Source organism: Leuciscus leuciscus, assembly GCF_965113295.1.
Source record: "Leuciscus leuciscus genome assembly, chromosome: 25".
Taxonomy (NCBI): domain Eukaryota; kingdom Metazoa; phylum Chordata; class Actinopteri; order Cypriniformes; family Leuciscidae; genus Leuciscus; species Leuciscus leuciscus.
In genome coordinates, this window is record NC_138724.1 from 10,486,459 (window position 1) to 10,554,608 (window position 68,150).

The 68,150-nt window shown below is 40.0% G+C and overlaps 3 protein-coding genes across 3 annotated transcripts; all 3 read left to right on the forward strand.

The window, feature by feature from the left end:
• The first annotated feature begins 10,304 nt into the window (after positions 1–10,304).
• Positions 10,305–46,303, forward strand: LOC309489974 (FYVE, RhoGEF and PH domain-containing protein 6-like). Its single transcript, XM_082158929.1, has 21 exons — positions 10,305–10,426; positions 13,927–15,787; positions 16,651–16,750; positions 27,138–27,202; positions 27,432–27,462; positions 28,172–28,323; positions 29,429–29,585; positions 30,577–30,664; positions 35,145–35,195; positions 35,330–35,388; positions 35,477–35,548; positions 35,633–35,701; positions 36,065–36,148; positions 36,286–36,365; positions 38,114–38,216; positions 38,294–38,440; positions 42,211–42,319; positions 42,432–42,520; positions 43,488–43,622; positions 45,713–45,855; positions 45,971–46,303. The coding sequence occupies exons 1-21, from the start codon at positions 10,414–10,416 to the stop codon at positions 46,005–46,007; spliced, it is 3,645 nt and encodes a 1,214-aa protein (XP_082015055.1). The 5' UTR covers positions 10,305–10,413; the 3' UTR covers positions 46,008–46,303.
• Positions 19,718–21,042, forward strand: LOC309491087 (uncharacterized protein). The gene is made up of 2 exons (XM_082160524.1): positions 19,718–19,830; positions 20,029–21,042. The coding sequence occupies exons 1-2, from the start codon at positions 19,764–19,766 to the stop codon at positions 20,826–20,828; spliced, it is 867 nt and encodes a 288-aa protein (XP_082016650.1). The 5' UTR covers positions 19,718–19,763; the 3' UTR covers positions 20,829–21,042.
• A 223-nt stretch (positions 46,304–46,526) lies between the features above and the next one.
• hic1l (hypermethylated in cancer 1 like) lies at positions 46,527–58,641 on the forward strand. Its single transcript, XM_082160481.1, has 2 exons — positions 46,527–46,660; positions 53,860–58,641. The coding sequence occupies exon 2, from the start codon at positions 53,891–53,893 to the stop codon at positions 55,247–55,249; it is 1,359 nt and encodes a 452-aa protein (XP_082016607.1). The 5' UTR covers positions 46,527–46,660; positions 53,860–53,890; the 3' UTR covers positions 55,250–58,641.
• The last annotated feature ends 9,509 nt before the right edge of the window (positions 58,642–68,150 follow it).

The following is a 68,150-nucleotide window of genomic DNA, read 5'->3' on the forward strand; positions in this document are numbered from 1 at the left end:
CCTCGCTCATGACTCCTCAGGAAGCTTCCTCGTTCCTCGCCTCCTCATGGTGAAATTCAGGGGCGTAATTTGTGGGGGGGTTGGGACTCCTCAGGAAGCTTCCTCGTTCCTCGCCTCCTCATGGTGAAATTCAGGGGCGTAATTTGTGGGGGGGTTGGGGGGAGATAACCCCCCCAATATTTAAATCTATGCATTACAACCCCCCAATATTTATACCATGATCACATGAAAAATATGCAGAATATTTTTTCGACCCCCCCAATGTTCAAACCAAATCTACGCCTGTGGTGTTTGCAAAAGACTCAATAATCACACCGTGTAGCTCTGTTTATGTTGCCTTTTATCAACCGACGTAAAACTTACATTTTCCGACCTTTGCCGTAAATCAATGCTATAAACTTTAAAGGCACAGTAACCTGTCACTTGCAGTGCATACAAACATAGTCCAACAGGACCCAATGTGAACGTTTTCAGACATAACATTTTCCCCCCACCCCCCTGGAAACTGAAACATAACATTTAGCTCACATTCCCCAGTGTCACTATCACCCTGTCACATAGTCCCCATGCCAGACAGGTGGAACCCTCATTCTCTGAGGGCGTGCTGGCCGTGAAATGGCGTCAGGCGGTGCTGGTGGATTACCTCCCAGCCGGTTAGCTCTTGGCCTAGGCTGCCAACCCAGAGCTGCTGCTGGGAACAGAGGTGATGCAGGTGCTGAGGGAGCTGCGACTCTGTGCAGGCGGTTTGAGTGCCAACGAGTCCCATTCTCCAGTCTGTAAGTGGCCGGCCCCAACTGCTTAGTCACCCGCAGGGGCTCTGACCAGTATGACTGTAACTTATTTTGGCGGTGGAGGTGTTTGATCCTGACCCAAACCCCTGGAGAAATTGAAGGGGTCTGCACTCTGTGCGTGGCATCAAACCTCTCTTTCATCCGAGCCTGCGAACCTTTTACCTGAGCTCTGGCTTTCTGGAGCCCTGGGCTCCCACGTGCAGAAGCTGGCTCAGCCCTCAAACAGTCCAGTGGTTGCTTTAGTTCGCGCCCAATCATGAGCAATGCAGGTGACACTCCCGTGGTGGAATGCTTGGATGCCCGGATGGTCAGGAGAGTTTGGTTGAGTGCGTCGCTGAAGATTTTCCCTTCCTCCAGACAGGCTCGGATCCCATTTTTGAGAGTTTTATTCAGTCTTTCCACCCCCCCATTACTCTCTGGGTGATACACTGCCGTCCTGATGTGCTTGATGGACCGTACCGTGAGAAACTCTGTGAACTCTCCAGACACAAATTGGGGCCCGTTATCCGTTGTGACGACACTGGGGAGGCCCCAGCGCCCAAACAAGTTGTCCAGGCGGTCGATGATGGAGTGTGCAGTGATGGAGCTCAGCTGAAAAACCTCTGGCCACTTTGAATGAAGGTCGTGCACAACCAGGAGGTAGCGAGCGTGAGCCGGTGCCCCGTGAAGTTCTCCACAGAGGTCGACCTGAATATGTTCCCAGGGTGAAGACGGCCAAGAGGTCAGGGTGAGAGGGGCTGTGGCAGGCTGACCAGTTTTCCCACTCAGGAGGCAGCAAGCGCAGTTACGTACCAGCTCCTCCACATCAGAGTCTATGTGTGGCCACCACACTGTGTCACGGCAGCGCTGCTTCACTTTGACCACCCCCAGGTGCCCCTCATGTGCCATGTGTAGCACTCTGGACCTGAGAATCTCCGGAACGACCGCACGGTGGCCACGGGCCAGGCACACCGCCCCCCAGCAGGAGAGCTCGTTGCGGAAGCGGTAATAGGGGAGTAGCTTGTCATCCACTTTGGCAGGCCAGCCATCCTGGACGTAGGTACGGAGAGTTGTGAGGGCCTCGTCAGCAGCTGAGGCCTGCTGCAGCTCCGCCAGAGTGACTACTGAACTGAGAGGCCCGTGCAGGATGTGGACCCAGTCTTCGTCGCTCTCTGTGTCTGATGTCACCCCGCCTGTCTCCTTCGTCACCGACACAGCTCTAGACAGGAGGTCGGCCACCGTGTTGGCCCGCCCAGGCATAAACTCCAGACTGAAGTTATACTGGTTCAGCCTGTCAGCCCACCTCAGTAGTCTCATGGGCCTGTGCCCCGAGCCTTGAGTCGCCAGCAGTGCCGTCAGCGCTTGGTGGTCTGTGCGGATGGTAAAAGGCCTCCCATATAGATAAACATGCCAGCGTTCGCACGCCCACAGACAGGCCAGGGCCTCCCTCTCCCCCACCGAATACTTCTGCTCAGCTGTAGTAAGTGCCCGAGAGGCGAAAGCCACTGGGCGTTCCACCCCCTCTTGAGTCTGGGAGAGCACAGCACCTAGCGCCACCCCGGAGGCGTCGCAGGTGACCATGGTGGGCGCGGTCAAGCTGAAATGGGTCAGTGTGGGTGGGGACGTGAGCTGCCGTTTGATGATGCACACAGCTTCGTGGCAGGCCGGAGTCCAGTCCCATGTGACATCCTTCCTGAGTAGCCGGCGCAGGGGGCCGTTGAGTCAGAGTAGTGTGGCATGAATCTGAGGTAGTAGGCGGCCATCCCCAGGAAGGAAGACAGCTGGGATGGCGACTGCGGGTCTGGTAGGGACAGAATGGCCTCAGTGTGTGACATAATCGGGGCGATGCCCTCCTTCGAGAGCCTGAAGCCCAGGAACTCGACCTCCTCAACCCCGAACATGCATTTCTCAGAGTTCAGTGTGACCCCATGCTGTTCGAAACGCTGAAAGACCTGCTCCAGGCGATCATCATGCAGTGCGGTGGAGGGCGCATGCACCACCACGTCATCTAGGTAGATGGAGACACCCTGGATACCAGCCAATATGAGTGACATTATTTTCTGAAAACAGCTCGGGGCTGAGGACAGTCCAAATGCCATGCGCTTAAATCTGAAAACCCCCACGTGCGAGACAAACGCTGTAAGGTCCATGCTGGCCGATGCTAGAGGGACCTGCAGGTAGCCGTTACGTAAGTCCATCTTACTGAACACAATGGAGCCATGGAAATGGCTAGTGAGCTCCTCAGCTGTAGGTAGGGGGTACTTATCAGGGATGATGGCTTTATTTACGTCTGTGAGGTCGACACAGAGTCGCAGTCCGCCCCCTCTTCTCTTGGCTATCACCAGGTTAGACACCCACGGTGAGGCATCGACGGGCTCTATGACGTCTGCCTCCACCAGGCGATGCAGCTCGGCCTCCACCGCGTCACGGAGAGCCAGGGGTATGCGCCGTAGGGGCTGGATGACAGGGCGGACTGCCAGGTCAACAGTAGGCTGGTGTACAAATCCAGTCATGCGGCCCAGCCCGTTGAACAGTTGTGGGTAGCGGTCAGGCCAGGAGGCGGCGACCTGCAGGACATGCAGGCCCCTAGCATCACTCACAGTAAAGCCCAGGGCAAGGAACAAGTCTAGGCCCATAATGTTAGCTCCCTTCCGGGTGATACAGAATTTGGTGGCAGGCGCACATTGTTGATCATATCTGACGGGGAGGCAGGCCACACCCAGAGTGGAGATGGGAAAATGGCCGTAGCCTAACAGGGGTTTAGCCGCTGCTTCCAGAGGCACTTGACTGAAGAAGCGGTCATATGTGCATTTGTTCAGGATTGACACTTTAGCCCCTGTGTCCACGAGGAGTGGAATGAGAGCTGTGCCCACACGGCAAGTGCAGAGCTTGAATGAAGGCTGTGAGGTCTGTACAGTGTTTATGGGAACAGCAGCAGTATCATGGCAAGCAGGAGAGGAGCGACAGCAGCGTGCAAAATGGTTCAACTTGTTGCAGTTACGACAACGTTTTCCCTGGGCAGGGCATGACTGATCTCTGGTTGCATGTTTAGAGGAGCCACAGTTGCTACAGCTCTTGTGCCCACTCTCCCTGGGCCCCCTGTCCACTCGCTGTACGTCCAAACTGTCACTCACCCTGTCAGCCGCCACTGCAGTCTCTGTGTGCTGAACTAACGGTGGTGATGACGTCACAGGTTCGTGCACAGCGCGGCCGAACTTGCGCGCCTCCATTAGGGCCGTTTCCAACTGCTTCCCAATTACTAAAGCGTCCGCTAGTGTCGTGGAGTCTGGCTCTAGTAAAAGTCTCTCCCTCAGTTGGTTACATGACGTTTTCTCTATTAACTGGTCAACTATAAGTCCATCCTCCAAAGCCCCAAACTCACAAAGTCTAGCCAGCTCACGTAATGCTGATACATAGTGGGAAACGGTCTCACCCGGCTTTTGGGTCCTCTGACGAAACTCAAAACGGTGCATCCGCCGGCTTCTTCCGGAGCTGAAGTGAGCCTTCAAGGCGGCCGTGGCTGTGACGTACTTATCATCCGATAAGGTGAGCGTGGCGAAGATTCGCTGTCCCTCCTGCCCGAGACAATGGCGCAGAAGCGCGCACTTCCTCGCCTCCGCTAGATCCGAGTGTCCCAAAGCCAGCAAATAGTCCTCAAACGACGTCAGCCAGCGATCCCAGGGAACCGCTGGATCACCGGGAACAGGCAGGAAAGGTGGCGGTGGTGGTAAGACAAGTTCAGACATCCTCGTTCGCCAAATGTGGTGTTTGCAAAAGACTCAATAATCACACCGTGTAGCTCTGTTTATGTTGCCTTTTATCAACCGACGTAAAACTTACATTTTCCGACCTTTGCCGTAAATCAATGCTATAAACTTTAAAGGCACAGTAACCTGTCACTTGCAGTGCATACAAACATAGTCCAACAGGACCCAATGTGAACGTTTTCAGACATAACAACGCCCTTGGTGAAATTAGAGAATTGAGATGTCCTTCAAGATAGCTGAGTTCGATCAGTTTCCTGGTCACGGGCTTGAGGACGTAGGAGCAAGGAAACGAAGAAGCATCAATTTGAGTACTGAGAAGCACCCTTTACCTCAAGCTCCATTTACAAAATTGGCATGCCAAGTTGGCCTCTTTTCCCTATAGCCATGACTGACTATATTCTTCTTTTTCTCTTCCTCCACATAAAAAACACAACTGTGGCCAAAGTGCCATTTATCTTGTTCTATTTGTTTAACACTGGTGCATGCTGATGACGTTTTATACTTCTACTTTGTGCCGTAGCCTACTGCTGTGTCCCAATTCAGAGGCTGCATCCTTTGAAGGCCGCAATCGAAGGCCGATTCGACCGCGGCGTCCCAATTCGAAGGCTCCTTCAAATGCAGCCTCCAAATGTGGCCTTTCGTTTCCTGTGAAATGGAGGATACAACAGATTGATCATTCACGGCCTCTCAGCCTCAGCCCATGAACCGTTGGATGAACGTCTGATGCATATGGCACACTTTTCTGGAAACACTTCAGGAGTTTCGAAGTCGTGATCTGATTGGTTGAATTCTACAGGATGTACGGGAGACATGAATGTCGCGTTCTTTAACTGTCCGCCTGGAAACAAATACTGTGACGCCAAAACCCCTCGTGGAAGAAGAACGCCGTCGTGTTTACAACAGTGAAAATGAGCGCTTACCAAGGTTAACTAAACAATGAATTTTCAAAAGTATGTGAAGTTCGCGGCTCCACTGTTGCAGTAAACTTGCACAACATTCTTGAATTCATTATTTATTAGATACACACCGGTCTGTTATTGTAGGGACATCGACATTATATTTTCACGCCCCTAAACATGACGCAGAACAAAACGAACTGTGATTGGTTGCGTTACATGTCAGTCAAACGTCCTCTTGGCCAATGAAAGCTGCGATAGAGTCCAGACCTTCTGCCGTCAGTCTGAAGGTCTGGCTACGCAAGACTAACCCCAGAATTCATTGCACGCCAGTGACGATGGGATTTTTTTTTCCTGAGAGAGAGAAATTGCCGAATTACACTTTTAAACGCAAGTATTGGGTTTCAAATTATCTGATTAATAAAAATGTAAAAAACAACAACTTTTAAACGCTCAGTCCGACATTCGCATGCAGCCTTTGAATTGGGACTCACACAGCCAATGATTCAATAGGTGTCACCATCGTACAGTCTATACATGTCGTACCCAAGTTTATTAGATCCATGTCATGCAGTGTGATTTGTAGTGATAGGATTGCCGAAATCGCACAGTCTGTAGCAGGCACAACTGACGACGACGTCACAACGTACTGTGTTTGCTGGGGTAAGCCTACTTCAGGCTTGGTAATAACGTTTTTTATCTCATCTCTTGCTTTTAATTTGATAAGAAATCAAATACACTGCTATATAGTTTAACCACTAATTTCCATTGGTTTATGTAGCCTACTACAAAAACTTGTGCATTAAAGGAGAACTCGGTAACTCTAGCGAACTCTAGTCACTTCTTTGCTGATTTTCCCTTTTGTTGTCGCATGTTTTCCCCACGAGCTCCCCCTACAGCTGTGGGGGGGCGTATATTTCACAACACAGTCGTAAAAAACTCACTTGCGGCGGCCTCCTCCCCCTCGCTACCGCTGCTCATGTGCGTTTGTTTTGATCGGAGCAAGCCAACTGTATCGCGTGGAGCTATGTCTACCGAGGTGGGTAATCTGGTAATACATCATACATGCGTGTGTGTTTATGTCGAATTGCCGTAAAGCAATTTGTGGTTCGCGCTCGTTCTCGTTCTAGTTCTCGCTTATCACGAGACTTCCAATTTCTAACTTGCCGGGACGGTAGTGTTGCAAGTTGCAAGGTTGGTTTTCCGCCTGGGAACGCTGGGGGGAGCGGGGAAAGTCACCAATATCACCAGAACAGGTTGTTTAACCATCCAAATGATTTCTAGACAGTTTTATTAAGTGAAAAAAGTTACCAAGTTCTCCTTTAAGTCCTCATGGATTTCATAAAATGTAAAAAATGCTTTATACATTTAATAAATAAATCAGTGTAAAATGCAAATGCTGTTCTTTGAACTTTCTTCATCAAAAAATCCTGAAAAATAAAATGTATCAGGGTTTCCAAAACAATTTTATAAGCAGCACAACTGTTTTCAACACTGATAATAATCAAAAATGTTTCTTGAGCATCAAATCATCATATTAGAATGATTTCTGAAGGATGTGATGCTGAAGACTCGCAGGAATAAATTAGGCTACATTTTAAAACATATTCACAAATTATTTTCATTTGTAATAATATTTCACAATATTACTGTTTTTACTGTATTTTTTATTAAATAAATGCAATATAAGAGACTTTCAAAAACATTAAAAAGGCTGTCAATAAGCACTGCATTATTCATATACTTTATTGTCAATAAATACCTTGAGAGGGCTTGAAAAACACACATGGGCCTAAAATCATGTGTTTATTGTCTTCACTCAGTGTTTATTGTCTTCACTTCACTTCATCAGTAAAAACATGAGATGTGAGATGGCTTCTTTTTTTTCCAGCTGCTGCTACATGCCTTTGCCCATATAAAGGCTGGATGCCTTTGTCATTTTTGTAATTTTCTAGGTGGGGCTGTGGCATATCAAACATCTCCTTGACCTTGAATATATATATATATATATATATATATATATATATATATATATATATATATATATATATATATATATATATAAAATAATTAATAAAATCAGCTATGATGAGTTAATTTACCAGTTTCAATAAAACTTTGGATAGCCTACCTCCATGACCGATTTAAACAAATGAGACAGAGGACAACTATGTACAAGAAAAATCATTAACACTTTACAATAAGGTTTCATTAGTTAACATTAGTATATAGTTAACATGAACTAAGAATGAACAATACTTCTACAGCATTTATTGATGTTAGTTAATGTTCATTTAAACATTAATGCACTGTGAAGTAACATGAACAAACAATGAACAAAATATTTGTATTAAATAACATTAAGAAAGATGAATAAATACTGTAACAAATGTATTGCTCATAGTTAGTTCATGTTAGGTAATACATTATCAAATGTTAACTAATGAGGCCTTATTCTGTAAAGTGTAAAAATAATAATAATTAAAAAAAAAAACAATGTGGGGGAAAAAAACCTGCATGTTGGTCTGAGCCCAGCTCTTTTACCTTTAGTTTTTCTGTCAAACGGACATTGGAGTATAGATTTTACAGCTAGGTTTGATGACTGCGTTCACCTTTGTCATGTAGCCTAATTAAAATTGCGCCTACAGACCATGATTTTATCAGTCTCAATTTTATGTCATATCTTTGAATACGGCTCTGTCCCAAATGGCACACTTCATATGCACTTTCGGCAGAGCTCGAATTGAGTCAAGTCTTATGGGGGGTCCCCAAGTTTTTTTTGGGCGGGGGGTTGGTTAGTCTCGCAATATACACTTTATACAAAATATACAGTATATTTGATCATAATATGCGTATATATACTATTTATTAAAAACGCTGGATAAAGAATTGTGTATATATATATAATTCTTCTTTTAAATTACTTACTAAATATGGATTTAGAGGGTGAAAATTTCTAACCTCCCAAACTCAAAATTTTCTAGTGACTGATAACATCTAAATTTTGCAATTGGCCCAAGTGAAATTCTGTAAATTAAATTTTATAATTTACAGATTTTCACTTGGGCCAATTGAAAAATTTAGATGTTATCAGTCACTAGAAAATTTTGAGTTAGGGAGGTTAGAATTTTTTTACAGTGTACTTAGTGTATATATATATATATAAACTCAGTCTCTTTTGCCACAACTGAAATGGAGAACTGAACATAACTATGTGTTACATAGAAATGTAGAAAACACGTTTCGGCCCAGATCCGGCCCACATCTGGCACTTGTGGAATGCGGATCTGACCCACATGCAGCGTGGAATGATGACAGTTGGGCGGCTCACTCCTGTTTGCCAGATCTGGGCCACAAGCAGGCCATAGCAATGCCACATGTCAGCCAAGAGCAAAGAAATAAACCAGAACTGGACCTTATCTGAGCCGCAAAACCTGTGTATATTAAATATGGAGTCATTTCAGCCTTAATAAGCCTGTTAACAAGCAGAATCACTGAAGGAAAGAAGAGGACAGAAAAAGAGTCGAGCAGAAACACAAGAACTACAACTGACTTCAGCCACAGTCTAAGATGAACTGAAGCGAAAAGGAGACATTAAATCTGTGAAGATCTCAGCAGAGGAGGATTAAACAACTCCATAAACAGCATCTTAGACTGTGGCTGAAGTCAGTTGTAGTTCTTGTGTTTCTGCTCGTCTCTTTTTCTGTCCTCTTCTTTCCTTCAGTGATTCTGCTTGTTAACAGGCTTATTAAGGCTGAAATGACTCTATATTTAATATCAGACTTTGTGGCTCAGATAAGGTCCGTTTATCAATGACAGCCTTTAGATTTCGATTGTAAAACTAATTAAAATATAAACTAATGGTTTAAAAATGTGTTATTTGTTAAGTGACCATGGTATAAGCGGGTTAATGCCCTGCGAGGTGTCCATTGTCAGGTATTAATGGACTTCGGCGGAGGCAACCGTCCGACGCGCATTAATACCTGACAATGGACACCTCGTCGGGCATTAACCCTTACTTATCCATCTTCATCGAGATCTCTAGCACTCCTGTAGAACCAGGAGGACTATTAATAATGAAAAATTAGTAACTTAAGCCTAAGTGTTTCCAATTTATGCAAGGAATACAAAAGCCCCGGCATGGAGTGGACAGATATAAAGTAGAAAGATATACAGAGAGAAACAATTACCCCTCAAAAAAGTCAGTAAGAAGCTTTCTTTTCCCGACTGGGAGTGGAGGTTTATTTTTCTCCATTTTTTAAAAAGCTAAAATTAGCTTCACCGGAGCGGCGCCAAACAAACAATCCTGTCAGTCAACGATGTCATGCGCGCGCACAGCGCTCTTTAGATGTGGGGCGGGGCGTTTACATTTTAAAGAGACAACTAGCTATAAACAAACTTAAAATAAATTATTGTAAATAATCAATTCACGAAATGTACTGTATCCATTGCATGCATTTAATCAGATTTGTCATTATTATTTTTACTAAAATAAAAATATCTGAGGGACCCCCCTAATTCTATTTTTTATTTCTTATGGGGGGTCCCTAATACCTTATGGGGGGTCCCGGATCCCCCCAGCCCCCCCTCAATTCGAGCACTGACTTTCGGTCTTGTGGACTTACAATGGCCGTTAAGTCCATGAGACCACAGGGTGTCCCATTTGTCATTTTAGGTTTCAGAAGGGTGCTCGCGAGCGCCCCCTTGCGGTCGATATGCGCACTTTTTCCGAGCTCGCACTGATGCGGATCAACATAGCCAGGCACGCACTCAATGGAATTGCGAATTAGGCTACCCTACTAGTTACAAAAAGGCACGTGTGTATGTAACCCGCCCTCCCTGAGCCTCTGAAGGAATTTGCTCATAGTATTTCCTCATTAAACTGGACTGGAAACGTCGCCTTGAATGGTATCGTTGAGCTTCTAGAAAACTAGACAGTGGTCACGCATAGCCTCATGAATAAGTGAATATTGTGGGACGATGAAGCGTACAGGTGAGTTTTTTTCTTCTTCTTTTTACATGGATAATTCATACTAAGTCACAACCATTTTAATAGTAAGCCGATGTTTACTTTTAAGAGATTTTTAATACAAATATAATTTAAAAGTCAAACTGTGCAAAACATATCTGTCACCACTGGAAAGTTTATTTTATATACTTCGTTGAACTGACTTTTTAAGGCAAAAGCAAAGCGACACTGACTAGTTGTAACACGGATAAGATGTACACTGTAACAAATGAGTTTTCTCTAGAAGTGGGTTTTTTAAAAAAAATATGTTTTAAGAAGCGAGTTCAAGCACCTACCTTTAGAAATATTCACTGGATCAAAGAGTCTGACAGCCATTCACGGTCTACCATATATTTTTAATGGGTCTTTTGTTTGTAAATTTAATAGAATATGCCAGGCTATATAAATCTTGCTGAATTCCATTACAGCAAGGGACTTTCCATGCCCCTTCCCAAAACTAAGTATAGGCTACTTAAAAAGTAAAGATCAAGTATATTTTTAAGTATACTTACTAATATCAATGTACTATAAGTATACTTGTAAGTGTGCTGTTTCACTTGGGACTAAATTGGCCCACTTTTTAGTGTATAAAAGTATACTTTTAAGTAGGCTATAAAATTTCACACGTCTAGTACAATTATTTCATTAATACAGTGTATACTGTATAAGCGGGCCATGTTGTAACATGACAGATTAAAATGTTATCTGATCTAATCAAAACAATATACAAGTCAAACAAAAATATTTTCTCAATAAAATACAATTATTAACTTTTTCATATAAAATAATGCCATTTTTAATATTTAAAAATAGTAATTTTTGAGTTTGAAAACAAACACACCACAAAACACAGATATACAGCATAGTTCAAAACATAATAATAATGAATAATTTCTGAACATTGACTCTGTCTTTATTCACCTTTTTCTCATGGTTTCTCAATAGAATTCATAAAAGTATAGAATAGAATAGCAGTTCTAATAGGGGCTCATTGTAACACAGTATGACAACGTGCCTCACCTGCGCAACTAGGATTTAAACCCGGCTAGTTTCTTCTGCTGGTTAGATCAGCATTAAAGAACAATCTCAACTGTTAAATAACAGATATAAAATTAATATAATTTCAGATTTGTCTAGTTTTAAATAAATGCAAAAAAACAAAAACAAAAACAAAAAAAAACAGTGATGAAAAATGTAAATAAATGTTCAATGATATCTTCCAAAGATTTTTTTTTTTAATTTTGGAGCAATTCTTTTCTCTATATAGTGTTGATATGACAACTAGTAAATACACCAAGTTTCATCATGCTGGCATATGTGTGGAACTAGCACTGTGCTTGTAGCACATTTTTTAATTTATGAAAGTACACTGAAGTATACTCTCAGTAAATTACTAGTTTAGTAGTTTTATACTTCAAGTATACTTGTAAGTTTTCTTTAAATAAACATAACATCATACTTAAAGTGAAAAAATAATAAATAAATAGTTGACTATACGTATACTATGTTCTTAGGTATTAATTAATTTTTATAGGCTACTTGAAATTTAACTTTAACTGTACTTTTTCCATTTTAAGACCATTTTATTCATGCATAATTTTTTATCAACACTTGAATTGGATACGTTTCATAAGAAAAGCAACATTTTAAACCAAAAGCTGAGAAAATAGATTTTTTTTTTTTTATAAAGACTATGTCTGGAGGGTATTCCAGAAAGCAGGTTATGTGACATACTCGTGTGTTTAAGGGTAAGTAAGCGGATAACCTCAACTTTCGGTTCCAAAAACGAAGGTAACTTTCAGGGTATGTAAGTAGCCATAGAACATGGCTACTCTCTGAGCATGAGCTTCTCTGGAGGGTTCGTTTATTCCAGAGGTTCAGCGCATGCTATCACCCTATTGATGAGGCTCCAGTGGGCGTGACAGATTGTGCACAATATTACATACTGTATATAGTTATATCGATATATAAAAAGCACTATTAAAACAAAGTATAGTTCATTTTATTATAATATATAGCTATTTTTCTGCTTCTTCTTCACCTGTGTTTTGATCCGGAGATTCTGTACTAGAAGATGTGTAATAGCGCCCGCTACCGTATACCGAAAACATGGATGGTGGGGAAAGAGTAAAGTAGATTTGAAGCAAATTCCTATGTACACTACCAGTGGACTAGCCTACACAAAAATTCACATACTCAGAATTAGGAACATATCTGTTTTCTTCATAAATCAATATTTTCAAACAATGTAGGTTTGAAAACTAAGTGAAAAAGAAAAAGTAATTAATAGGCTACTCAATCAAAAGTGTAAACACTTTTAAGGTGGTGTCATTTTCAGTTTCTACATTGATCACTACATTGGAGGAATGTACAGTATACTTAGAATACTTAATTATACGTTTAAGAGTACAGACCAAATATGTATACTAAAGTGCAATTTTAAGTTTATTTCTGAGAAGGACATAAAAAGTAGACAAAGTATACGATAAAGACACATAAAAAGAAAGATTTTGAACAACTCACTGTGTATCCGTCCGCCGGGATTTTGTCAGTCAAAAATAGTCGATCTCCGTAACAGGGAGGAGAGTAAAGATGGAAAGCTCCTTAAGCTTAGTTCAATATAAATTCACGGATAATTTGTTGTTTTCTCGTTAGTGAAAATCAATATTGACCTTGTATTTGAAAAAGGATCCTCATATAAGAAACAATACTAAAATTCAGAGTCAGTTCATTCGCATTCGGAAATCGACTATTTTTGACTGTCAAAATGCCGGCAGACACAGCTACAGCGAGTTGTTCAAAATCGTTCTTTTTAGTAAACTCTGTGTACACAAGCAATGTTCTCAATGCTCGCGTTCATGTGTAGAGCCCCTAGTGATGATACTTCGAGCAAATTTGATGTTTTATCGAGCCTCCTTAGTGTTTTAAAAATAGTGATTTTTGATGCTATCATAAAAGTGCCCCATTCACAAGGCATTTTAACCTAAAACGAAAATACGGTCAAACTTAAAAGTGCCGTTTCCATTCTAATTATGCTTTTAAACGAAAGTTTGCCTCGGGTAGATTAACAAAAAGAGCCTAGGTTGCATTTTGGCGAGAGTTACCCTTTAACTCTCACCCCCCTTTTTGAGATTGGACATTAAAATGCACTATTCAAACTTAAATGGTTGTAATTCAAGAATGCTTTTGGGTATAGACCTAAGTTTGGTCTTGTTTTCATATTTTTTCTTTTATATAAAATATATATTTTACAAAATATTTTTTAATATTCAAAATATTTTTTAATATTCAAAATATTTTGGGGTTCTTATGCCCCAAAAAAGACAATAAAACTGTGTAACTCGTGGTTCATGTTGCCTGTTTTAGGGCTAGTCAACTCCATGAAAAAGTGTCTCAGGGACAAAATGTGGTTTAATGGTCAACTGTATTTCAACCAGAGTGTTCTTTCCTTGTTTTTCTGTCTCCATGTGCTTTTTTTTTCTCAGTGGGTGATCAGAAACCACCGTTGGCTACAAAACCAAAGGTTCTCCCAGCACCAGTGGAAACAGAACAGCCACCTGCTTCCAAGTTGTGTGTTTACCAACATAACTCACCAGCTGTTAAAAGTAAAGTTAAGCCTGAAGTAGCACCAAAACCACGCCTTTTCAAACCTCCCTCTCCTTTCAATTCAAAACATCTCACATCCAAGGAGGTCCATCAACCTATTTTACAAGAAAAGTCTGACATCACAAAGAATGTTGGCGTTCTAAATTTCAGAAATGGAATGCACACTGGGAACAACAAGCCAAAGTGGGATTACATAATTCCAATCTGTGTATGCAATGACCGAAATTGTGCTGATTGCTCACCGAAGGAAAACAACCAAAATGTTAATCAACATGGGACCAGTCCTGATCCGTGTAAAGCAGGAAATACAGAAAGTCCCAGAAAGAGTTCATCCAAACCTCCGCTGAGAACACCGGAGGAAGAAAAGCATTTGGTGACACCTATTTTGTCAAACTGCATCTCTGGACACTCATTCAATAACAATAATCTCCATCCAATTGAAAATTCTCAGAAAACATCCCAGATCCAGAACAAGGAGCCTTTGAAGGCGAATCATAGTGGTTCTGAGATGCAAACGACCAAGAAACACCAAAAAAACATAGTCTCTAGCGTTAATTCATCTGTTGATAGTGGCCAAACACCAGAGCCTCTAAAATGTAGTGTGCATTATAGTCCGCCCCCTACTAAGCCTCTTAAGAAAGCACCACCAGTAGCCATGCAGCGCAAAAATAAGATGGAACAACCCAATGTTATCCATCAGGAGTCAGCAGGCCTTACCAAGTTCACTGTCTTGCCTGTTGATGTAAACAATTCAGATCCATTATGGAGAGAAAGTCCTAACAAGATGAACATCAATGCTGTAAGACGTTCTAGAGAGAACAAAGGTCCTCAGGCCATAAGGAGCTTTAAATGTACCCATAACAGCCAGGGCACCCCAGTACCTGTCCCACGCCAGAAAATCCCTCAGCTGCAACAAAATAAAACCCAGCAATTTGGTGTACAGGGGACTGAAAATAAAGAACAAAATCTGTATGTATCTCCAGAGGTATCAAGCAGTACCCATCTGAAGAAGTCATCCCAGAAACCTCAACCTGATGTCCGAAGGCACAATAACATTGGGTCTACAGAACTTTCAGTAGATAGACTTCCTAAAAAGACTCTGGCATTCAAAGGTCCACTGAGAAATGATGGTCACATTAATGCGAAAAAAAATACTGAAGGAAATCCCCCTCTCGCATTTGAAGGACAAATTGCCAATCAGAACCAAGCAAGTGATGTGCCAAAAAAGAAGACCGGATTTACTCTCAAGCCTAAATCAAAGTCCTTATCCTCAGCAGATATACATAAACCTGATGGCCTCTGTAAGACCTCCTTTCTAAGGATCATGGACCTTGACCGTGTCAAAAAGGTTCCCAAGTTATCTGTCAAGAGTGGGCAGGCCCTTGATCTCACTCCAGTTATGAATGAGCAGTCAGTGGATACAGAGGAAAGCCAATGTGAAATCTGCTCTCATTCACTGGTGTCACTGCACAATGGTCACCTTGATGCGAATATACCTCAAGTTGAGCAGAGTGTAGATGAAGATCTTCCAAAACATCTCGAGAATTCTGGTGAATCTGAACATGCATATGAAGATATCCCAGAATATGAAAACCTGCCTCCTTTTAGCACTACAAAGGCACAAGATGCTGATAAATACCAAAATCAGTCAACAATGTATGAGGATGATGGTATTTATGAAATTCCAGATGTGTTCCCTGAACACTGTGCAGACACCAAAAAGCAGCAGTTTCTTAAAAGGTAAAATTTTTGTCGAAACAGATGAATAATTATTGAGAAAGTTGAATAGTTGAAATGAGGAAATTTCATTCCTGAATTTGAACTGAAGTAGCAAAATGAAGTACTGAATTTGATTTGCAAAATATAGAATTGGAATTAAAATTTTAATTTATTTGCTGAAAATAACTCATATTTAATTAGGAAAGCAACGTTTTTGGCGAAGGCTTTAATGTTTTAGAAAAAAGTAAAAATCCTTGACGTTTATGGGCCTTATGGAGGGACAGACATTATACCATCAAATTTACAAATGTATAAATTTAATTAAAAATCTATACCAATAATAATAAATCCCCTAGTCTTGGTTAAAAATATACAATGGCCCCAAAAGGTATTTGGACACTTAAGCAAATCTTAAAAATGTATGGATGTAATTTCTTTAGATAATTAATTTAGATTTAATCAATATCAAATACAAACAGATTTCGCTGGAAATGAGCCTGGACTATATTTACTTGCAGTCTAATTTGATTTAGGGCTGTTTTCTTGTTTATACTTCAATAATTAGACACTTCCTGGCTAACAGCAAAAACAAAACTTTAGGTAAGTACAAAGTGAAGAAGTTTAGTTTGATTTATGTGACACCTGTTTGACATGGAATTTAAAGAATGGGTGCAGCATTCTAAACAGGTGTTGCGGAATCATTTTACCTTCGACCGACATCTAGTTCATACTACAGATTCTGAGACATTACTATTGACTCTTCTGCTTCTGTACTGTTGCTATTATGGCGGGAATAACCGAAATTGAGTGTTTTTGGGATGACACCTCTTCAGTTCAACTCACATACTTTTTTAAATCTGGGAGGCTTTTTGATTTCTTTTCAGAAATGTGTTGGAAGAAGTGCAGGAATTGGAGGATATGCATTCGGAAGAAGATGAATGCAGCTCAGAAGAGGAGGATAACACCATCAATAGAGAAAAACAGGTACTGTATTCACATTTATGGGATATTTGTCACCCCCCTTTTTGAGAATGGACATTAAAATGCACTATTCAAGCTTAAATGGTTGTAATTCAAGTATGCTTTGGAGTATAGACCCAAGTTTGGTCTTGTTTTAAAGGGAAAAAATAGCAGATTATTGCTGAAGTGAAAGCTCTTCAAAAAATTAAAGTATGAAAAAGTTATGGAAGTTTAAATTTACATTAAATCAAATATAATTTATTTAATATTTTTTCTGTTATATAAAATATATTTTTTACAAAATATGTTTTACAAAAAAATTACTATAAAATCAAAGCCATATATCTAACCAAGTTGTGTTCCAAATTTGAAGTTGATATCACAAAAATTGAAGTTCCCATGAGATTTTGTTTAGGCGTATTACCAAAAATAGCCACCGGGTGTGATTGAATTCCATTGAATTTAACTGTATGCATTCTACCATAACAAATTAATAAATTTCTGTCCAAATATCACTTCTGTCACAAAATATGGAACCTTGAGACTCAGACCTTTCTGACAATATGTGTTTTGTCAAGATCAGAAAATATTTTGATCATAAAGTATGAAATATGATGATGCCCAAAAGGGGAGGAGCCTGATAAAATAATTTAGATTACCGTTTCTATGGTAACACAATGTCCAATTTCAAAACAGTTTTCACAGGATGAATTCTGAGATCGTAAGCTTTCAAATGATACCTAATTTATGATAACTACTAAAATATGTGATGTAATAAAAAAAGGCAATAAAAAAAGATAATATTATATTTTAGAGGATAATATGTATATTATACTTTTTAGAGGATAATATTATTGTATATTTTTTTATTGACAAATACTAGATTAAATGTTTTATTATGAACTTTTAGCATGAAAACGTACTCGGTTACTAACGTAACCTCGGTTCTCTCTAGAAGAGGGAACGAGTACTGCGTAAGATATCTTACGCTAGGGGAAAATCCTTTTTCCGCGAGATATTGAAGCCAAAAATTATCCTTAATTTTGTAATAATGCAAAACGCGTTGCGGCAGCATGCAGACATAGGCGAGGCAGCTCGCGCGCCTATTGGCTGCTCTGCGGCAACTGCAGCAGCCTATCGAGCGAGGCCTGGCGTGACGCCAGACCCAATCAGGGCACTTCGCGCCCGCTGCGTCACGTCCCGCCGAAATGGGCGTGGTCTAGGCCTATAAATACCGCTCGCAGGCAGCTATTATCTGGTTTTTCATCATCGAAGCAACCAGAGCGTGTGCATGCACGGCAAGATACGCAGTACTCGTTCCCTCTTCTAGAGAGAACCGAGGTTACGTTAGTAACCGAGTACGTTCTCTTACGAGAGGTCTCTCGTACTGCGTAAGATATCTTACGCTAGGGGACCCAATGCAAAACGCCGTGCATGCTGAGATCTGACACCAAGGACCCAAGGGCGAAAGCCCGGGGTACATATAGTGCACAATCACTCAGGGAACTCACAGGGAGTCCGGGAAGAGGGAGGGGCGAAGCCGCACTCTTCCACATATGGCAGCGTCGCTGAGACGCGAATTTCATCATACAGACAGGGCGGAGTACGGCCTGAACTGATGGGGGAATGTGGGTCTTACACAGTTTGCCCAGGCACATCTCGTGTGCTGCAGCTGGATGTGCTGCTGTCCACTTTCCCTGAGGACGGCACCCCACTTCTAGTCTTCGGTGACTTCAACATTCATCTCGAAAAGCCACATGCAACAGACTTCACCTCACTCCTAGCCTCTTTCGATCTCAAACGACTCATCACCACAGGTACTCACAAATCAGGCAACCAACTGGACCTGGTTTACACACGCAACTGCACCACAGAAAACATCCTGGTGACACCTCTCCACGTTTCAGATCATTTCCTCATTACTTTCAGTCTACAACTCTCTACCCCTGCACCACCACCCCCACCACCAGTCACTTTCAGACGAAACCTGCGCTCACTTTCCCCCTCCCATCTTTCCTCTGCCGTGTCATCCTCTCTTCCCCCACCCTCACAATTCTCATCTCTGGATGTGAATACCGCAACGGACACCTTATGCTCCACTCTAATCTCTTCTCTAGACATTATCTGCCCCCTCTCCTCCAGGCCAGCACGCGCTACTCCCTCTAACCCCTGGTTATCTGAGGTTCTTCGGGAACACCGGACCGAACTCAGGGCAGCGGAGAGGAAATGGCACAAATCAAAAGACGCATCTGACCTGAGTATGTATCAATCTCTCCTCTCCTCCTTTTCTGTTGATGTTCATGCTGCAAAATCTTCATACTTCCACAACAAGATCAACAGCTCCTCCAACACACGATTACTCTTCAAGACATTCAACTCTCTCCTCTGTCCACCTCCACCACCACCCGCCTCCTCCTTAACTGCTGACGATTTTGCGCACTTCTTCACCAAGAAAACAACAGCTATCAGCAGTCAATTCTCAGCTCCACACACACAGGAACCCAGACCGACCCCTTCCACAGCCAATACCCCTCTGTCCTCCTTTTCTTCGCTAACCGAGGAAGAAGTATCTACACTTCTCCTCTCCAGTCACCCTACCACCTGCCCGCTTGACCCCATCCCCTCACACCTTCTACAAGCCATCTCTCCCACACTTCTACCATCACTCACACACATCATCAACTCATCCCTCCATACTGGCACCTTCCCTACAGCATTCAAGCAGGCTCGGGTTACTCCACTGCTCAAAAAACCAACGCTAAACACATCACTTGTAGACAACTACAGACCTATCTCTCTCCTACCATTCATTGCCAAGACACTTGAAAGAGCTGTCTTCAACCAACTAACATCCTTCTTGTCTCTAAACAACCAGCTGGATGTCAACCAATCTGGCTTCAAGAAAGGACATTCAACAGAGACTGCATTACTGTCAGTCACAGAAGCCCTACGGATCGCAAAAGCTGCTTCCAAATCTTCAGTCGTCATTCTCCTGGATCTGTCTGCTGCCTTCGACACGGTGAATCATCAGATCCTTATGTCCACCCTCTCATCACTGGGCATCACAGGAACTTCACTCCACTGGTTTGAGTCCTATCTCACAGGTAGGTCCTTCAAGGTCGCATGGAGAGGTGAAGTATCCAGAGCACATCAGCTGACCACAGGGGTTCCCCAGGGTTCAGTTCTTGGTCCCCTCCTCTTCTCCATCTACACCACATCACTGGGACACATCATACGGGCACACGGTTTTTCCTACCACTGCTATGCTGATGACACGCAGCTCTTCCTCTCCTTTCAACCAGATGATCCCACAGTAGCTGCACGGGTCTCAAGCTGTCTGGCGGACATCTCCACATGGATGAAGGAACATCACCTGCAGCTCAACCTGGCAAAGACTGAGCTTCTCGTCCTCCCTGCCAATCCGTCTCTACAGCACGACTTCACCATCCAGCTAGAGTCATCATTAATCACCCCATCAAGATCGGTCAGAAATCTTGGAGTAACGTTTGATGACCAGCTGACCTTCACAGATCACATTTCAAAGACAGCTCGATCATGCAGGTTTGCACTGCACAACATCAGGAAAATCAGGCCTTTCCTAACTGAGCATGCAACACAACTCATCGTCCAGGCCCTGGTCATCTCTAGGCTTGACTACTGCAATGCTCTTCTGGCTGGACTTCCAGCATGTGCAACCAAACCCCTACAGATGATCCAGAATGCTGCAGCTCGTCTTGTCTTCAACGAGCCCAAGAGGGCCCACGTCACTCCTCTGTTCATCTCTCTGCACTGGCTACCTCTCGCTGCTCGCATCAAGTTCAAGGCACTGACGCTTGCTTACAGAACTATCACAGGCTCAGCTCCCTCCTACTTTCACTCACTCCTACGAGTCTACATCCCTACCAGACACCTACGATCGGTCAACGAGCGACGTCTCGTGGTTCCATCACAGAAAGCCACAAAATCACTTTCCAGAACATTCTCATTCACAGTTCCATGCTGGTGGAACGCTCTCCCCACCCTCATCCGGAATGCAGAATCCCTGACAACATTCAAAAGACAGCTGAAAACCAATCTCTTCCGTGAGCACTTAACCTTATAGAAAAAAAAAAAAAAATGTTTTCCTTTCCCTTTGTAACATCACTTATCAGGCTTATGCTACTCTGAATAATACCTGAACTTCGTACTTTGAGCACTTCTTGCGTTGTTGTTGCTTTTGCCTCTTTATGATGACTCGCTGAATTTTGTCCTAATTTGTAAGTCGCTTTGGAGAAAGGCGTCTGCTAAATGACTAAATGTAAATGTAAATGTAAATCTCGTGCTGCTACTTTTTACTGTCGAACATTGAGCTGTGCTCAGTAGACGCAGCATTCTGAGCTGATCGCATCAGGTCAGATAATACTGGTAAACTTAGACCGACAGCAGCCTGGCCTGCAGGGCGGGAACCTCTAGGTTATAAAACCTTATAAATGTAGACGGGGAGGCCCAGCCTGCCGCCATACAAATATCTTGCAAGGCAATCCCACTTGACCAGGCCCACGAAGAGGCCATGCCTCTCGTGGAGTGCGCTCTGATACCCAACGGGCACTGCATGCCCTTGGAGGCGTATGCCAGCGCTATAGCATCAACTATCCATCTGGATAGGCTCTGTTTCGACGTGGCTAGTCCCTTAGAACGTCCGCTAAATGAAACAAAGAGCTGCTCCGTCTGTCTGAAAACAGACGAGCGAGACACATAAGCTCGTAATGCCCTGACTGGGCAAAGGAGGCTCGCGTCTCTTTCCTCATCAGGGACCGGTAGGGCTGACAGGGAGATAACCTGCGCCCTAAACGGTGTGTTGAGGGATTTTGGAACATAACCGTGTTTAGGTTTGAGTATAACTTTTGAGTCATTAGGCCCAAACTCCATGCACGCCGCGCTCACAGAGAGCGCGTGTAGATCCCCTATGCGCTTCACTGAAGCGAGAGCCAGCAAAAACACCGTCTTGAAAGACAGGTGTTTCAGATCAATTGACTGTAAAGGCTCAAATGGCGCACCTTTCATGGCTTCCAGAACCGTAGAAAGGTCCCATACGGGGACTGAGGGAGGTCTGGGAGGATTCAGTCTCTTAGCCCCTCTAAGGAAGCGGATGACTAAATCGTTCCTTCCTATCGACTGACCAAGCGTTGTTCCTGAGAACGCTGCTATAGCCGCCACATAAACTTTGAGCGTGGAGGGGGCCCTGCCCTCATCCAACAGCTCTTGTAGGAAGGAAAACACCAGCCCGAAAACACTGACCATTTCGAGGAGTAGAGTCGTCTCGTAGACGGAGCTCTAGCCTGCGTGATCGTGTTTAATACTCCTTTAGGGAGTCCAACATGTACCCGTTGATGGCCCAGACATGAAGGGACCATAGTTCCGGGTGAGGATGCCAGATCGAGCCGTGGGCCTGTGAGAGGAGGTCTCTCCTCACTGGTACTGGCCACGGGGCAGTACTTGCTAACTGCATCACGACTGGGAACCAAGGTTGGTTTTTCCAGAACGGTGCCACCAGCAATACTGAGCATCCTTCTTCCCTGATCCGTTCTATCACCTGAGGCAGGAGAGAGACGGGGGGAAAAGCATAGAGCGGGCGGCGGGGCCACACATGGGCCAGCGCGTTCCTGCTCTTGGAGAAAAATTCCTGACAGTGAGTGTTTTCTTGAGACGCAAACAGGTCTACTTCTGCTCTGCCGAATTTCTTCCACAGCAGTTGGACTGTCTGTGGGTGTAGAGACCACTCGCCTGCCGGAACATTGTTCCTGGACAGTCTGTCCGGTCCTATATTCAGGAGCCCTGGCACGTGCGCTGCTCTGAGCGAGCGCAGGTTGCACTGAGCCCATACCAGGAGGCGTTCTGCCAGCCTGTACAGGTTCTTGGACCTGAGGCCGCCCTGGCGATTTATGTAGGACACCACAGACATGTTGTCCGAACGGACCAAGACGTGGCGTCCTTTTATTTGGGGACAAAAAACGCGTCAGCGCGTTGTCTACTGCCAGCATTTCGAGGCAGTTTATGTGCAGGAGCTTTTCCCGTTCCGACCACTGGCCGAAGAACGGTCTGCCCTCGAGCAGCGCTCCCCATCCCGAGGTGGACGCGTCCGTGGACACCACTTTCACCCTCGAGGAAGTCCCCAGGCTTACACCTGATTGGTACCAGTCGTTCGCTCTCCAAGGTTTCAGAGCTGTGACGCACTTCTGATTGACCCTGAGGCGAAGCGAACCGGATGCCCACGCTCTGCGTGGGACTCGCGCTTTCAGCCAAAACTGCAGCGGGCGCATGCGGAGCAGGCCCAGCTGGAGCACTGACGATGCTGAGGCCATGAGACCTAGCATCTTCTGAAATTTCTTGAGCGGGACAGACGCGCCGCAGCGAAACGAGTTTGCTGTGCGTTGAATGTCTACCGCGCGCTGTGGTGATAGTCGCGCTATCATGGACAGCGAGTCCAATTCTGTGCCCAGGAAAGATATCTTCTGACTGGGTGACAGAGAGCTCTTCGCCCAATTGACACTGAGACCCAAATCCTCGAGGTGATCGAGTAAAATGGTCGTGTGTTCTATGAGCACTGCGCGAGATTGCGCTAGAATCAGCCAATCGTCCAGATAGTTCAGTACTCGCGTGCCTCTCATTCTGAGGGGTGCGAGCGCCGCATCCATGCACTTCGTAAATGTACGGGGTGCCAGGGACAAACCGAACGGCAGGACTGTGTACTGATATGCCTGGCCCTCGAAGGCGAATCTCAAATATCGCCTGTGACGTGACGCTATCTGTATTTGAAAATACGCGTCTTTCAGATCTATTGACACAAACCAATTTCCTTGGCGAATCTGCACAAGGATTTGTCTGGTCGTGAGCCTCCTGAACTGTCGCTTCACAAGCACTTTGTTCAGTTGTCTTAGATCTAGTATGGGTCTGAGACCCCCGTCTTTTTTCGGTACCAGGAAGTATCTGCTGTATAGCCCTCCTTCGCTCTGAACTTGAGAGAGAGGCTCTATGGCCCCTTTGCTCAATAGTTTCGCCACTTCGGCTCGAAGTAAATGTGCTACTTCTGTTTTTACCGTGGTCTCGACGCGCGCCACATAGCGGCGAGGGCGTCGGCGAAACTGCAGCGAATAGCCTCTTTTTATAATGTTCAGCACCCACTTCGAAAAACCCCGGGCAGCTTTGCCCATGCGTCTGCATGGATAGCTAGGGGTTGAATACGAAGCGCGCTCCGCTCGCTCAGCGATGGAGAAGCTTCGGCGTGTTGCAACACAAGCATCGCGCTCGTGACATTTGAGGCATGGGGCGCGCTGATAACAGCGGGCAGATTGCCCGCGCTCGACTCCTCTGCGGTGGTCAACCGCGAGGGGGAGGGCTGGGCGGTTCCCGTGGGAACTGTCATGTCTATGCGTGGATGTGGGCGCGGGACAGCGGGCACATTTATCACACCGAAAGCATCGTTCGCTTGCGTGAAGCGAGTGCACGTTGGTTTCGTTTTTACAGAAACCATGAGACATGCATAACGCGGTGTTAGTGGGCACTGGGTAGTGGGCACATTCACCATGTTTGAAGCGCGACCGATCTGAGTCGGTTTTATGTGCGCGAGCCCTGTATGACAGGCTGTGCTTGTGTGTAGGGATGGGCACTGGGCAGTGGGCATTCTTACTACACATGAGACACCATCGGCCGTGGCCGGGACACCAGAAAATACACTCTTTTGGGGATTTATCTGGGTAGCCGTGAAAACGGCATGTGTGTGCAGGCAAGCGGGTGACAGAACCGACTTGTTGGCTGCAGAAAACACTGGAACAGTCACATTTACTGGAACTGAACGAGCGAGAAGTTGCCATAGAAACAGAAAGCGTCAATCATGCTGGCGTTTATTGCAGGCCTGCGTGCATTACAACAGGCTTGTTCACTGCAATATTGACATTTCCAGTCGCCTGAATTCCAGAGGGGAATGGGAAATGTATAGGAAAAAGGAGGTTGGTCCGTCCGCAGCGGGACCAGAAAAACTCCCTTTTTTCCTTACGCCAGTGACGCACGGAACACCATAGAAACGGTGTTTGGGTGCAGGCGAGCGGGTTGTACAATGCGCTCGTTGGCTGCAAAATACACATCTGCAGTCGCCTTTTCAGGGAACTGACAGAGCGAGCATTGACGGCATAATTTTATCTGCCGGTAGACCCGGGGATCGAACGCGGGTCTCTCGCGTGCAAAAACCTGAGAGTCTGCCACTGGGCCACAGGGGGAGACACATTGTAACTCAGTTAGCGCGAGTATTATAAGAGAGCGTCAACGTGCTGGCGTTTGGTTGCAGGCATGCGTGTATTACAACAGGCTTGCTCACTGCAATACTGACATTTCCAGTCGCCCGAACTTCAGAGGGGAATGAGAAATGTACGAGAAAGAGGAGGTCGATCCGTCCGCGGGGGGACCAGAAACGCTCTTTTCTCCTTTCGCCAGTGACGCACGGAAACCATAGAAACGGTGTTTGGGTGCAGGCGAGCGGGTTGTGCAACGCGCTCGTTGGCTGCAAAATGCACATCTGCAGTCGCTTTTCAGGGAACTGACAGAGCGAAGCATTGGCGGCATAATTTTAACTGCCGCTAGACCGGGATTCGAACTCCGGTCTCTCGTGAGGAAAACCAATGATTCCGCCACTGAGCCACAGGGGGAGGAGCAGTCTCGGAGAAGGATGCCAGGTGAGTCCTCAGAGTCACCATAGGCAGCAACTAGCTCGCAGTGAGGGCAGTCGCCGTCAGCGAGCGCGAGAGCTGCGTGATCAGGAAAAGGGGCGTCTTGAAAAAGACGCCCAGCTCTTTTAGTGCAATGGGAGTGTGTGTCGCGGCGGCGAGCACACACACATACATAAACACAGTAGCAGAGAAAGGATATAACGCCGGATAGCGCAGCAGGAAGGCAAGGAAGGCGGCGCGGCCAGCGACTTCAGTGACTCGTCCCGCTGAAGATGCTCTCTCTCAGACGGCGCGGCTTCTTATCCAGCTCCAGCGATGCGTGTGCTTCGCTTGAAGGATGAAAAATCAGATAATAGCTGCCTGCGAGCGGTATTTATAGGCCTAGACCACGCCCATTTCGGCGGGACGTGACGCAGCGGGCGCGAAGTGCCCTGATTGGGTCTGGCGTCACGCCAGGCCTCGCTCGATAGGCTGCTGCAGTTGCCGCAGAGCAGCCAATAGGCGCGCGAGCTGCCTCGCCTATGTCTGCATGCTGCCGCAACGCGTTTTGCATTATTACAAAATTAAGGATAATTTTTGGCTTCAATATCTCGCGGAAAAAGGATTTTCCCCTAGCGTAAGATATCTTACGCAGTACGAGAGTCCTCTCGTAAGAGAACCAAAGTTTCAATTATTAAAAGTGTGTGCGTCGACTTTTTGTGACAAACGGCAGAAACGCCTGTTATGATGTAGATTTTTTGAGGTGCGCTCTTGTCATAAATTCATCTATTACTGTTCCTGCATAAATTGTAACAAAAAACAGTGCTGAAATATCTATTAAGGAGTCTTAGACCTTTCCAACTATATATAGTTTGTCATGATTAAATTAGGATTTAATTGTAATATAGTGACGTAAACTTAGTGTACGGGACGGTGACAGTTAAGGGGTTAAGAAATATTTAAGGGTGTTTTCACAATTGGTCCTTTTCAGGGTTCTGAGCAGGGTTTGGGCCCATATGTGAACACTCCAAATGATCTCAGACCCCTTTAAAGCAAACCGAACCAAGACTATCTCAGGAGGTGGCCAGAGTATGGTTCGCTCTCAGCTAATGATATTCACTAAAAACATACATAGCCTACATTGTGAAATCCATTGTAAATTCCAATTTATTTTGGTCATCAGATACCTCTGTACATTCATCATGTCCTGCTTCTGCTGGCAGATCTCTCCAAATTATTTATTCATGACATGCACTTGTCTGTGATTTCAACCGCTTCCAAACTCTGAGAGAGACACATCTGTGTTTGTATGTTTGTGTTAAGCCCGCAAGATATTTAATTATATTATTAAACCACTGCATGGAATGCTTAACATAGTGTATGTTCAATAGTAAATGGAGTAAATAATTGCTAGTTCTCATATTGCCTGATTTCACCAGTAGATTTAAAATAGCAACAATATGAACACAGAGAGGTCCCCATTATTACTATTACTAGGATCTGAGCTTTTAAAGGGGACTCAAGTGTGAAAGCACCCTAAATGTTATGAAATCATCCAACACTTTATAAGATATAACACTTCATTATTCCTAAAAGATAAATGTTATATATTTATAGAAATATTACAGAACAGCATATATGCAAAGATAAAACGGTCAAGTGCAATTTATAAATACGTTCTATACATAGTTTGCATAATTAACTACAGCTAAATATTTTTTTATTTTTTCTAGACTGAGGAGAAGAAGACCAATAAAACTAAACACATTGTAAATGAGATCTTGTCTTCTGAGAAAATGTAAGTCTGTTTTATCCAATCAAACCTTTTGTTAAATTTCTGGTTACCACATGTGTCAAGTTTTGTGATATGTGGATGTTACTTTCTGGAAAAGAGTTTCATCAGATTCTCCTTTTGTGTTCCAGAGAATAAAGAAAGTCACAATATGGATCTTAATGTTTGCATAAATTAGTCCTCTTTTAATAAATGTATAATTTTTTATGTTTCTCTTTATTATACTTTTTCACAGATTTGTGCAAGTACTAAAGCTCCTCCATGTAGTAAGTGTTTCCTATAACTTGTTGAACTGATTTAGGTGCAGTCACGTTAGGTAGGAAACAATACAGAAAAGCCCTGCTTTTTCACCCATTTCATGAAATGTGAGTTAATCAGTCACATGGGTTCTTTTCTAAATCTGCTTTTGTTTGCTTCATCTGCTTCTTATACTTTCTTATTACTTGCAGTCAGTGTTGGGAATCTGTTCATTTTACTGCATTTATCAGTGTTTTGTTGGAATTTTTTTAATCAAATGGCAATTCAGTAGCTTCAATGTGTGGGGTGTATGGCAGTGAAGTTCAGTGGTAGTAAAGTTCTTATATATTGATGTATGAGTGCTGAAGCAGTGGGGGAGTTGAATTAGATGTGAAAAAGTCATGAACTATTAATAGTTAATGGCTTTAGTTTTTCAGGGCCATTTCCATTTCAGAATCTGTGTACTGAGTAAATAAACCAAGTTAAGGCATTGTTTCCTTAATGAGTTCACCCTCATGTCGTTCTGAACCCATAAAAATGTGATGAATTCTTCTGGTGTGGATGAATTATTCTGGCCGTATATAGCCTATATCATGGTGTTTTTACTGTGTTAAGAAACAAAGACTTTGGCCATTATCAGTGCTTTTGTTGTTACCAATGGTAAAATGTCATTATAGTGACTCCTAAAATAATGATTTACTTTTCTATAGTTTAATCTCATTTCCCTAAACCTTGCAGGATTTTCGTGAAGCGGTACTGAAGGCCTCCTGTCAGGCGGGAAAAGCCGTAATCGATGAGCGAGTCGTGAACCAGATCTTGTGTTCTTTGCCTCAGCTGTACGAGCTAAATTGCGACCTGTTGAACGAGCTGGAAGAACGGGTTGCTCACTGGTAATGCAACTGCACCAACATCAACAGATACCAGAAAGCAGCAATCTTGCATACCTTCTTATGTATATTTAAACAATGGGAAGTCAGCCTTACTGAAGCTGTACAGTGCATTTGTAGGTTTGCTGTGATTACATGGAAATTGTCACTGTAGAAACTGTTGAAAACCACATCATGTTTGTTATAGCTAGGCTAGTGAAAGAAATCAGATAAATGGGTCAATGGCATATAACAGTGGCATTTAAAAGAAAAAAAATGTTCTTAAAAATGGGTAGGATGTCCCGTTGAGCCACCTCTCTGACCAGGGCCCTTGGAATCATCCTAACCTTCCCTCACGTTACAGTGCCCCTGCTTGTCATAGAAAATGTGTTTTCAACTCTTTGTATTTATGAATTGTAGTGACAAATATGAGCATCACATCATTGACCTATATATACTCATTGGGTCTAATTCCTTAAAGCATTTTGCCCAGAAAAGGTCTGGAAACTAGACATGACTAGTAATTTTCATTAAGTCATTGAAATAAATGGCATTCAAAATTTTTGGTAACATTTTAGTTTAGGGTCCAATTCTCACTATTAACTAGTTGCTTATTAGTATGCATATTACTAAGATATTGACTGTTTATTAGTAGGCTACTTATAAAGCACATATTAATGTCCTACTCTGCGTGACCATATACTACATCCCTCAATCATACCTCATACCTAAACTTAACAACTACCTTACTAACTACTATTACTATTAATAAACAGTAATTAGGAGTTTATTGAGGCAAAAGTCGTAGTTAGTGAGAATTAAACTAAACTAAAGTGTGACCAAATTATTGATAAAAACTAAAGGGTTTATTTAAAAATGAATATTTAAAAATGAATTGGCCTGCTCTGTCCTTTTGGGTCAACATTATTTTGAGTCTTTTCAATTAAATAAGTTGATCTTGTTCACAAAACTGGTCTGAATGATTCGAAAAGGGCAATCTTCAAAATATCTTTTGAGTTCCATGGATGATCTCAAGTTCCATGGGTTTAGACAACATGTGTAAACAATGATGCCAGATTGTATTTTTATGTGAACTAGTCTATTTATAGAAGTTTCCTTGTTCAAACAGGAACAAGCATTGTGGTGTAGCAGATATATTTGTGAAGAAAGGACCTTATCTCAAAATGTACTCCAATTATATTTGTGAGTTCGACAAGAATGTGGCACTTCTAGAAGAGCATTGCCGGAAAAACCCAGCATTTGCCAAAGTCGTCAAAGAGTTTGAGGTATTAGAACCACTCCGACCTGTTTTTAATTCATACCTAAATGCCTTTGTAGTGATGTGAATAGTCTCTTGGGTGTTTTTTTTCTTTTTCTTTTTTTTCTTTTTTTTTTACATTCTTAAAAACTACCCTAGTGAAAAATAAATATACTAAAATGTATTTGAAATACATTTATTTTATGCTAAGTATACTTCAAATGCAGTTACATATTTATTTACTTATGTAATATAAATACCCTGCAATTGGAATACTAAATTGGTTTACTTAAAGTCTGCTAAATTAGAACAACTCATTTTGTACAAAATGCACTTTAATTATCCGTAAATAATGCTGAGGTCCAACTAAAGAAGTATATTTGATTGTGCTAAAGTGGAACTATTGCAAGTAGGCCTATACTTTAGGTACACTTTAAATATCTTGCATTTAAATTATATAGTGATCATACTATCCTTAATAATAGTGATATTAAACACATTTTAGGCTAATATTAAGAAATATGCATTGTGTAATAAAGAAGAACTCCAAATAAAGTTTAATTATAATATTAGGTTATAATATAGGTTTTTTCACTGGGGCAGACTCTGACCTGTTTTCTCACCGTCACGCACCTAACTCGGAAACCCAAGTTACCAAAACTCATAATTACGAGTTGTGCTGATGTTTAATGTACATTTAAATGCGTAAATACGTTCTTTCTGACATGACTTGTAAACACCATAAATGCTGAAGACTTATCCGTCTGGCATGGCCGCTCTAACTTTAACCTAGATAAATGTTCGCTATTAGGTGCAACTAAAATGCATTTAGTACAAAATTAGTTGTTCCAATTGAACAGACTTTAATTATACCTATTTATAGTGGGCCACAAATACATTTAGTTATACTAAAATACATATGAATAAATTGTGCTTAAGTATACAATTTTTTCACTAGGGTACTAACAAAAATTAATCTTCTGTCTTTCTTTCTCTGTCTTACTTTCTCAATGATACAGAGCAATCCGTGCTGCGCTAACCTCGCAGTGAAACATTACATGCTTAAACCTATCCAGAGGATTCCCCAATATCAACTCCTCCTAACTGGTGAGAATTTTTACACTTTGGTTATTGTGGGGTGGTTTCCAGGGTGTTGCTATGTGGTTGCTAAGGTTTTCTGAGTAGTTTTTTCAGCACATTGCTTGTGGTGCAGTTGCCAGTGTGTTGGCTTGTTGCCATGCTGTCACTAAGGTGTTTTTAGTGTGTTTTTTTTAGCACTTTGCAATGTGTGTTTGACTGAACTGACACTTTTGGATGAGATCTGAACTGAGCTGGAAGATGACATCACTGTTTTCTGCAAAGCTGCTTTATAAATTAATTGAACTAATTTCACAATTGATGAACTTAACACAGTTATTGAACTGAACTGAAATGAACTTGGTTGCAACAATTTTTTTGGCCAGGTTGTGTTGTTCTATGTGGTGTTTCAATTAGTAACACATTGTAGTGCAGTTTGCTAGGGTATTGTGGATGGTTAGCAGGTTGTTGCTATCCGGTTGCTAAGGTATTCTGGATGGTATTTAGCACAACATGCAGTAAGTGTGGTTTTGGTACACGTAAGAGGTTAAGAGGTAAGAGGTTTTAGCTCACTGCAGTTGCTAGCACTGATTTGTAGGCCTATAATGACTGAATTGTTCATTGCGTTCTAAACTGCCATTAGGCGGTGAAGCCACCGGAAGTGTTCGAGCGGCCATCTTACAATTCCCTACCGACAGAGGGCATCATTGATTTACAGCCAATCGTTGATCTAAAATCACCCGATTTGCAGCGTCTCAGTCTCACAGGATTAGTTTTACTATATATGTATGTAAATTAATTGTTACTTCAGATGTTGTCTGTAATGTTTATGGTCTTTTCGGAAAGGATAAGTCATATATTGAAATTGTTAATGTGGGTGTGTCTACTGCACACTTCCGACAAAGGTAACAGACCTAACAAAAAAAATATTACAATACAGTATATACGTAATTATGGAGGAAATATTAAACATGAACACACATACATATCTGTGTTTAGTTGCACGAATTGATTAGAAAAGCCTATACAATAAATATTAATACAAGCCACTGTTACTATATTGTACGGAAGCCCTGAACCGCAACGTAAAATAAAATAAAAACGTAAAAAAAAAATAAAAAAAATCTAGCATTTCGAGATTAAAGTCGAAACATTACGAGATTAAAGTCGAAACATTTCGAGAATAAAGTCGAAACATTTCGAGAATAAAGTCGAAACATTTCGAGATTAAAGTCGAAACATTTCGAGATTAAAGTCGAAACATTTCGAGAATAAAGTCGAAACATTTCGAGAATAAAGTCGAAACATTTCGAGAATAAAGTCGAAACATTTCGAGAATAAAGTCTAAACATTTCGAGAATAAAGTCGAAACATTTCGAGAATAAAGTCGAAACATTTCGAGAATAAAGTCGAAACATTTCGAGAATAAAGTCGAAACATTTCGAGAATAAAGTCGAAACATTTCGAGAATACAGTCTTCTGTAGAAGTTGCGTGTGTGCTTGCCGTTATTTCACATTGCCGCACAGGCGTGTGCGTGCGTGTGTATGTGTGTGTGAACTGGAACTACACAAAATAATAGCTTTACTTTTATCTTGCCTTTCAAGAAAAGGAAAATCTACCAACATGGCATAGGCTATAGGACGTTATAAAATATATTGCGCCGAAATAGACTTTAGCCTACAGGCGAAAACACTTTTCAGACTGGATCAAGATATCCAGCTGAATGAATGCATGAATGAGGCATTTATATAGCGCTTTCATATGTTTACTGTAGGCCTACACTTAAAAGCGCTTTACAATCATTTCAGAGAATCTCTCCTCAACCACCACCAGTGGTTATATTATATAATATATTATATTTGAGAAACACACACAAAAAATTCAGAATTGGAAGCACGTCCTATGCACCAGTGGACGCTCGCCATTATGAATGCACACACACGCAACTTCTACAGAAGACTGTATTCTGGTACGTTTCTACTTTATTCTCGAAACGTTTCGACTTTATTCTAGACTTCTTAGTAATTCTGAAAATATTACTATAAATTACAGCAACACCTCCCCCTTTGCCTTTCAGATGAGGTTCATGTTTATAAAAGTAATCTTGGAGGGTGGACTCACTTAAAGTAATGTAATTTTTTGGTTTTAGCCAGGTTTCTGTCAAACACAGCACATCTAGGTTATAGTCTGTAATCATATCATTAACAATAAGTGCTTTTGAAGTAAGGGATCGAATATTCAGCAACCCAAGCTTTATCATTTGCTCATTTGTATTATCTATTTTTTATTTGTTGAACATCAATTAAATTTTTACCCATAGATGGGTTTGGAAGTTTTTTTGTATGTCCTAATTCGGGGAACAGACACTGACTCTATATGATCATATCTAGGTGAAAGAGGCTCTATGTGATGGGATTTCTCTGACCTTGGTGACGTGAGACAGCTGACAGACGGTCGGTTTAGCCAATTCATGTTTGAGCTCCAAGACTATTTAGCACATTGCTATGCAGTTTCTAAAGTGCTCTGAGTGGTTTTTAGCGCAACGCAGTTGCCTGGATGTTGCTTATTAAAAATATACAGCATAACCAGTGTAGCGGGTAGATTCCCACAAAAAACACACACACAAAAAAACCCTTTTATTAATTGATTCTTAACACATGAGGTACCAGTTTGAATGATTCTGAAACACTGCCCTGAGTCATTTACATTATTAGCAGAGAGAGAATATCTTTCATATGCAAGCAAAAAGGACACTGACTATCAAATCAGATTCAAATTAAAATTTAAATGTAAATCAGAATTGAACCTTAGTTTGGTGAATTGTATGGCTGGGTCATGCACAGACATTTTGAGGGGCAGTGGCCCAAACCAAAAAAGAGGGCACTATAAAGAGGTTGACTCGGAGGCAGTATCATCTTAATATAGAGAATGAATAACAAACCTTTTACAATCATATTGTAAATACAATTAGGCTTTTGTGCTTAATCAGTATATGTTGTTTTAATTACCAATTAAATAATTTAAAGTCTATCTTTCTTATCACACGCTAGCATCCTCTATTCCTTTACTGTCAGCCAGTTTAACAGTTTTACCTGTAACTGTCTGATTTGGCAGATGCGCAGTGGGCTCTCCCTCACTCTCTGAGCTGCCTAATCTTAAATGGAACTATGGAAGTATTAGACATTTAATTTAATATTATACAGAATAAATCTATATTATCTAGGATACAACGGGTCTAAAGTCACACTGGGGTAAAAGGTGCATTTGACTTTATTCTCTTTTAAACCATTAGATGGCACAAAATTCAGCTAAGCACTTTTCTTAACAACGGCTTTTGATGATGAACGTGCAATTTGGCTGATCCTTGACTTGAATGCGGCAAATTTGATTCTTCTTAACAACGGCTTTTGATGATGAACGTGGAAATTTGGCTGATCCTTGACTTGAATGCGGCAAATTTGATTCTTCGCTAATTTGATCTAAAATTTTATGTTTTTTTTCCCAATGATTTATGTAGCAATTGAGAATTGCTTAAATTATTAAGTATATTTTGAGACAAAGGTCTCAAGAATATATATTTTTGAAATAATTTTGTTTCTGTATTTTTTAAATGAATATTTTGATGACAGTATATTTATTGAACAAAAATGAATTATTTAATTTATCAAAATAAACCAAAAAATAGTACAAACTTTGCTAAAGTGATTGTTTTGAACAAGTATCAACTTAGACATTATTAAAAGCATATTAATTTAGCTAAAATATTTGTATCAATACTGTGTGTCTTTTGTCCCGTGCTGGTTTTACCCCGTGTGTACCACCTTGCCACCTCATACATTTATTGACTTAGGTAAGTCCTTTAGATCATTTATAGTATATTATCTATTTAATTATGTATACACAAACGCCATAAACAAGGACACTTTCAGATGGCCAGTTGTAACATCCAAATATCTAAACACAAGGACCTGCTTTCAGAACATTTTTGTGTGGTATGTCGGGTATGTTGGCGTTAATGCTTTTATTTTACTACAGCAAACACATAATCAGATTTACAAAGCAGAAATCTGATTTGTGCTCCACAGGCCACATGTTTTGTGTTGTGTAAGCAGTAGAGGCTTAATGATACAAAAATGTAAAAAATGTATTTATTAATGCTAATGCACTTGATTACATAAGTAACTAAGGATTATTGTAGATTATTAGAATTACATTACAGTCAACTTTTATTGGTTTGAAACTAAAGGCAGCATCATGGAGGCAGCATTTGCAACACGTGATTGTTTTCTGGGTAAAAGTTTGGATTAAGTTTCTTATTAAAAATGAGCTAGTGAAATGGCAACTTCTTATTGTTTACTATTATTTTAAAAATAAAATAAAAAATATTTGAAATGCATACATTTTTAAAGACTTGACATATTTATAATATATATATATATATATATATATATATATATATATATATATATATATATATATAATATTTTTAAATATTAATTTTTTCCTCAGATTATTTGAACAATCTAGATGAAGAATCTCCAGACTACAGAGATGCAGAAGGTGAAAATAAAAGCTCTCGAAATCTTCCATTATTAGGCACACCTTTAAATCATCTAAATACATACAGTATGAAAACCTGATCTGAATCTTCTATTATATGGATTTTTTTTTAAAATCTTTATAAATCTTTACAGCTGCCCTAGTGATAGTAAAGGAGGTGGCTAATCATGCCAATGAATTCGTAAGACAAGAGGTAATTCAGAATACATTTTTTACTTTCTAAAATAACTATAACTTTTCTTGGTAAATCTTGAGAAAAGCACATTTTTGTTTTCAAACAGGATAACTCCCAGAAGCTCTATGAGGTTCAGTGCCGCTTAATTGGGAATCATGTGATTGTCCAACCAGGAAGGGTAGGTTAACAACAACGGTTCACTCTTGTTGAACTATTTGCAACAGTAAATGCTTTTGAAATATATCAATATATCTTTCTTTAGGTTTTGTTAAAGGAAGGGATCCTGATGAAGCTCTCCAGGAAAGTGATGCAGCCGAGAATGTTCTTCTTAGTAAGTGACAGTTGTCACAATTCTCATTCAATTTTATTAAAAATGACATGAAACAATATTCACAATGCAACTGTATATGAGACATATTTCCTAGTGAAACACTCTATTCAGTGTGCAGGGCTTCATTTTACCATAGGACTTAATTTTTTCATAGATGTTAGTATGTTAGATGATAGTATTAGTGAACAATAGAATATATAGAATACAGAAAAGAAAATCGAATCAAAGGCAGAACTTGTGGTGTTTTTTTTTATTTTATGTGAACTTTTGCGCAGGTACTTTTTTTCAATATCTTTAACATTAAAAAAACCTTTGTTACTTTTTCTTGCTCTATAAAAATGTATTTCTATTGTATTTGAACAGACAAATGATAGTCTTCTTTATACCACGCCAGTAGCATCGGGCAATTTCAAACTGAACAACGTACTGTCATTGGCTGGGATGAAGGTGAGATCTTTATTCTAAATTTATCATATTAAAATGAAATAATTAAACAATTGTCATCTATAATTTTAGTAAAAAGTGCAATATTTATATAAATTTCATATTGTCTTTTTTTCTGTTATTATCTGTATTTTCCTCAGGTTAGTAAACCTAGTCAAGAGGGGTATCAAAATGAGCTGAACATTGAGAGTGTTGAACGATCTTTCATTTTATCTGCCAGGTGAGAATCTTTAATGAGTTTTAAATCATGTGGGTCGATGATGTGACGCTATTTTTTTTGTGCTATCCATTCATTTACTCTTAAAGTTCACAAAAATTAAAAAATTAAAAAATCTAATTCTGTCATTATTTATTCACCCTTATGTTGTACCAAACCTACATGTACACTAAATAAATTTTAAAGAATGTTCTTTTGTCAGTGACAACATTGTATGGACAAGGGAAAGTCATTTTTCAAAATATCCTCTGTTCCACAGAAGCAAGAAAGTTATACAGGTTTATACTATGCTATGCCTGAATCTGACTAGCTGACGAACGTTCTAAGGTGTGCAATTCTTTTTAGGGAAGCGCACGGCTTAAGTCGTTCCAGGTCTTGACCGCATTACAGTTCCATATCACTTCGCGTAGTTAAAGGGATACTCCACTTTTTTTGGAAATAGGCTCATTTTACAACTCCCCCAGAGTTAAACAGTTGAGTTTTACCGTTTTTGAATCCATTCAGCCGAACTCCGGGTCTGGCGGTAGCATAGATCACTGAATCGGACAAGACCATTAGCATCTCTCTCAAAAAAATGACCAAAGAGTTTCGATATTTTTCCTATTTAAAACTTGACTCTTCTGTAGTTACATCGTGTACTAAGAATGGCGGAAAATGAAAAGTTGCGATTTTCTTGGCTGATATGGCTAGGAACTATACTCTCATTCCTGCGTAATAATCAAGAAACTTTGCTGCCGCACCATGGGTGCAGCAGGCGTAATGATATGACGCAGCGCCTGAAAATAGGCTAGGAGCTGGGAACTATTTTCAGGCGCTGCGTCATATCATATCATATACATAACAATTTAGATTTTTTGAAAGTGAATTTTAATATTTATGAACATGATCATTTCAACTACTGGGCAACAGCAGTATTGGAAAGTCCAGATGAAAAAAATAAATAAAAGGAAGTGGACATCGAAGGCAGCCGGCAACAACAAAAGACATAAAATAATCAGTGAAGAACAGCTGGACAGACTCGAAGGTGAAAAACATGAAGAAAAACCAACAAAACAACAGATTGGGCTGTCAATGTTTTTAACGACTGGCTTAAGGTAAAAAAAGTAGATTGAGAGGGGACAGGCACTTTAAATGCCCAGCTGCGAGCTTTCTATGCCACCGTCTGAAACCAGTCCAGCGCAGAGTATTCAGTGTCAAGTTGTCTTTCCCTAAGAGCTGGACTGAACCGCCATAAATCCAAATACAACATCATTGGGCAATCGGAATTCAAATCATCCAACAACGTATTCAGGGTCATCCACAAAAGGTTGGAAGGTCGTAAGGAGAAATTAGTCCTACACACAAGGACAAAAACCTGACAAACAAATGTCTTGAAATAAATCATCTGAACAATGTTTTGAGGTGTGGTAACTGTTGTATAAGCGGAATAACTGACTCCGGGCCGTTGAATTATTAGAAAAATAATGCACACCCGAGGTGTAATCTGCTTCACGTAGTGGCTGCATTACCACCTCGGGTGTGCCTTATTTTTCTTATGATTAAACAGCCCGTTATCAATTATTCCTTACTTGGTATATGACAAAAGTGTAAATAAATTATGATAGAATTTTTATATATTTTGCAAATTTTTTTTTAATATTTTTTGCTCCATGTGAATACTGAGCCTTATTTATTTCATGCCCCATAACAAATTCATACAATTGAATGTGTATGTTTCTGATTTACAAACTCTCATGGTTTTATCCGCAAAGTTCTGCTGCATGTCGAGATGAGTGGCTACAGGCTATTTCTTCTACAATCAACGATTATACCAAGAAAGAGACCACCTTCACCTCAGTTAGAAACCCTGAGATGGTAAACTGACTCATAAACTTTATAATAATCTTCATGTGTGCAATTTTGTTGTAAACTAAATCAATGAAACTTTCCAGGCAACCCAAGACGTTGTAGACATTAAGGCCCAGCTGGGAACCAGACGCCCAATATGGATCCCAGATCACAGAGTCACTATGTGTATGATCTGCACCTCTGAGTTCACCCTTGCCTGGAGACGCCACCATTGCAGAGCCTGTGGGAAGGTGAGAAGATTTTGCTCCCTTTAGACCCCATTTACATCTGATATTAAATTCCATTCTTGGTAATCTGATCACAAGCAGCAAAACCAGTGTGGCGATGCATGTCCACTGTGTGATCCAATCACTCAAAAACACTTTCTGTCATAGGCATAATTTGCGGGTGAGATGGGTGGGACATGTCCCCACCACTTTTTGCCAGGGTCGATATTGTCCCCACCACTTTTTGAAACATCTTGCGGCAAGGATGTACCTAATACAAATAATTCTTTGATTAGAAATTCGTTCTTTAGAAAAGAACAAAACAAGGGCAGATTAGAACCCAGAACCTCTTTGACACACACAAAAGTTCTACCAACAGACCATTAAAGCACACGATCATTCCATGCGAATCTATGTATTTATTCACTGACATGAAGAATCTCGGTGTAACATAAGTCCACTGAAGGCGAGTTGCAGGTGAACCCAAGGGCAGTTTTATTTTAATACAAACATGAACAAAATACAAAATAAACAAAGATCTGGCTTGAAACATGGACTTAAAAGGTTAGTTCACCCAAAAATGTAATTTCTGTCATTGATTACTCACCCTCATGTCGTTCCAAACCCGTAAGACCTTTGTTCATGTTCGGAACACAAATTAAGATATTTTTTATGAAATCCGATGTTTCTGACCCTACATAGGCAGCAACGTCATTGCAACTTTCAAGGCCCAGAAAGGTAGGAAAGACATCGTTAAAATAGTCTATGTGACTACAGTGGTTCAACCTTAATGTTATGAAGTGACAAGAATACTTTTTGTGCGCAACCCCCCCCCCCAAAATAATGACTTTATTCATCAATCTCTTCTCTTCCACGTCATTCTCCTACGTTGTTGAAATTGTGTAAACAGCGCAGCGCTTACAGGTTCTACTTCAGAACGCCGCCTCACTATTGGCCAACACTGGTCACGTGAGCACCACGACATGCGTGTGATGCTAACGCAGGAGCTAGCCAATAGTGAGGCGGCGGTCTGACGTAGAACCAGGAAGCGCTGCATTGTTTACACTATGTCAACAGCGTAGGAGAATGACAGAACAGAACTGAGAAACCACATGACCACATCAACCAATGACAACATGACACATTCACAAGGGGAGCACATGGCAAGAACACATGAGGGAAAAGGGAATCACATGACATGACTAAAGGCAAATTACCAAAATAAAAGACATTAAACATGAAACAAACAAAACCAAAAAATGCGGCACCTGACGTCTTGCAGGAATACCCACACAAAAACAAAACCCAAACAAGAGTCTGGGAGGGTGGTGGAACAGAGGCAGTCTAGGGGAAGGGAAGAAGAGCCAGGCCCATGAAGGGGAATTGGGCCCGGATCATAACATGGCAGTGGACCTGGACTGTGGAGCATTGGTGGGCATGAGCCGTGAGGCCATAGTATACCTAGACCGTGGAGCAGTGGCGGGCCTGGACCATGGAGCAGAGGGTCATGATGCAGGAGTGGACATGGACCATGGGGTGATGGCAGACCTGGGCCGTAGAGTAATGACGGAAACCATGGACTGTTGAGCAGAGGTTGGTCTGGAAGGCCAGAGGGGGAATGGACAACCTCTGTAGCCATGACATGAGGCGCAGAGAGTTTGCGGACGGCCTCCGTGGCTGTGACATGAGGCACAGAGAGTTTGCGGACGGCCTCCGTGGCTGTGACATGAGGCGCAGAGAGTTCGTGGACGGCCTCCGTGGCTGTGACATGAGGCACAGAGAGTTTGTGGACGGCCTCCGTGGCTGTGACATGAGGCACAGAGAGTTTGTGGACGGCCTCTGGAGGAGCAGAGGTGTGTGGAGCCCAAACACACCAGTGAGCGATCCCCATAATAGGGAGTGCAGCTGACAGTGGTAGGATCTCTGGGACCACTGGACTTGGGAGTGCTGGGCTTGAGAGCGTTGAGGAGGTTAGCAGTGAACCAAGCTCTGCATCCGCAAGAGCTTGTCTCCTATAGTCCCCTCCCAGAAAAACATATGGGGAAACTTGCATGGCGTGATGAGGCTCTGTGGTGGTGGCCATCTTGGCTGAAGACTCAGGCGTGGCGGCCATGACGTGAACAAGCTCTGGCTTGGCAGGCATATTGTGAACTGGCATGATGACATTGATACCAGGTGCAATAGAGTGCCGCATGAATGAGTCATAAAACTCGGAAACTCAGCATTTTTTAACTTCCGGTTACATTGTCCCAAAGTCAATGAGTTTTTATATAAGTTTTTGATTAAATATCTGAAAAGAGGTCTGTGGTTAACACAATCTCAAGATATTTCCATGTTATTTTCTATAGCCTATAGAAGAAACAAGCAAACATTTTTATCAATCCATTGCAGCTTTTAAAACTTCAAACTTTTCGAAAGTTAAAAATGTCAGGGTGATTCAACATCATACCTAATATAAAGAAAAAAATCAACATTAAAAGAATGAAATTCTTGAACTATCATCAACTTATGTTTAACACAGATTTTATTTTATTCGTATATTGAAAACCCCATAATAAAACCCCATAGGAAAATTAGTCTTCCTGGTTTTGATGTCATTCTTGCACAACTCTACTAGCGACACCCGTGGCCGTTAAGGGAACTGCAGCCAGCAACTTATTGCTCGTGCATATACAAGAGACTGGAAAGTGATTCAAGGCCCTCATATACTCAGGGCGAATTTCTATTCCGTTCTTTGCTTAGAAGTAAAAAGAAGTTGGAAATACCTTTGCAGCGACATACAGTTAAAGAACATCCTGACTCGGTCCACGCTGCTGAGAGCGATGTTTAGACAAATATGTAAATATGTGCGCTTTCCTCTCAATAACAAAATAAACATAACAAAAATGACAGCGGTGAGAAAGCAGCAGTTAAAAGCATCTGATCATAGCGATGTGCATATGTTTACTCAAGCTCTGCAATTCACCTGCATTATGACGACAGATGAGGTAATTAAAGTTACACTGTTATAATAGATTGATTATAAAGTATATTTGAGACTATAGAGTATTTATGTGAGACTATAGTTTGAATCCATTTTCTTTGCATGACACATTGACATTAGTCAAGTCAAATCAAGTCTCCTTTATTTAGCCTATATAGCGCTTTTTACAATACAGATTGTTGAAGCAGCTGTACAGTGAGAAATGAATGCAACAAAGTTTGTGTTGGCTGTATAGAAGCTCTAGAAGAAAGTCATTGTCCAGTTTAAGTAAGTTTAGTGTTGATTAATTTCCATTGAAAAAAAATATTAGTTATTAATTTAGTAAATTTTTCTTAGCAGCATGGACAAAACAGTTCTCATACAGTGCAGAGCTTACGGCATTATCCTGAACATTGTATTCATTTCATATGTCATTGAAAGGAAGAGAGAGGTTCTAAACGTCACATCCTTTTGATTTTCCTGGCAAAAACATCCCGAATTCTTTACATAAAAATTTAATTTTTGAAAACCTAGGATGGCAGGGAAGGTCTTGTTTTTTAAAAGTTTTGTTACAAGCTTTGTCGATTAATACATGAAAATTATATACATATAGCCCCTTTTATAATTCATATTAAAAATTTATATTATTTTAAAAATAGTTTTTACTTTTTTATTTGAAGAAATATTTAAGGAAAGTGTTCTTATATGTGATTGTAAGGAAAATTGTATTATTGTTTTTTACTTGTGTAATGTTTTCTTTCAGTCTTTCTGTTGCATAGTAATTGTTCAGTGATGCTTATGTGTGCATGCATTCTTTTCTCTTGGCATGTAGGTTGTGTGTCAGGCCTGTTCGACTAATGAACAGCCACTGAAATATATGAAGAATCGCCTTGCGCGAGTTTGCGATCTCTGCTTTTCTGCATTGCAGCAGAGCAATTCAGGTTCATCATGCAAACACACTCATACAGAAACACTGTCTGCTTTAATGTATTTTTATGTATTTGTATTGATTTCTATAAAATAAGAGCCTGTGTGATATTTTACTCATATTAGGTGACGAAGAACCCAGTAATTCGCCTACTAAGTCCCCTGGTTCCTTTCCATTCAGAAAGCAGAAGAAAATACCAGCAGCCCTAAAAGAGGTGATGATCCAAAGAACTGCAACTGTCTTTTAAATGCCAATCAAAATTGACTTAATATAATAAAGACAGTTTCACAGTGTATTGAGCCATTGACAATTGTCTTGAGAAGTGAGAAATGAGCTCTCCAAACGCTGATAGTGATTTTTAGAAAGACAGAGGGTGTCAGTTGATAGACTCTGTCCTGAAGAACTTGTGTGAATGTGTGTGTGTGTGCGCGCGCGCGTGTGTGGAGGAGCTATCAAGTGTTCAGCATCATGTCTAATCTATCTTATCTGTCTTTTTCTATGCTGTATTCCAGACATTGTTAAAACACCTGTTATTTATTTGTACTCTTTAGCATAGTTTAGCAAATTATCTTAAAGACATGTATGTGATGTGTGATATTTAAATCTATAATTTTGTGAAAATAATGCTAGTATTTGATTTATCAACCATGCTTGAGGGATTTAATTCAACCGTGATTTTGGCAGGTGAAAATATGCTATCTGGCCAATTAAAAAAAGAAAAAAAAAGAAAAGAAAATTGTGAAATCTGAAAACCCTTTTGAAATGTTTGCGGCAAGGTAGGCAGAAAAATCATGGATGAGAAAATAAGACAAAGTAATAAATGAACAAACTTTGGCAAATCCAGAGATTAGTTTTTTGTTTTTGGCCTGACTGATTAAAAACACCTGTGCAAACTGTAAAACTGACTATAAATCTGACTAGTATGAGTTACATTTATGAGTTAATTTCATACATATCGTTCAAACGTTTGGATATTTTTTTATTTTTTTTGAAGATGAGAAATTGATACTTTTATTCAGCAAGGATGCATTAAATTAATCAAAAGTGACAATAAATGCATTTATAATGTTACAAACGATTTTCAAATGAATGCTTTTGAATCATAAAAAAATGAAGGTTTCCACAAAAATATTAACCAGCACAACTGTTTGATAACAATAATGTTTTTATTATTATTTTAGGTTTCAGCTAACACAGATGGGTCCTCGATGAGCGGCTACTTGGACCTCTCCAACAGGAAAGCCAACAGGAAACCGTGGAAACGGTTCTGGTTTGTCATCATGAACAAAGTTCTGTACACATATGCTGCCAGTGAGGTAAGATTATATAAATTCAGAAATTTTAATATAATGAAAAACTCAGCATAAATGAGTACACGACCTCTGTGCATAAAAATATATTTTGATAACACTTAACACATGGACTAAGAATTAAAAATATACTTCTACAGCATTTATTAATCAATGTTAATTTCAACATTTACTAATACATTAATAAAATAAAAAGTTTTATTTGTTAACATTAGTTAATGCACTGTGAACTAACATGAACAAACGATGAACAGTTGTATTTTTATAAACTATTGTTATATGTTAAGAAAGATGAAGAAATACTGTAGCAAATGTATTACTCATTGTTATTAATGTTAGTTAATGCATTAACTGATTTTATTTTGTAGTGTTACCGATATTTGTATTAATATATTTATTAATGATGACTATTACAGTTCATTTAAAGATAAAAAATTATATTAAATGTACTAGGCTATACTTAATAAAAACAGAGAAAAAGGTCATCAATATCTGTAAAATAAGTAAAATGGCCAAATTTGCTTAAATTAATGGTTGCAAAATTGAGTACACCCTTGATTAAATCCAAGAAACAACAAGCAATATTCTAGTACATCTTCCAAAAATATAAGGATACTGCTCTGACCCTTCTTGGCATTGAGTGTCCAAATTCACGACAAATTTTCACATCTAATGTTTAACTCCTGGAGTATGTACTCCTCCCCCTTGCTATGCCATTTATTTTGGGTGCTGCTAGATCCAAAATGATGTATTTGGCCTTATGAGACCAAAATGTGGATTACCAGAAGTCTATATTTTGTTAATATGGCCTTTGGAATAGACTAAATGAGCTTCTTGTGCTTTGGATACAGTAGTTATGGAAGCCACTTTATATATTGTGAATCCCAACAATCTTTTGCTACACATCAGAACTATTTTTTTGATAATTTCATGCTCCTAGTTAGTGTGCTAAAAATTGTAAATATTATATTTGTGAATATACTTCTATTAAGATATTTAACCCCAACGTGTGTTAGAGAAAAAACATTATTTGATAATGTGGGTTCCCCCCACTTTCATTTGTTTTACTTCAATGAAATGTTATATTTTTGTGATTTAAAAAATTTTTTAAGATCAAAGGTTAAACAATGCAGATTTATTTTCACATCATTCTTTGATCATATTTACCAAGGGTGACAATAATTCTGACCATGACTCTATGTATATTTAATTTGGAGATCTCTATTCATGAAATAAATTAGACAGTTTGCTGCAAATCCCAGCAAGTAAAAAAATTGTAAACATGACAAGTCAACCAGAAACCTTGAGATAAAGGATTAGATGGTGTGAGATAAAACTATTTTGATGAAAGACTAGGCTACTAAGACAAACGTTTGGAATTTGGCATGGCATGCACAGGTGAATTAAGCACAATAATACCAAGAAGGTGTAATAAGAAAATAAATCTGAAAAATCAGAGTCTGAAACGGACTGAAATGATAAATGCTACTCATATTTCTTGTGCTTCTGGTGTTTTGGAATGATAGTATCTATCCACTGTCAAGTGACTTGGTGGGTCAAGTTTCTGAGCACACAAATAGTAATTGATGTGTAAATCTGGCCAAGCATGTGTTAATGTGTGGTTTCTGTCATCAAACTTCCAGCAAACGAGCGAGCAGTTTTTTCGGCTTAGTTTCAATTCACTTTTTTCTCATCAAAAGATTAAGGAAAATTAAGTTTTTCCTTATTTTGTACAGTACACAGCATGTCCACCAATATAAACTGCTTTTTTTGTTTTCTCTTTTACATATTGTGAAGTGAATGTTTTGTAGTTATTCAGAGCTTTTCCTTAATTTATCTGATTGTTTTTGCATGATGTAGTAAAAATTGTGTTATGCTGCTATATTTTCACTTTATGACCACACTTTATTGTATTTAATCAGCTAATGAATCCACTGTTACCAGTTCATTGTGCTTGATAAATGTATTTTATACACTGTATTATAAATATTTTCAGTTTGAAATTTTTACAAAATTTTTTACAAAATTTACAAAAATTTAAATTTTTGTTATTTATTTAGCCTTTATATATTATTTTAATTGTTGTATCCATACAGGATGTAGCAGCTTTGGAAAGTCTACCCCTTCTCGGATTCTCTCTCCGAACAGAGAAATCAGAATCTTCATTGCATTTTAAACTTTATCACAAAGACATGCTCTACTACATTTTCAGAGCAAGTGACAGACAGATCTTTGAAAGGTAAATGTATTGATATAAAAAATGTAAAATATGAAGGTACACCTGTAGTAATAATTACATACTAATATTACATTTAAATATAATCATATTATATATTTTTTTCTCTCTCTCATAGATGGATTGAAGCATTCCAGGAAGCCACAGTTCTATAAGCTTCTCTTCCTTAACAACCTTGACAACTATCAGACCAGATCTTCATACAAAAGACAATATTAAAGTTACCTCATGACTAACTTGTTTAAATTTGTGGCTCGCCACTTTTGTATGTCCAATTGTTACAATGAAATTTGTGAAGTGAGTGTTTTTAGTTATTAAATTGATAATATATCTGATAATGCTTTTGAATAATATAGTAAAAATCATTTTATTAAGCAGTCATTATGTATCATTTATGGCAAAGCCATTGTACAACCAGTTAGGTGCACTCAATAAATGTATTTTTATCGTTTTTTCTTTCATTTCAGTATTTTGTCATTTTAGAATATGTTGTTTTAGAATATTCTTTATACTTAAACATATTTTATATTGTATTCCAATTAGTATAATAATTATACATTTATTTTAATCAACTATTTATTATCACTCATCAGGCTCAGGTATTTATAGTAGGCTATTACAATTAGCCTTATGTGTCACTCGGAGAGAATAACCTGAGGTAATACTATGGTAATGCCTCCAGAAGGACAGGTAGGGGGGTGAGACTGATCTGAACTGGGTCAGGGGTCAAACTGCCTACGTCACAAGCTCCTAAGATGGCGTTTTGATGACGACGGGAGAAGTAAGGACCCCTGCCCTTGTTTAAAAGGTATTTGAAAATAAATATATATTTGTTTTCGCATATATATGATGTAAACAGACGCGTTGTGTTGAACTTACGAACTAATATTGATTATTAAAACACAAACGGCATTAAATGCACAGCGCGATCCGCTTACCTAGCCCACAGCAGCCTTGCAAGGTATCATTTCCTGTTTTGTTTTTTTACTTTAAACGAGCTTAAAAATTGTTCAGTGTTTGTCTCATTGTTAACATCTATACTGTCATCCATACTATTCAAGCGTGGCAGAGATTATAAATTAATTATTTTGTCATATACGCACGTAAGCACGTCTGTAAAGGATTGGTATCCGCAGTTCCGCATTTATTAAGAAACAGATACGTGTATTTTTTACCTAGGACCCACCGTGTGCTTTAACGAGCTCGGGCGTGTTATTCACGGGCGTGCTGTTTTCGACGAGTAAGTTATATGTTGATGGGGTTTTTTTTAAATAAAATTTTGAAATGAAACCAAAACTCGATTTAAAACGCGTAGTTTCGCAATTTTAATCAAAGACCAGCCCCACTTAATTAGCACATGCGCGTTTGGACGCCCGTAGTGTTTAAATGTTAGATTATTGTTTGTGGATCAATACAACACCATACCTGGCTCAAAAACGGCAATGACTCTTAATATAACGTTACTTTAATTATGACCATGATGACTATTATGCCAATATCCCTTTGAAAATGAACAAAGCTTCTGCTAAAATGCTGTAGTTTGTGCAGTGTTTATGTACTGTAAAAGTCACAATAATTGTATTTCTTCAAATAGAGTAAGCTTTATACATTTCTTTTTTGTTTTTCATTGTTAACCTTTTTTGTGGACTGTCTTGACTAAAGTTACCACTGTTTAATTTTAGTAACAATAGCTTGAGTGACTGTTATGGCAAAAACTGTATCATGGGTGTTTTTGGTAAGAGACATTAATGTGTATATATATTTTTCTTTTCTCTATCTTAATGCCTTCAAAACACTTCATGACCACAACTGAGTGACAACAGTACAAATCACATTTGTTTTTCGTTTTGTTTTTCAGTAGATTAATTGTTGGCAAACTCCCATGAAGCATTGTAATCGATCATAGTTGGTCACACTATTTTGCAGTCAACCTTTGTTTAAAATTAGTTACTTAACATCAATAATTTTCTATTGCACCATTATTTTTGGTTCATTTATGTCATCCCCAATTATTCATGGGTGTAGTTTGTATCATGAAAGAATTTAAAATTAGCGTGAAATGATTTTTTTCCCCTTTTTTTTCTAAATGCATCTTAATTTTATTGTGAACAATTTTCATTTTTTGATCTGTCGCTACTTCAAGTTAGGGTTGGTTCGATATCACAATTTTGGCTTCAGTATGATAGCATTTACATTTAACCATTTAGCAGACGATTTTATCCAAAGCGACTTATTAGCAGGATTTAATACCTCTGTATCGATACTACATTTATACCATAGGTGACTAGTAGTCATAGTAGTCAAGTCAAGTTTATTTGTATAGCGCTTTTCACAATACAGATTGTATCAAAGCAGCTTCACAGTATTAAATTTAAATAATACAACAAAGTTTGTTTCAAGAGGAATTTATTGATTGATGAAATTAAATTAAATATCCCCAAAATATCCCCAACTGAGCAAGCCAAAGGCAACAGTGGCAAGGAACCGAAAAACTCCATCAAGTGACCTAATGATGTCCTAAAACTCCATCAGGTGACCTAATGGAGAAAAAAAACCTTGGGAGAACCCAGGCTCAGTCGGGGGCCAGTTCTCCTCTGGCATTTATGAGCTAGAGGCCGGATTGTAGTTTGAACTGTGGGATTATATGAATGCCTGGCTGAAGAGATGCGACTTTAATCTAGTTTTAAACTGGGAGAGCGAGTCTGAGCAACGAACAGTATCAGGAAGACTATTCCAGAGTTTTGGAGCCAAATGTGAAAATGCTCTCCCTCCTTTGGTGGTTCTGAATATCCTAGGTATGACCAAAAGCCTTGAATTTAGTGATCTTAAAGAGCGCGATGGATTATAGGGCGATAGAAGATCCGTTAAATAGACTGGAGCTAAGCCGTTTAGGGCTTTATAAGTCAGTAGCAATACCTTGTAATTAATACGGAACTTTATAGGTAACCAATGCAGTGATGATAAAATCGGTGTTATATGATCATATTTTCTTGATCTCGTAAGAACTCTAGCGGCGGCATTTTGGACGAACTGTAGCTTGTTTATTGAGGATGCAGGACAACCAGCTAATAAAGCATTACAGTAATCCAGTCTCGAGGTCATGAATGCATGAACTAACTTTTCTGCATCAGAAACTGATAGCATATTACGTAGCTTAGCAATGTTTCTAAGGTGGAAAAAGGCTGTTTTTGTAACATATGAAATATGATTTTCAAAAGACAGGTTGCAATCGAGTATAACACCCAGGTCTTTTACTGTAGCGGATAAAGTAACAGGACATCCTATGATGTTAAAGTTGTATTGTGCGAGGTTTTGTGGGCGGTTTTTTGAACCGATAAGTATTACCTCTGTCTTGTCTGGATTTAATAATAGAAAATTACGCGTCATCCAATCTTTTATATCTTTAACACACTCTGTCAATTTGGAAAATTTAGCGTTTTCATCCGGCCTTGATGAAATATATATTTGAGTGTCATCAGCATAACAATGGAAACTAATTCCATGTTTCCTTATAATATTTCCAAGTGGCATCATATATATTGAAAATAACAGAGGGCCTAACACAGATCCCTGCGGCATGATCGATTTTTCTCCATTTAAATAGACAAAATGGTAGCGGTCAGATAGGTATGATTTGAACCAGCTTAGTGCTTGTCCTTGAACACCAGTATAATTTTGTAGTCGATCTAAGAGTATTGTGTGATCTATAGTATCGAACTCAGCACTAAGATCAAGTAAAACTAGTATTGAGATACAGCCTTGGTCAGAAGCTAAAAGTAAATCATTTGTGATTTTAACGAGCGCAGTTTCAGTGCTATGATGCGGTCTGAATCGAGACTGAAACTTTTCATAGATATCATTTTGTTGCAAGAAAGAGCCCAGTTGAGCGGACACCACTTTTTCTAATATTTTAGACATAAATGGAAGATTTGCAGCCAAAAACTAGCAGCCAAAAAAAAAAAAAAAAAACTGAATTAAAACAATTGCATTAAGAACAGTAGAGAAACAAGTAGGCTATATTTTACACAGAAAATATGTCTGTGATGGGCTACAATGCGTAACGCTGCGAATACACATTGTAAATAGTAACACTTGACAGCGCTTACACAAATTCACATGGAAGCATTACCATATCTGGTACTGAAATGAGCAAAATCATTATTGTACCATTTGAAATATAATATACCGGTATTTTTCCATTTTCCAACCCAACTTCCATTACATTGCGAAGGACATATTCTTGAACCTTTCCAGTTTCTAATCCTTTTTTTTGTTGTTGTTGTTGCTTTAAATCAAAGATTGTTTTAAGCCCCGAGTCTGGTTTTATTGTAATTTTTTTTAATGTGTAAAATACTAGGACCAAGGGCACTGAAAAAGTGGGTGGACACCTTGAGCTCAGCTGACTTGCAGAGTCACAATATTTGTACTCTTTAATTATTTATAACATAGATAGACAATTACTTAACGACAAAAAATTCTGCATTATTCTGGCCGGACAAGTAATTTGGCGATGTCAATGTGTAAAGAAACGCCTGCGCACATATATATTCAAATGTGCATACCTATAGACCAAACGCGTCGTGGAAGCAGCCCCTAAGTTAATAACTAATGATCTTCGCAACGGAAGTGAATCAATCAAAACTAACTGTAGCCGGACAATAACTTTATTCTAGAGCTGCTGTAAAGCCTAAACAATCTGTTACTTTAATTTCCTATTATCTCTGTAAAGCTGCTTTGAAACAATCCATATTGTTAAAAGTGCTATATAAATGAAGGTGACTTATTGAATGACTTTATTTATAACTGCATAGTATGGTGGAGTGAATTTGCATTAAAAAAAAGTAATCTAAGCATTTTATCATCCGCCTGTCGTCCCCCTTTTCTTTTTTTTTTTCTTTTTTAAGTTAATGGTGCACTATGCAGGATTTTCAGTTACTGTTTTTAAACATAACAGTGAAACTTGGGGTCCATTCTTTGTACGTGGATTACTCAATTAGCAGCTGGGTTTCATTGTTGCCGATTTGACATGATCCAGAATTGTTCGGTTCTTCGAAGCTCATCCTAGAGTTGCTGGCATAGCAACAGGTCCATAAGCTCAAACCTGCTCGAGAGCTGGCTTATTTCATGACAGGATTAGATTGCATCTTTTTAAGCGGAGGTGATAGTTAAAGTCGGTCCCAGCCACTGCTACTTTCTTACAAGAGTACCCTAATGAACCATATTGTAATATATATTTATATTGTAAATATAAATTTACAAATAATATTATAATGTTGTGTAGTCTATCATAATAAAGACACAACAGGTTGCTGATCTTGGTTTCGAGAATCGATATATCTGCCCTTTACTGTGAACATTTAATATTCAACAATATTCAACGCAGATGTGTTCAGCCCAAATGTATGCGCGTTTGAATATATGTGCGCAGGCGTATAGTTCTTCTTTACAAATCAACCCTCAATAAACTACTTGTCTGGCCTTAAAAATGTATAATACAGATTTTTTTCTGGCAAATCATCTCAAATGTATTAATCGAGGTACAAAGAATGAACCCCTGACTGCTCCACACGGGCGGAAGCCCTATGGGATGAATTTGGTCTCAAAATGATTAACACATGCATGCACAATTATCCATGAACTTGATAAATGTTGCAGATATGTTTTATTATCCACAACCAAATGTCTTTCAACTTGTGTGTGCAAAATTCAGAATTAAATAAATGTGTAGCAATTTGTACAAATAGAGACATTTTTGTGAAAACAAATGTTTTCTTTTTTATTAGTGTATTATAATTTGCACATGCAACAAAGATGTGCATTTGTGGATCAGGTGATTCATGATCCACACACAGCTGTCTGAGAAAAGCTGCTACCACTAGATGGCAGTAGCCTGCTAAAACAGACAATCAAGCGTTCTTCCCCATGTAAGATGCTTAATGTGGTTTAAGAAAGTGATATTGAAGCACCAAATGTAGTACACAATTTATTAATAAAACTTAACTTAGCTTACCTTGTACAGACTAGCAGAAAAATATGAACTCAAAACACACAAAGTTTTACATCGAATGTTTCCTTGCTATAATGAAAACGCTTTACGTAATGGATTAAGACAAAAGACTAACATTAAAAGACCAAACTCGGCAAGACTATAGGCCTACCTTATTAATAAAGCATACTTTGTACAGGCAAGCAGATTAAATCAGATTCATATTTCTCTCCCATAGAAAACCATTATAAAATCGTTCATATTCTAGGCTTATTTTTATCTGACTGCACATAGTATGCTATATTAAGCTATACATAGTATACAAACTTTGGAATTTGAAAATGTCTGTTTGTTAAAAGTCGATATTTGCCGGACATTCGTTTTCCCTTGCTATATATTTCCCTGTTCTATAGAGTCGGCAGTCTTACAAAAATATCAATAGCAGGATTAGTTTGAACAATATGCAACCATTGTATATCGACATGAAATATTCATTCAAAATGACCTACGAACGTTATAGCTGCATATTTATACATGACAATGCTTTGACGCCATAACGCACGCCTGCCAATTAAACTGCTTTAAAACATATAATTATATGAATTAAAATGACTTAACTTTTAAAAACAAACATTTTCAAATTTCAAAGCTTATAGTAGGTTCCTATTGGAAAGACTGACTGACTACAGGTGAATGTCAAACCTAAAACTTACTTTACTGCGCTCCCGGTTGCTTTCCCCTACAAATGCAAAGTTAAACGCAACTGGAAAATATCACGTTAAGCGTTTTCTTTAACAGGCTCTACGGGATAAAAATGCCCTTAATGTGAAACTTGCCGCAACGCATACATATTCTATAGGCTCTTGTCTATAGGCCTATATAGTTAGTTTTACTCCCATAGACCCTATTATAAAGAAAACGCTTAATGTGCCTTATTGCAGTAAGATGGGGATATACTAAAACTCACTAGCCTGTACACCTTATTGAACATGCAACTATAAAGCATGTTAAGCGTTTTTATAATGGTTTTCTACGGGAGAGAAATGCCTATCCTTGCGTGTTGTTCATAATCTGATTTAATCTGCTTGCCTGTACAATGTATGCTTTATTAATAAGGTAGGCCTATAGTCTTGCCCAGTTTGGTCTTTTAATGTTAGCCTTTATTCTTAATCCATTACGTTAAACGAGTCAATGAATGCACGCTTGTCACCTGATCCACAAATGCACATCTTTCTAGTAGCACGCACAAATTCTGATACATTTAATTCTGTATTTTGCACACGCAAGTTGAAAGGCATTTGGTTGTGGATATGCATGCACAATTATCCATGAACTTGATAAATGTTTTACTGTGTTAATCATTTGAGACTAAATTCATTTCATCCCATACAAGCCCTCTCCCCTGATATATCTACAATATATATATATTTTTTTTTTCATGCATAAATAATTTGTAAATGAAAGAATAGTTATGCTAATATTTAGATGACTGGCTGTAATTTGTGAGCGAGTTTTAGCCACCTTCTCTAGCTCGCTAATAAATATTGTCATAAAATCATAATTACAACGCCTAATAATCTGACTCAAGTTACAGAACAGGCAATAACAACATTAGCAGATTTTTTTTGTGTCAAGACGTGACAACTTATCAGAGCTTCCCGAGCTTCAGACACCAACGTTAAAGCCCCGCCCACACCTGCACAGTGTTTTGTGATTGGCTGGGGCTACACACCCACTGGCCAAAGATTGTCGTCCAGAAATGTCCTGAGCACAGGAATTCAAGAAGAAATTTAGAAATTTCAGGCACAGGACAATTTTTCTGCTGACACAAACACCACCACACACTTCTAGTGGACCATAAGTAATAATTGAGAGCCTGAGGCATTATTTTTGTACGAGTCTATACTTTATTTTTTCTGAAAATCCTTCATAGAGCACCTATTAAGGCAAAGCAGATGTTATTGATTATCCGTGAGAGTCTGTGTCACACCAAAATAACATTTGGTCATCCTTTCTTACAGTGACACCAATGCAAAACATCAAGGGTAGGCGATGGAGCTCCCCAACTACGCCAGTCAACTGCTTCTCCAGCTCAATCAACAACGCTCAAAGGGCTTCCTGTGCGATGTCATCATCATGGTTGAGAATACACTCTTCCGAGCTCACAAAAGTGTCCTCGCCGCCACCAGCCACTACTTCAAGTCCCTTGTCCTTCATGATAACCTCATCCACCTTGACCCTGATATGGTGGATCCAGCTGTTTTCCAGCAAATTCTGGATTTCATTTACACCGGAAAATTGTCAGATGAGACTTTTGAGGCTCTGGATTTGAGCTCTCTGCTCACCACAGCTAACTTTCTCCAGCTCAATGACCTCGCAAACCTGTGCTCCACTAAGATTAACCAAAATGGATCCCTCAATAGCGTAGCATGTGGGAGCTCCAAATCTTTATTTCGCCTGTATGAAGACCACTCATCAGACACTGAAACGTGTATGACTCCTCCCAAAAAAAGGCAAAATGCTGAAAGTAAATGTAGGAAAAAGCAGGACTTGGGGTTGGATTTGACTAAGAAGAATGTAAAGTCTGAGACGAATGATACGTTTTTTCTTTCTAGAACCATCTCCAGCAATATGCAGCTAGGAATAAATGGGAAGTGTGTTCCAAAGAAAGAGAAGTGGATAATTCCTTTGGATGGAGCTCAGGAAAAAAAAAGGGAGGGATCCCGAAGAAAATCCAAGGTCAGTGGTTACATTCCTCTTAGCAGGGTTGGAAGTCAACTAAGCCAGAATCAGACTTTCACTTTACAGTTGTCTGTAAAGAAAGAGAAAGGAATTGGAGGCAAAACAGACGAAACTGATGGCCAAAAACCAAACAATGGCAGCACCAATTTTGTATATCAAAAGGAGACCTTTCTCAAAGAAGCTGAAGGGGACAACCCTTACGTTTGTATACCATGTGAAAAGGGTTTTCCCTCCTCCGAGAGTCTCAAGTCCCATGTGGAAAGTCATTTGGATGGAGACCTGGATGTGAAGGTTGAGGATGAGGAGGAAGAGGAACGTGATGGAGATGCTGGAATCACCAGAGTCTCACAAGAAGCTGCTGAAAGCCTGGAGCAAAGTCCGCGAAAGTCCCTCAAAGATGTTGACACCTTGCGCCCATTCCCCTGCAACATTTGCGGCAAGATGTTCACACAGCGCGGCACTATGACCCGCCACATGCGCAGCCACCTCGGTCTAAAGCCGTTTGCGTGTGAGGAGTGTGGTATGCGCTTCACCAGGCAGTACCGTCTCACTGAGCACATGCGTGTCCATTCAGGGGAGAAACCGTATGAGTGCCAGGTCTGTGGTGGGAAGTTTACGCAACAAAGAAACCTCATTAGTCACATGCGGATGCATACCTCAGCATCTTAGAACAGGTCAAAGAGCCCTAAACTTGGATAATGCAGATACCAACAGTTCTCATTAGTGGTTTGGTTTAGGTTCTTTTAACTAGGGCTCAGTTCTCCCACAAGTTCTCCAGAACACTACAAAGATTCATCTAGATATTCTTCACAGTTTTAGCTGTATCCACAAATCTTCTGGAATTCTAAAAAGAGTCCTCTATCTCAAAAAGGAAACCTCCGTAGTCCAATCTAGGGTACGTTTTTGGCAACGTTTACTTTTTGATCTAATTTAGCGTTCAGTTTCAGCCACAAATTCTTAAATTCTCCAAATATTCTTTTAGCTCAAATTATACCTCTGAAGATCTAGAGTAGGGCTATGTTCACACGGTCAGTCCAAATCCGATTATTTGTGCATCCGATTGGAATCTGATCTATATTATTGACTGTCCATACTGTGTATCGTAACTATTCGTACCTGATTTGTGTGTCCCGTGGTGCTCTTTCTTTTTCCGGAATATCTGCATATATGGCAATGACGTTGCGTTAGTAGGCATACGCCAAAAAACAGCAGCATCGTGGAGGGTTTTGCAATACAGATGTTGTCTTATTTACAACTTGACAATGTGTAGCCACCGCGCTGGACTACTACAACTGAAGTAGCGGCAGAAACATAGGACACTTTGCAACAACACAACCTTGTTTCTGCAGCGACTTTCAGCATGTTTGTTAACGTCTGACTTGTTTACGTTTTACGTGGCCTTAGAAAGTGACATAAACGAAGAAATGCAATTTAAATAGGATTTCAAACCACATATGAATGTAGCTTTTTTCCCCGTTCACATCTGCTTTATGATCAGAAAAATATGATCAGACTCAGTCGGATATGCACAAAAATCTGATTTGGACTGACAGTCTGATGAGGCTTAGGAGTAGCCAACCTGGAGGGCATTTCAACCCAATCTATTGATAATCGGGTTCAGGTGTGTTCGATTAGGGATGGAGCTAAACTTCTGCAGAGCCGGATTTGAGAGAGCCCGATCTAGAGCAGGGGTGCAAAACTGTGGCCCTCCAGGAGTTTGTTCGGCACCCCTGATCAAGAACGCTCTTGGTAGATTTGGCCGAACGGAACCCTAAGGAAACCTCTGTAGCCTATTCTAGGGATCAGGTTTGGCCACAAATCCTCTACAACCCTATATGAAGATTCATTTAGGTTACCTTTTGAGCTAATCTAGTATTCAGTACGGATCTCGAGTCCTTTAGGATTCTATAAAAGAATCCTTTAACTCTTCTCTACACTGATTTCCTTTTTGAGCTAATCTAGGGTTCGTTTTCATCCACAAATTCTAGAATACTCTTGCTGCAAATGAATACATCTAGAGGATTATTTGGAGCATTTTATTTTTCTACTCTCAAAAAGAAAACCATTGTTGTCTAATCTTGGGTTCCGTAAGGGTTCTCTACAGTTCACTTTTTTTTTTTAGATAATCTAGAGTCCAATTTTGCTCGCAAATCCTCTAGAATGCTACATAGAATTATCTTGATCTTCGTTGAAGAATGGCGATGCCATTTCCTGATCAGTATAAAAATGCCAACTTCAGCCAATACCTGCTGTTATACCTCTTTCTATGAATTTCTATAAATTTTCTTCTTGTGCATGAATTGTTTATTGTTATTGTTAGTGTGTAGCTAAACAAATATCAAGTTTATCCACTTAGTGATGTAGTTTGATCTATTAAAACGAAAATTACCTCAAATTGCTAGTGATTCTCTCCGAACTGAAACAACTGAATGTTCCTGGTGATACCAGTTATTTTACAGCAGTGACTTGCTATACCTCTCGAATGTAATTAGGAATCGTGATATAGTTTAGGCTTCAGAAACTGACCGCTATAATAAAGCTATCTGGTTGTTTACTTGAATACACAAACTTGCTACCTCAGATTAAACCAAACCCTCTGATTAGCCTGTATGAGATTAAGACTACATGTTGGATAAGAAAACCTACATGCTGTCTTCCATAATACAGTCACTCTGTCTAGTTTAATTAATGAGCTTAAACTGACATCTGATCCAGAACAGGGGAAAACACACTGCCTGTTTTAATGTACACTTTTCAGGGGGTCAGGTAATACTTCACTGTAGGGTTGCTATCTGAGCTTGTGAAGTCATATTGCTTGAGCAATTAGGGTGTTTTGATGTACAGTTCCAAAGAAATATTGAATGTTGAAATGCTGAAGAAATACTGTAAAACTATATAACCAAATCTATATTCTTGCTAAATATTTAAGTCTAATTTATGCTTCTTTCAATTCAGGTTTATATTATAAATCTTTTTCTTTTCATTTTTTTTTTCAGGGGTTTTCCTTTGGGATTTATTATTGTTGTTGTTATTATTATTATTTTCCAATGCTTCAACCAATGGCTTAATGTATACAGCATGTTGTCCATATTTTCTTGTGGCATGTGCATTGTTCTTATGATTTTAAAAATGTTAGGTTTAGCAGATTGCATTCTTGCATTTAGTGTTGAAATGAGACCAAAAGCTTAAAATCAAAACCTACTGTAAATATCTTTGGGTATCTTAATGTAAATGACATGTTATTGTTATCAGTTGATACATTACTGAAACTTTTACTTGTTCAGATATGAAATGATTTTCTTGCGGATTAATATCTTGTTTGTTATAAACCTTGTTTCTTTTAAACTACCTCTGGTTGGGTTGTATAATGCTGGAGGGCTTTTTAAACGATACCTAATTCCGAGGTTGTTTTGTAGTTAGTTGCCTGTTCTGGTAATATCAACAAGGGTACTTTAAATAATAGATCAACTAGTCAAATTATTTAATTTGCTGAATTGCCATTACAGGCACTCTTTGTTCAGTTTCTCTCTCTCTCTCGCTCTCTCTCTCTCTCTCTCTCGATTATTTGACATTGTCTGTAAATCAATATAATTCTAGAATATTCAGGAACTTTTTATTACATAATGGGGCTTGAAACTGAACTTCAAAACTGTGACAAGACTTTCATTTGCATCCTCTGCAAACCTCAGGGAACATTTTAGGGACACATCCCAATGAACTTTTTGAACCATAAAGCACCATTAACCAAATGTTTTTTGCAGCTCTTTTGATTTAGACATGTTTCTATATTCACTATAACTGACACAATATGCCTTCAGAAGGTTTGGCAGCTCTTTCCATTAGCAGTACAGGATTGTGTGTACGTGTATGGTTTTGATGTGGTTTTCAAATGCTTTTAAAAAATGTCAAGTACTTTGTGCAAAAATAATGATACTAAAGTATTTGCAACTTGTTTATGAAAACCAAAGCACATTTTCACTCTTTGAAAGATTTAAAGTCCTGGTGTAAGTAACATTGTTCTCAGTTATGACATGAAATAAAATTAAATGCTGATCAAATAACTTCACTTTTGCTTTTTATTTATGTGGGTTTGTACAAAATAATTAAGCTTCTGCAATATAATAATATCATATGTATAATCTGCCATTGTATGCAAATATTATAGCATCTTTGAAAACTATTTGCCACCAATAATTGACTATAAGGTTTAGCTATGTTGGGGAATAATTGATGGCTATTGGGAATAACATATCAATAAACATTTATCAATAAAAACCAATAAATATTTTCAATGCCAATAAAGTAAATATCTCTAAATAAAATGTTAAAGTAAAATAAAAAAAATAAAAAAATTAATCTGATATCCATGACTAAATAGATTGTACTGATAACTTGCATTTCTCAATTTCACACTTAAAGGTATAGCGGAGGATCTTTCCAAATTTTAGATAAGACCCGCCCTCTCCACTTTTTGAAAAGTTTGATTGATTCACCAGAATGATTGACAATTAGGAGGACCAATAGTTTAGACTACCCACCAGGAAGTAAAACATCCTCCGCTTTACCTTTAAATATAATTAAATAGAGTAAAGGTTATGTGTATTTGGCGTGCTGTTTTTTTTGCCCCGTACTCCCCCATCCCAGGTTGGGATAGGAATATAAGTGAGGAGATGGGCTGGTGGTGGGATGCTGGAAAAGTCTGCTGTATATGTATATATACCTCCTGATCCTGAATTGAGTTGACTAACTGAATGAGCTCCTCCCATGTTAATTATCTGATCATGCTCCTCCTGAATTTTGTTAATAAAACATCACGTTGAATCAAAAAATAGTCCAGCACACTGAAAATTTCGAATATGAATCATTGCATACTGCAAAATGTATAGCATTTGTATAGCATAAAAAATTGTAGACACTATACTGCACAAAATGCTTTTCGAACAGAGCCAAAAGCTCTCAGTAACAGTGATTTCATATCTTGTCCAGTGGGTGGCAGCAAGACTCCACATATCACCATTATTCATCAAGCTTTTGGAGTGGGAAGTTTGGGAATACTATATAGTTTCAGTGCTTCTTTGTTGAGCTGACAGCCTCATTGCAGCCTTCATCCACCAGTAGAGACCTACCTGTTACAGATCTGCATGCTCACACAATCAAGTTGAGTCCTCTTGTCCTAAACCTTCACTGAACTTAAGATAAGGCCCAGTGTTTTCACATGTAAATGTCTGCAGTGTATTGTTAGCACAGAGTGCCTCAGAAGATTTCGTACGGCGTGCAGGGTGTTATCTGATGGCGTGCAGGCCTGCAGTGTAGGACAAGCAGACAGGGTTCAGAGAAGAGAATAGAACAGCTGGCTGCATCCCACGTGCGGCTTCCAAAAAGAGAGAGCAGACACTCTGAGCAGGGTGGGAACTTGCATACTAAGAAATCTACAAACATAGAAATCCCCTTTGTGGCATTATCAGAGAGTGGACAGCTTGTGCTGTGCACACACAGACAAGTACACAGTGAAAGAAACATTCAGACCAGTTGAATAAGAAGTCTTTGCTAACTTTGGTCTTATCTCACTTTTGCATATTGTTTGCATAGTTAAAGTTTCAGTGACCCACATCGTTTTGGTTTCTTGTTTTAACCATTCAAACTTAAATTTAAAGGGTTAAATGCCTGTTTTTGTTGTTGTTGTATGTAACCTAACAGTAATCAGGTGAGTTGATGTGAAAATGTAAACTGGGACAAAGGAATCCACACATAATATAAAATAAAATAAAACCATGAAGATATCCATGAAATAATTTGATAAGAAAAACTAACTTTATTATTGAACATGGGTGCAAAGAATCATTAAAGAAGCTTTAATTTTAAGAGAAACATTTAAGACTTCCTATTAAAAATATACAAGGACTTTTTTGTATCAACAAAACTGAAAGATTTGAAACTAACTTAAATTGAAATACAATTAATTTTTTCTTTAGGTTGAATCAAACTTAAATGTTTGAGTAGACAAAAATGGGCCAGAAATTAGCTAAATAAATGTCACTTCTAACGCTGTAAAAAAGTGAATGTGTTGTACTATCATGAAGCAGGTTGCGTCTCCTGAATGTCCAGGACTCGGTATGTTTTAACAACCAATGTCAATGTACAACAAAAGAACTAGGCTATATCGAATGTCACTTTTGTCCTGTGCATTCCAGGTTGCAAGGTGGAAACTGGCTGAAAAAGACAAAAATTTGCTGTAATTGGCACTCACACAATAGAGGGTAGTGTAAGGGTCAATGGGGCTTATTGTAAAGTAGCTACACAACGAAAGCCCCAAAGCGCATTAAACCAGAAGACAGAATGCAGAGTGGTTGTTGGCAGTAAAATCAGAACGTGTGTGAATTCAAATGACCAGTGTTACACTTTATCAAGGCCCTGTTCTTGTCTCCTCGACGTCCTCGTGATATATGACTTTCTGTATCAGTAATAAATGCAATGTGCTGTGTGTGCACTCGCCGAATACTCTTGTGTAGCCCATGTTCTCGCAGACGCATTTATCAAAAACAGCGCTTTATCAGCATACTGCTTATGTTCTCTTATAAATATTCCTACGGCCGAAGTGTAGCTAGGTCAGAAACACACAGGCACAAAAGAATATTGAGAATAAAAGGCAGAAAGTGTAGCGCTGAGAGGGCTGATGTGATTTGAGTTGGGCTTTTGTTCCCGGCTCTAGCCCCGGACACCCTCCCCTCAGTGGGACAACGGCGCGGAATGAAGGCCTATTCAGTGGAGGGAGTGGTGTTAGGCGAACACCCCCCGCATCTTCATACCCTCGTCCCATCCTGGTCACCAGCAACTCTCTATGTTTGTGCCTGTCAAAGGGGCCGGAGGGATCCACCCCTGAACTCAGCCATCACTCCACACGCTGTGTCTACACTGCAAGTGATTGACGGGACGGGGCACAACTAGAACACTCCCATTATAATCAACAAAGCTGTGTACAAAAAAAAAAAGTTTGGAAAGAACTGTTTTAGCACCTGCAACAAATATTTCACAAATAAATAAGTTTTATTAATAATAGTACACATTTAGCCTATTTTTTTAATTGTTTATTTATATATATATATATATATATATATATATATATATATATATATATATATTTATATTTTACAGCTTTTATTACTGATCAAATAAAATATAAAGAATATATTTATATAAAAAAAAAATATTCGACAGACTGCAATTTAAATATCCAATAAATAATAAATTATTGATTTAAACAAAGATTTGTTTCTGTTAACTTTTTAAATTGTGTAAAGTAGCCTAATGTACTTGCAATGGTCGAAGTTGTAAGTGCAGCAGAGTAAAAGCAAAAATGGGCAGCTTGTATGGTAAAGAGCATTAATGTACTGTACAGCCTACTCTATAATATTTGATAGGCCTCTCTAAATTGTGATTAGATCAAACCTTATGCTGTGAAACTTTTTTTTTTTTTATAAAGTAAAGTTTATATAAAGAATATTTCATGAACTGGTCTAAAGCTACTTATGTTTACTTGTGTCACATGCATGTTCTGTTTTGATTCATTTACATTATATTTATTCATTTAGCAGATGCTTTTATCCAAAGCGACTTACAAATGAGAACAATAGAAGCAGTTAAACTAACAGTAGGACAACAATATGCAAGTGCTATGACCCTTCTCAGTTTAATCTAACGCAGTACGTTATTTTTTATTTTTTATTACCAAAAAAAAAAATAGAATAGAATAGAAGAGAAAATGTTAGTATTACTGGATCAAGTGCTGTCGAAAAAGAAGCGTCTTCAGTCATTTCTTGAAAGTGGCTATGGACTCAGCAGCTCTGGTTGAGGCAGATCATTCCACCAGCAGGGAACAGTAATGGTAAAGGTCCGAGAAAGAGATTTTGTGCCTCTTTGAGATGGCTCCACAAGACGTCGTTCGCTTGCAGAGCGCAAGTTTCTGGATGGCACATAAGTCTGAGGTAATGAGTTTAGGTAAAAGGGAGCAGAGCCAGTGGTTGTTCTGTAGGCAAACGTCAGTGACTTGAATTTGATGCGAGCGGCAACTGGCAATCAGTGCAATTTTGTGAGGAGAGGAGTGACATGTGCTCTCTTCGGCTCGTTAAAGACCACTCTGGCTGCAGCATTCTGGATCAGCTGCAGAGTTTTGACCGTCCAAGCTGGAAGACCAGCCAGGAGAGCATTACAATAGTCCAGTCTGGATAGAACTAGCGCTTGGACAAGGAGTTGTGTTACATGCTCTGATAGGAAGGGCCTGATCCTCCTAATGCTGTACAAGGTAAATCTACATGACTGGGCAGTTCTAGTTCAATTGATCATCAGTTACCACTCCAAGGTTCCTGGCTGACCTTGATGGAGTTATGGATGACGAGCCTGACGAATTATGGATGACGAGTGTTGGGTTGGCCGGGACCACAAGTAGCTCTGTCTTCGCAAGGTTTAGTTGAAGGTGGTGGTCCTTCATCCAGCCAGAAATGTCTGTCAGACAGGCTGAGATACGATCAGCTACCGTCGGATCGTCAGGCAGGAATGAGAGGTAGAGTTGTGTGTCATCAGCGTAGCAGTGATAGGAAAAACCATGTTTCTGAATCACAGATCCTCGTGATGTCATGTAGATGGAGAAGAGAAGTGGTCCAAGCACTGAGCCCTGAGGCACTCCAGTAGCTAGATGTTGGGTCTTAGACACCTCACCCCTCCATGACACCCTAAAGGACCTACCTGAGAGGTAAGACTTGAACCATTGGAGTGCGGTTCCCGAGATGCCCTTCATCTTTAGGATTGACAGGAGGATCTGGTGGTTAACTGTGTCAAAAGGCAGCAGACAGATCCAGCAGGATGAGAACTGAGGATTTGGAAGCCAGTCTCAGAGCTTCAATTACTGAGAGCAGGGCAGTCTCAGTTGAGTGTCCGCTTTTGAAACCAGACTGATTGTTGTCCAAGAGGTTGTTCTGTTTAAGGAAGGAAGAGATCTGGTTGAAAACAACTCCTTCAAGTGTTTTCGCGACGAATGGAAGAAGAGATACCGGTCTGTAATTTTCCAGATGTGCTGGATTTAGAGTGGGTTTCTTAAGCAGTGGGGTTACACTAGCCTGCTTAAATGCTGTGGGAAAGGTACCGGTGTGAAGAGAGGCGTTTATGATGTGCCTGAGTGTGGGTACAACTGAGGAAGAAATGGCTTGAAGTAGGTTAGTGGGAAAGCCGACAGGTGGTAGGGCGATTGGAAAGGATGAGTTTGGAGACTTCTGCCTCTGAAAGTAGAGAGAAGGAGGGTAGAATGTGTGTGTTAGCTGGTAAAATGTGTTTTTGTCAGTTTGTGGATTGGTCAATTTGCCGCTAATGGTGGTTGTTTTATATATGAAGAATGTGGCTAAATCATCAGCTGTTAGGGTTGATGAAGGAGGAGGAGGAGGAGGAGGAGGGTTGAGAAGACAGGAGAAGGTTTTGAAAAGCATGCAAGAGTCAGAAGAATTGTTAATTTTGTTGTGATAGTAAGTCATTTTAGCAGTAGAGATATTAGCAGAGAAGGAAGAGAGGAGGGATTGATAAAGACCAAGATCAGTAGGATCTTTCGATTTGCGCCACATCCTCTCTTTACCCCTGAGTTTAGAACGATATTCACAGAGAACATCAGATAACCAGGGGGCAGAGGGTGTGGCGCGGGCTGGCCTGGAGGAAAGGGGGCAGAAGTTGTCTAAGCAGGATGTTAAAGTAGCGAAAAGAGTATCAGTTGCACTGTTAGTATCTAGTGTTGAAAGCTGATCAGGTGGAGGAAGTGTGGATGAGACCAAAGAGGATAGGTGAGAGGGTGAGAGTGAGCGTAGGTTTCACCGAAAGGTGACCTGTGGAGGAGTGTGTGTTGTGTTCTGAGGCAGGTTGAGGTTGAGAGTGAGGAGGAAGTGATCTGAGGTGTGCAGTGGAGTGACCAGTGTATAGTCAGTGGAGCAGTAGTGTGTGTATGATTCAGCCATGATTGACTGAATCATGGCTCTTGACTGAGGCCGAGGCATGAGGCCGGTGGCGTGATTACTGATGAGCGACACCTGCGCGACGCACCGGTCTCGTATCTCTCACGGAGGAACGGAAGCATGAAGGAGGAGCGACGACAGTGAAGAGCGAGAGAGCAAGGCCTGAACTTGTGCTGTGTTTTGTTTTATTGTGACAGCAGTCGTCCGTGAGGGGCTTCTGTCTTTACTTTTTGTTTTGTATTTGTTTTATTTTGGTATTAAAGTTGATGTTCGCCGGTTCCTGCCTCCTTTTTCCCATAACATCTGAACTGCGTTACACTGGTGCCGAAACCAGGGAAGAAGGAGGAATGCCCTCGCCACTGTGGGGAATCCGCGGTGCCCTCGAACATGGCGGGCAGTTTCCGTCGCCATGGACGCTCGAGGCGGTGCGCTGGAGTGAGTTGCCGGGGGGACGGTCAAGCTTGTTGCTGGCTGCCTGGGTGCTGGAGGGGCGGCTGCCGTCCGTGAGGGAGCGGAGGAGTCACCGCCGTTCGCCGTGGGCCGGAGCCTGCTGCCATCCGCCATGACGGGGAGGAGCAGGGAATGGGGAACTCCTGCCGACTGCCCGAACACAGAGGAGCCGTCGCCGTCCACCAGGCAGTGGAGAAGTGTCGAGCCGTCCACTGAGGGCTATCCAGTGCCACCGCCAGGCACTGCGGAGAAGATCACCCAGCTGGTGGAGGACCAGATGGCAGCGCGTTGTGGGAGTCGGACCAAGATTTTTTTTCTCTCTCTCCCCTCTCTCGTCTCTGTCGCTCCTCATGCTTCCGTCTCCTTTTCTCTCGCCTCGTCTGGTATGGGCGAGTAGGACGAGGCCGAGGGCCATGAGAGAGCGGCACGAGGCCGGTGGCGTGATTACTGATGAGCGACACCTGCACGACGCACCAGTCTCGTATCTCTCAAGGAGGAGCGGAAGCATAAAGGAGGAGCGACGACAGCGAGAGAGGACAGGCCTGAACTTGTGTTGTGCTTTGTTTTATTGTGACAGCAGTCGTCCGTGAGGGGCTGCTGTCTTTACTTTACTTTTCGTTTTGTATTTGTTTTATTTTGGTATTAAAGTTGATGAATGTTCGCCGGTTCCCGCCTCCTTCTTCCCATAACATCTGAACTGCGTTACAGTTTCCTATGTTTCTGACTGATTAGAGCCCACCTTGTTAATTATCTCGTTAGCTCCTGTTTGCCCGTATTTAAGCTCTCAGTTTCAGCTTTCTGTTCCTGGTCTTACATTGCTGTTGTTTTACGTCAATGTGTATGTGGTTGTCATTTCTCCCAGTTATTCTCCTGTTTGTTAGATTAAAGTCAGTTTGAGTATGTCCTTTGTCCAGGGGCGTAGCACAAGATCCCGGGCCCTATGCATAGGCAGTCCTGATGTCCCCATGTTCCTCAAAAAAATTAATAATAATAATAATATGGCCTCAGCACACATGAATCTGTAGACCTAGGCCCTGTCCCAAATGGCGCACTTCATGCGGACTTTCGGTCTCGTGGACTTGAATTGCGCGTGCTCGCTGAGTCTACGAGTCCGTAGGCCGTCCCATTCAGCATTTTACCGCTCTGAAGTGTGCTCAGCAGCGCCCCCTTTGTACCCTTGAAGCGGTCTTCCACGAAGCCCGCATAGATGCAGGCTCCACGCACTTTAACTACCCAGGAATCCTTGCGAAAGGCCAATCAGACAACAGATCATGGGAGGAGATTTCACTCACGGATAATTGTTGACATGGCTGAGAAGAAAATATTACTGTTTTTATGACCTAAATGTACATTTTACCAGTTGTTACCTACAGTTTATACAAACATTATGGTCATCGACCAGTGGTTGATGTCTCAAACATAATAATAGCGTGTTTAATAATACGATCGCATTATGATTCATTAAATAAATAGAACCGAATGGCAGGGCTTTACTGAGTCATATGTAAACATAGTATGAATATTGAAACCTGTAAATTGAAAAAAATATATTTAAATTATGTTTTAAAATTGTAATCTTAGTTCAAATGGAACATTATGTATTATTATGTACAACTGTATACATCATTTAAATAAGCATGATTTATCTATTGTCTAATGCCCAGGTGATATGCATAATATCAAAATATAGAACTGTAAAATTAGGCTGTGTAGTGGACATGCAGATAAGACGTCGGAGCGCAAAAATGTGATTTCTCCTGTCCAACAACAACCAGACCGTTATTTCCGGCATGCCGAGCGAGTCTGTCCCAAAAATACCTCTCAATGCGCCCTCGTGGACTCGCGCCAAGGGCCCTATAGGTCTGCACTACATGACGTCACCAAAGTGTGGACTCTGAGGAAGTCCACAAGTCCGGAGTGTGCCATTTGGGACAGGGCCCTAGATATTTATAGCGTAATAACTATTAACTGTAAATGCTTAGAGTAGCCTGATAATTTGTCATGTTTGCACACACATTTTAAACCTCCTTTCAACATTCTCTAGCCTACTTTACTGTGGTTACTAAGTTTAAGCTAAATTATATTACTTTTTTTTTATTTTTTTATATAACACTCAACGTAGGCTATATAATTGCTCATTTTAGATATTATAGCCTATTAATTTAAAATTAAACAGGTTACAATTTAGGCTATTATAATGGTGTGTTGTGCAAACAGCATTGCTAGTGTACAGTTTATTTATTTAGCCTTTACCTCAGATTACATGTATAACCAAATTATCATCTGAAAGTGTATGTTCTGCTCTTTCAATGGGTTGTCTCAGTTGATTTTTAGCACTAACGATCGCGGAGATATTCAAGCAGTTTAGCACTACAGATTTCGTGTTCTAGATTGTGCTCACCTTTCTTTGAAAATAAGTCAGTTACCAATTGTTTCCCCTCATTTTGTTTTCTTTCCTTCTAATGTCGTTCCTTTCATTTTGGGGGGCCTGATTTGCCTTGCTTTGAGAAAGACATTTCTACAGCAGAAGTTTGCGCTCCTCCAGATGCTGAACTAACATAAACAAAATGCGTGCAGATGGACTAAACCATTTGGCGCATTAGCAAGGGGTGGGACCAGTCAGTCAATCAACAAAGTTATTCAGCCAATACACTAATTTTACATTTCATCTGACATTCATTATAAAATGTAATTAGGAAATGAAAATATCCCGGTAACATAAATATATTCCAGACTTTTCAAGGGCCCTCTCTCCCTTTGGGGCCCTGGTAATCAGTACTGGTTTTACCCCCAGTCCGACGCCCCTGCCTTTGTCATGCACTTCTTCGCAGCCACCTACTCTGTGACAACTTGATTATCCATACATACTGTTTTTAGAAACATTGTGTTAAAATGTATCAAATGGGATAGATCAGGCTTTTGAGGGACATTTATTTGTACTCAATCATCATTGTTTTGCATTTACATTATATTTTGTATGTAAGTATAAATATGCATTTTTTGTCTGTTATACTGTTATAAAGATCTCATTGATTTACATTACAAGAATTCCATAGTACATTTTAGCAACTGCACCAAATTATTTTTGCTCAGTTTGGGCCTCAAAATAAAATCAACGAGCTCCATACCATATT

Bases quoted from the DNA above. Each gene is read 5' to 3' on its own strand.
- LOC309491087 (XM_082160524.1), top strand. From the start codon at position 19,764: ATGTCCACCCTCTCATCACTGGGCATCACAGGAACTTCACTCCACTGG. The intron at 19,831-20,028 runs GTAGGTCCTTCA...CCTTTCAACCAG, and splicing joins GTTTGAGTCCTATCTCACAG to ATGATCCCACAGTAGCTGCA.
- hic1l (XM_082160481.1), top strand. From the start codon at position 53,891: ATGGAGCTCCCCAACTACGCCAGTCAACTGCTTCTCCAGCTCAATCAA.
- LOC309489974 (XM_082158929.1), top strand. The intron at 27,203-27,431 runs GTAAGTCTGTTT...ACTTTTTCACAG, and splicing joins ATCTTGTCTTCTGAGAAAAT to ATTTGTGCAAGTACTAAAGC. The intron at 35,389-35,476 runs GTAATTCAGAAT...GTTTTCAAACAG, and splicing joins ATGAATTCGTAAGACAAGAG to GATAACTCCCAGAAGCTCTA.